Source organism: Coffea arabica, chromosome 9e (assembly GCF_036785885.1).
Source record: "Coffea arabica cultivar ET-39 chromosome 9e, Coffea Arabica ET-39 HiFi, whole genome shotgun sequence".
Taxonomy (NCBI): Eukaryota; Viridiplantae; Streptophyta; class Magnoliopsida; order Gentianales; family Rubiaceae; genus Coffea; species Coffea arabica.
The window spans coordinates 3,681,539-3,753,627 of NC_092327.1; the positions used below are offsets into that span (position 1 = coordinate 3,681,539).

Below are 72,089 nucleotides of genomic sequence, written 5' to 3' on the forward strand. Positions count from 1 at the left end.
TGGTATTCTTATTTCAATGACTTGGCAAAAAGCATTGATGGGGAAGGATGGAAAGTCGAAAAGTATGGAGATACTTGACGGTGAATCTACGCAGGTAATTCAAGGGTCAAGAAAAAGATGGAGTCCAATATTAATTTTGGACGTGAATTAGTGGAGACTTTCTCATTCCTTCAACAGTTGATACTTCATCCCGGTGGATTTTAGATTTTGGTTATGTTCTTTGGGTGGTATGGCACGTGTTCTAAAGAAACAAAGAGATCTAATTTTCATATGTTAGAAGACTCTAACAGTTACGAATTTTTCATTTTAAGTGGAGTCTTGGAAATCACACGTGGCGATACAGTCTTGAGGATGGAAAGAAGTGTGGTGATTTTACCACTTGGTTGTCTCAATGATTAAGGTTAGAACTCACAGAAGGGGATCCCGAGTTGCAAGTGGTGGTGAGAAGAAATCTTGCAAAGGGAGACGTGAATTGACATACCTTCTCACGAGTTAATTGGAGGTTAGACTCAGGGTAACTACACACGTTCATTTGCTAATTGAATCAATTTGGTGTTAGGACTGTATTGATGCGAATATGTAGTTTGGTACCATATTATTTGGTAGTTGAAAGCAAATGGTTGCTAAAAGAAATTTTCGCCAAGGTGAAGATTTGTTAGGAAATTGGCTTAATTTCTTTTAGATAGATTTTTTGTTTTGTGTGGAAGTAACTAGTTTCTTAATTGGTTTTAGTTATTTGAAATAGGAGTCAAGGAATTTCCTATTTTGTTTAGCATTAGAAGTTATTTCCTATTCTGTATAAGTTTAGCAATTAGAATTGGTTTCCTATTATTATTTGGATTTTGGCCAAATAATGTTATCTATAAATAGGTGGGTTGGCATACTACACAAGGGGATACACAAGGGCAACATGTAACCTTATACATGTGGTGTGAGAGATGGTATACAAGAGTTAGACTTGGGTTCAAATTGTATTCTTATATAGGGTTATTCTCTCATAATAAAGAATGAATTTCTCTCCATGGATGTAGATTCAATGGTGGAGCCGAATCACGTTAAATATTGTGTGTCGTTTATCTTTCATACTTGTGCCTTGTTTGTCATTAAATTGTTGTGCACTTGATATCTTAATAGTTGTTTGTTCTGCGTTTGAATCCTAACAAACATTTGATAGGGGGAAACATCTCGAGAACCCAATATATAAGTCATAAATCCAACTCTGACCCAAAAGTTTAAACTATTAGGTCTCGAACCCTTATTTACATATTAACCGCTCTTTCTCTATCTTTCGAACCAATGTGGGACATAACTCTTTACTCATGAATCTAACAAATCTCCCCCTTCATGAGTAACCCCTCACTTTAAACTCAAATTTACAAGCCCTTCAAGCCCACTTACTATTCAACGTAAGCCTACCTTATCACCTAAGGTCACCTCTTCTCTCAAACATGGACCTACTCTTCTTTAACATCCAAATTACATTCTGGACCCCTGCCAACCCTTGGCTCTTTGGTCTAACATCAATCGGACCCCTGGCAAACCCATGGCACACCTGATCTAACACCAACTAAACTCCTTGGCATTTCGGTCCACTATCAAGAAGAGAATTTTCATCGATCTAACTCCAAGAAGAATCCACTTGCCCATGAGTAACCCAGTCTCGTAACCTGAAACTCTGATACTAATTTGATAGGAGAAAACACCTCGAAAAAGCTTACCAAAGAGCTCAATATGTAAGTCAGGAATCTTATTCTGACCAAAAAGTTTAAACTATTAGGTCTCAATCCCTTACTTACATATTAATCGCTCTTTTTCTATCTCTCGAACCAATGTAGGACATAACCCTTTACTCATGAACCTAACACTCTGTCCAAGAAAATATGTAATTTTCTCTCAGTTTTAGAGTTTTGATCTCTCACTAAATAAAACTTACATAAGTATTTATCATGCTTTTATCAATATAAAAAAGAAAGAGGCCAGTTCTTTTTTTATTTTACAAAAAAAAAAAAGCTTTAGAGTAATGGGTAAAATCGTGCAAAAGAAAAGGAATGTGCATAAGAACGTATTCAAAAAATTCAGAAAAAAATGGTGGTAAATTTAGAGTATAGACTTAAATTTGTCTAAAAAATATTTGATCACAATGGGAGAAAGAAAAAAAGGAGCAATAACTAATCTAAAAGTGAGCGTTAATCAATTTAAAGAAGAATGAAGGTGAGAAGCCAAAAAGTTAGAATCGTAGTGATTATATATATGGATTTATGAAGTCAGGACTTCAATATATTTTGTGCATATGTGTGTGCAAGTGGTTAATCTCATTATTTTCTTAAAGTTTAAATTGAGGAAGTAAACTACCACACTTTTTGGTGTAAATTTGGGAGGGAACCCAAATTGTTTTTTTTTTTTGTTAAGTCTCTACTATAAATTTTGGATAGAACCCAAACAAATAAATGATTTTTCATTTGAGTTGTAAACGTGGAGTTACACAAGTTTGAAGTAATGTTTCAATTAACAACTTTTAATAGGTTGGTAACAACTTTTAATTAGCACTTTTATGGAGTAGTTTGCAAATTGGTTGGTTGAAACTCAAGATTCAAGCACAAAATTGAGGTTGAAGTTGAAGGTCTCTCTTTGGTTTTTCTTCTCCCTTTGTTCGGCCAAGCAAGAGAAAAAATGAAGACAATTTGGTCAAAATTTTGATTTAGTAAAGGTGAAGAAAGGTTGGTCAAAGTCCAACTTTCAATGGTGTCGCGACAAATGGCGTCTTAGGGTTTAATCTCATCCTATTGTCTTCCAATGGTTAATCTATCTAGCTAATTTCTAATTATCCCTTAGCACCTTATAAACTAACATCCCTTTATGCAAAACTCACCTAGTCATCAAAAATTTATCGCACATACCGTACTAGCGGGTCCCACGTCATAATACAATTCAAACTTAGCATGAACTAACTTATACCAAGAAAATGATTTAAAAACTTAACTCACTTATAAAAATATCTAGGAATTTAAGGTAATAAAATAAAATAAAGAAAATGTGCTCAAAGAAATAAAATAAAATATAAAATAATTTTCCGGGTCCTCACACAGTCTGTGTAGTGTCTTGTATAAAATCATCTCAAAAATTTTGGCTAATAGACTGAAACCTGTCCTTGAAAAGTGCATCAGTAAAAATCAGTCAGCCTTCATCCCTGATAGACAAATCTTAGATAATGTGATCATTGCTCAGGAATATATGCAATATCTGAAAAACAAAAGGCAAGGGAAAGAAGGGTATATGGCTATCAAGTTAGATATGGCCAAAACTTACGATAGAGTGGAATGGCACTTTCTTAGAGCCATGATGAAAAGAATGGGATTCTGTGATAAATGGGTGAACTGGATATCAAGATGCTTGGAGACTGTTTCTTACTCTTTCAACTGCAATGGAGAAGTCAAAGGATTTGTGAAACCAGGAAGAGAAATAAGGCAGGGAGATCCCCTCTCACCTTACCTGTTTTTGATTTTCTCAGAAGGCTTCTCAAATCTGCTTCAAAGATCAGCAGAAAACAAGAGTTTGAAAGGCCTGAAGATCAGTAGACAGGGTCCAAGCATTACTCACCTCTTTTTTGCAGATGATTCTCTTATATTTTGTAGAGCTGATGTGCAACAAGCTAAGGAACTCATGAAGATTTTTCAAATTTATGAACATGCCTCAAGTCAGCTGATCAACCTAGAGAAGTCATCCGTCTTTTTTAGTAAGAATTTGACATATAGGCAGAAATAGGAGATCTGTAGTGCTCTAGGAGGCATGGCAGAAGTGAAGCAAGGGAAATATCTTGGTCTTCCTATGGTTATTTCAAGAACAAAGGACAAAATCTTTGGCTACATAAGAGACAATATCAAGAGGAGACTGGAAAGTTGGAAGAATAAATTGCTAAGTCCTGCTAGAAAGGAAGTCATGCTCAAAGCAGTCACGATGGCCATGCCAACCTATGTTATGTCATGCCTCAAACTGCCTAGGAAACTCCTCAAGGATCTCAACTCAGCTATGGCTAACTATTGGTAGGGGGAAACTAATGGCAAAAACAAAATGCACTGGATCTCGTGGAGGAGAATGGCTCAGGATAGACAGGAAGAAGGCTTGGGATTCAAGGATCTAGAAGCCTTCAACAAAGCTCTACTAGGAAAAAAGGTTTGGAGATTGATTACCAAACCAAATCTCCTAGTCAGCAAAGTATTGATAGCTAAGTATTTCCCAAAGGAGTCAATTTTCACATGCAAAGTTCAGGGCAATGCTTCTTGGTTTTGGAAAGGACTGATGGAAGTCAGAGGGCTTGTGGAAGAAGGAGTAAGGAGAAGGATTGGTAATGGGAGAAGCACTAACTGTGAGGACCCGAATTTTTTTTTCTTATTTTTATTTTATTTTACTGGCTTATTTAATTATTTATTCATCCGTTTACCCCAAATAATTTATTTCACCCGTTTTAAGTCCATTTGTATGCAAAAATGTCCCTTTTATAATTTTAAACGTTTCGTTAGCAAATTTAATTTTTCTACTGCTCGTTTAGCGAGAAATAACGAGTACACATTTTTTGAGATAATATTCGATTCGAGAGTGCATTAGTTTTGGAGAATTAAGAATGATCAATTATAGACTAAGAAAAGTTAATTGAGAGATTAGATGTGAGTGAGTTCAAATTAATCTTTTACCGCACGCGCGTCAATAGTTTCCCGAAAGTCATGCCGGTACGACTAATTGGAGATTTAAGAAATTAATACTAGACTACTAAGGGTGAGTAATTACCATATTAAAGGAGGTACCTTGGAAGATTAATGCATAAGTGTACCAAACGAGAGAGAAAGTGGTAGTGCGAAACCCTATCGAGTCACTATTAAGGGTTGACTTTGTGCACCAACTTTAAGTTAGCTTCTCCAACACAATTCTTCATTCTTGCTCTCCAAGAATTGGACCACCAAACCCTTCTATGTCTCATTCCATTCGGCCAGCCCTCAAGACAAGAAAGGGAAGAAGAGAACTCCTCATTTCTAGCTTTCATTTTACTTGCAAAACATCATCCAACCATCAAACTCCTTGGGTTCTTGCTCTAGCTTGAAAGGAAGAGAGGGGCGGCTGGTTAGGGGCTGTTTTAAGGAGTTTCTCACAACAAAAATATAGGGTTTCTTCTTGGGTTTTGAAGGTATAAACATCTCTCACCAAAACTCTTGCTTTCTTGTTTCATTTCTTGGTTTTGAAGCTTGTAGCTTCCTTATTATTATTGTTGCTTGGATTTGGTTGATTGAAGTGGGCTTTATGAACTCCCACCTTGGTTAAATGAGGGCTGCCATGATGTTTATGTGTGTGTTTGTGTGTTTGTGATGAGTTTTAATGGAAGAAACTAGAAGAGGAGAAAGAAAGAGAGAAACCGTGAGGAAGAGATGTTGTCTGAAATTCTGTTCTTGTTTGGTCAGTGGTTATTTCAAAATTTTTGATGTTTGTTGGCTGTGAAATTGGTTGTTATATGTGGTATATTGTATGTACAAAGTGTCGTCCGAAAATCATTTGATTTAGTTGAACAAAACTTGGAATTTCGAAATTGAAAGAAACCTGGAAATGGTGTTCAGGAAGCCCAAACAGTGCTTCTTTGATTGAACATATCTCTTTGTACAAAAACCAAAATTGAGTGCCATTAGTGGCATTCAAAACTAGACATTCATAACTTTCTAACGGTATAAAAATCACTTGCTAGTGTGATCTGAGTGAACTGCAGTGAATTGATAAAGTCGGCTGTTCTGTTCTGTTCTGTCTGCCTGTTCCATTCAAATGGACATGAGAAGCTGCAACTTGTGGTTTGAATTCGAACTACTTTTGAACTGATTTTGGAAATGTTTTCTTCTAATTAAATGAATTATTTTAACCTAGTTTTCAACGCCACCAATCATTCATAATTTGAACTTGTATTGAGTGAGATATGGCCTGATTTTGAAAGTGCGATAAAGCTAGAAAACTGGAAAGTTTTTTCCTTCTTGCTGGCCGACTAGTCTAGTTTGTTGTGGGATGTTTTATTTCAAAAATTTTGATGTCAATCGACCATCAATTACTTGTTGAATGTTTAAAGGACCTTGGTTCCAAAAATGAACCGAATTGGAACTGATTTCATTGTGCAAAATGTTTAGAAAGAAAGAAAAGGGTGAGATGGCAGATTTGCTTTGGAAATTTCATGAAATTTGATTTTGTTAACTGCCTTCCCACGTGAGTTTTTGCATGAAATTTGGTATAGATGTAGTTCACATATGGAAGATTAAATGTACCAAATTTGGTGTATTTTCAATGCCATTTCGATGGCCAAATGGTACTTCAAAGATGCCTTCTCAAATCTGGAAAATGACCGGACAGGTCATGAAAGTCGACCAACTTTGGATTGATGTATCTCGATATTCAGAACTCTGAATTTAGTTTTGCTTGTTGTGTTTGAAACCTTGATTGGAACTTATATTGTGTTACGAATTTCAGAGCATGATTCTGTGACGGCCCCACCTCCCCCTATGGCGAACCAGAGGGTTCGGCGGGTCGCCTTAGGGGGAGGTGGGGCCGTCACAGTTGGTATCAGAGCTTAGGATTCAGATCTCTGTAGTGTATCCTAGGCTTGAAGTTTAGGATGCCGGACTGTGGGTTTGATTTGACTCTTGAGAGATTTTTGCGGGATGTCTTGACTTGATTGGTACAAGATGGAATGTCGATGACGACATTCTTTTAAGGAGGGGAGTTTGTGACGCCCCGAAAGTGTGAGTGTGAGAACCCGGAAATTTTCTAATTTTCTAGGGTTTATTTTATTTAATCGCCCGCCTTTTTCTACATTTTCTTTATTAGAAAAATTCCCTAGATAAAGTTTATGAGCAAAGATAGTTTTAAAATGATTTTTCTAGTATCGGTTAGTTTTTGAGAAATTAAAAGCGTATTTTGGACGTGGGACTCGCTAGTGCGGTAAATGCATTATATTTTTGACAACTTGTTGGAATTTTGTATTAAGTGATATTATTTTACAAGGTGTTAAGATATTTGTATTGGAGAGACAAAAAGATAAGTTTTAAACCTAAAGGTGACAAGTGTCACCATAAGATTTAGTCTTGAGTTTGACTACTATTCATAACTTTACCATTTAATTAAAATTGGCCAAAAATCACTTCATTTTGCAAGCTTCTTGGCCGAACTCTCTTGCTCAAAAAAGAAAGAAAAGCTCTCAATTTTCTAGTCTCCAATCTTGCCCAATCTTTCAATTAAACCGATTAATCTTCCAATTACTCCATAAAACCTCTTAGTTTGGTGGAGTTGAGCTTGGTTGTGGAGTTGTTTGGAAAGCTAAGGTGACTAGTTGCTCTATCTCTTGTATTGCTAAGGTGAGTTGTGAAGGACCTCACTCCTTCCTCTAATGATGCTAAATTTATGCTTAGTGGTGGTATAAGATGCAATTTTATGGATTATTTCTTGATTTGTGGTTGAATTGATGAAGTTTTATAATTTTTGGGGATTTTTTTGTTTTCATATGGATATGATTATGTGGTCATGTATGGTGATTGAAAATGATGTTTAAGGACTCTATGAGGTGGAAAAAGTGGTTAATTGCAAACACTTTCTGTTTTGGAAGAAATTTTGGAAAGTTAGGGTTTATGATTGTGCATTCTGCTCGAATTTATAGCTCATAGATAGAGACCGAATTGGCCTTGTCTTAAAACATGAAAGTTGTATGGAATGATATTTTAGAGGTGTCTACAAAATTTCAGGTCAATCGGAGCAGAGTAGCTTGTGAAAAGTCAAAATTACCCTTGCTGTCCTGGTTTTACCCGAATGTAAGAATTGCGGCTGTAATTGATTGTTTTGGGTGGAATGGCTTCCGAATTGGTTGTTGAGGTCTTCTGATGAAATGTTTCCCTGTTTCTTAGCTTTCAGCTGGTTTTGGAATTTCTGGATTTGGACTTGGATAGCCTGATTTATAATGTTTCCGCTAGAATGCATTCTGTGAATCTGTTTTTCCGGTTCTGGTGTAGTTTCTTGCATTTTTGACCTGGTTACACTCGAAACTGGGTTGAGTGACCTTCTGGAATATTGTAGCCCTATCTCTTAGCTTCGAAATGGTGTGTCTTTTACCTTCATCCGAAAATCGTAGTACCTTTGGTACCATTACCGCAAAATGACGTCAAAGCTATTTTTCTGGTTTTGAGCTTAACTTTCATTTCCGGACTTTTCCCTAGTTTGACTTGTACTAGTACTACTTGGAGCTTGCTGAATGGCTATTGGATGAACTTGTTGTTGTGTGTGTACCTTTGGATTGGAATGAGGAAATAATGAAGCCATGATGGCTGGAAAGTTAGCAAATTCAGGGGAAGTGCTGTCCGAACTTTTAAAGGGCTTGATTGCTTTGAGTTTGTGAACTAAGACTTGGATTTGAGCAAGGCAATGATATATGATAGATGATTTCTGAGCCGTGGAGGTGAGTGACCCTAAACTATTTCCAAAGTACTTGTGAAATGTTTATTGCATTATTTATTCGATTGCATATCATGCGTGCTTGCATGTGAATTCATGACATGATTTGGCTTCAATGAGTTCTGGGAAAGTCTTGTGCTGGACACCAACGTCTCCACCTTGTTTATGGTTCATGTTCATGTTTATCTGGAGCTCAAAAAGGGGCTCCCTCTCATTGTTAATGTTAAATGATCTATTTGAGCGTTAGGTGTTCAAGTGCAATGATTTCACTGGCTCACGAGAGCAATAAATGTACATTTGATCTCTGAATCATGACATCATCGAAATCATCGAAATGCAACATTGTGAAATATATTTGTTTAATGATTTTACTGGTTACTCGCTGAGCTTCTAGCTCACCCCAAAAATATTTTATTCCCCTCCACAGGGCTCAAGGCGAAGGAAGGACTTGTAGTACTTGTGCACGTGACTGGATGGCCTATATTTTGTACAATTTGGATTTGGAATCATTTTATGTATAGTTGAGAATTGTTTCCGCTTCGCTTATGATATGTAATTATTGGAGAATTTGATGTATATTTGAGTTTTGTCTTGTAATTCATTTGAGGATTGCAGTGAACGACTGAGTTCCGGCGAGAGTTGGGCAGGCGGCCCGCCGAACCCTCTGGTTCGCCTTAGGGGGAGGTGGGGCTGTCACAGATTCACTTTCTGTGAATTATGCAGAGTTTCTAAATATTACCAAAAACCAAGACTGATCATGTCTTACTTGTTTAAATTAGCAATTTTGAGCTGAAAAGTGGATGCTTTCCGTTTAGAATCTTGGAAAAATATCTTCTAGGAATTTTTACTACTTTGGATCTAATTTCCAACGGTACAAAGTTTTCCATTTTTGGACTTACGGGACTCGAGATACGATTTTTCAAAGTAGTGTCACTCTAAACTGGAAAAATTTCTGTTTTCAACCAAATTACTCCTTTAAGAACTTTCTACCTTCCTTTGAGATTGTTGGACTGTTTTAAGTTTGTTTTCATGATTTAATACAAGGTTTCTTTGGAACTTTGAACTTTCATTCCCAATCTTGGTTTTCAAAGGTTAAACCTCTCTTGATGCATTTACTTGGTCATATAACTCCCTTGGTTAATGGTACTTCTCTTCGTACTCAAATTAGGGATTTCAACCCTATTCTTATGGCCTTGATAATTGTACTAGAGTTAGCAATCATACAAGTATTTTAAAAGAATGATTTGCAAGGTTTCTTGTGAACGTAATTAGTAATACTCGGAATATTTTGGCTGAGTTTCCGAGTAAAAAATGTGTTTATCTTCCTTATTTGAAAACCAAAGCTTCTATCGCCATAGTCTCTTGAGTATACACCCTCGATTTAATCATTGAAAATGGACGTTGAGTGAGGTTTTTATTAAAAGAGAACTTGAGAATTTTACTCGATTTACGGGTACAATTTGAATTGGTGGCTAAAGAAGTTAGTGAGCTGTTGGTGGCAGTTTTACTAGACTTTAACTAAATGAATTTGAAAAATGAGAAAGCTCATTTATACTTGAAACTTGGGCGTTCAACTAGGGAATTTTGACAAGAAACTAATCCTCTATCTTTCTTGGTTTTCATGCCAAAACTTAGAGATTTGTTTAATCTTCAACTTGGAGAATTTTGGACATGACTTGACTCAAATTAATGTATTCTTAGATATTTTCAAATGCTACCCTCATGGATTAAGTTATTAAGTGATATTTGTATTCGATTTGAACGCGTTTTCTCTTAAATGAGAGTAGCGGGAATACTACTAGAGTTTGGTTGATTGCCTAGGTGATTTGTAATTGTATATGTCTCAGGTAATCAAGAGAATCTCGAGGAACCTGTTTGATCTTGCCTCGCTCTTGCTTTACACTTTTGATTTGGTGAGTGTTCTTCGTAGGTGGTTGTGACTTGAATAGTTTTGCTACATGTTTACCGCATATTTCTCGTATGTTTAAGTGTTAAGTGTTATATATAATTGCTCCTATGAAATTTTTTACCGTTTTAAGGCGAGTGTGTACTTTATCTCACTCGACCTACTAAAATAACAAATTTTTACCGTTTTACCGTGAATTTCTACCGTTTACCGGTTTATTTGATTATTTGCGCATGTTGTAAGCTCTTACCTGAATTGGGCCCTGCCCTTGGTTGCTAACCTGCTCGAGCCAGCGTTGGGCTCGGTCGGGTAGGTTGGAACCTTGGGCCATCGTTTCGGTATACTCGAGTATTACCACTGGAGGGATAAGGCGATGACCAGACAAACCGGGGGAAATATTGGAGTTATAAGGTGCAGTTGACCGAAACAGTTCCACGTGAACACCGTATCTTTTTAATGTGTGTTTATTTTTGTAAAATGATAAATGCCTCATTTTAATGTGCCAATGTGACACCTTGAACTGTATGTGCATTATGCTCAATTTACTTGATTTATTAGAACTGCTAGTGTGTTTTGGAACCTCACTGGGTTATTTAGCTCATTCCATGCTTTTGTTTTCCTTAACAGGGTTCAGGATCGAGAGTGCTCACGAATAGTTCTAAATTGTTTTCTTTTGGAGACTTCAACTTGTATTATAGCAATTACTGCAGTACATATTCTTTTGGGTTGTATTTAAGTTTGAAAGTTAACTAATGGTAAGTATGAAATATTTTGGAGTACTTTAAATATTATTAAAAATATTTGAAGTATTTCTAGTTTTTGAATTATGGATTATAGTGAGCCCCGACGAGAGTTGGGCAGGCATTCCGCGGATACTCTTGGATTCGCTCTTGGGAGAAGTGGGGGCGTCACACTAACATATGGAATCATAAATGGATACCAGCTTCTCCAATTGGTAAGCCCACGACCCTAAGACCCCAAAATTGTGAATTTGTATCAGTACAGCAGCTAATCAACCAAAGCAGATGGAACACAAATGTAATCTTCAGACTATTCAACAAGACTGATGTAAAGAGGATTCTCAGTATTCCAATCAGTCTAGCAGGCAGAGAAGATTCCAATTACTAGAAATACAATGAAGGAGGTGAATACACAGTGAGATCTGGTTACAAGAGGCTAATAGATGAGAGCTTAGGCAACAACAAGGGACAGGAAACTGCTGGGACAAGTTTTGATGCAGGCAGTAAACAAAGCAAGCAAATATGGAATACACTGTAGAAACTCAACATCAAACACAAAATTAAGGTATTCATCTAGAAGTGTGTTAATGGAGCTCTACCAGTTAGAGAGGCAATCCACAGGAAAGCTGCAATTGGTGATCCAGTGTGTAAGGGATGTGGAGAGGAGCCAGAAACAATAGAACATACACTTTTGCAATGCCCCCTAGTGAAAGCTATCTGGAAAGTAGCCCAGTAACATGGGATGGAGCAAAAAATCATATGTGCAACTTCACAAGATGGTGGGGCAGGATCACAGAAGCTACAACAAGGCAAGAGGGTAAAAGCCATATTGGTCTCACTGCTAATATCTTATGGCAGATTTGGAAAGAAAGGAACAAGAGGGAATTTGAGAACCAAGACAGCTACCAACCTTGCAGTGTTATTCAAAATGCACATAAAGAATGGCTGGAGCTGGAGGAAGTAGTTACTAAGAAAATTGATTAGAGCACAGCAGAAACAATGCCAGAACTGGAGGGGGAACATCAGGTACAAGAGGACCAGGATTTGATAAGGCTAAGAGTGTCAACAACAAGCTTATCGAGGCCTGCATTGTTGGGAATTGGAGTTGCTATCAAAAGAATGACAAATGGTGCAACAGATTCTTGGGCATTGAAAGACAGAAGCTATGGAAACAAGAATATTGATGCAGCTTCAGCAGTCAGATTCGTCTTATGCAAAGCACTGGAAAGAGGATGGTGCAACATCAGAATTCAAATCCAAAACAAGGACTTGTTGAGGCAGATCATGCATGGTAAATCTTCTGATTGTAGACTGACAACGATCCTAGAGGATATATTAAGCTTAAAGTCGTTGTTTCGAATGTGCTCTTTTTGCTTAGATAGTAATGATGATAGTAATGCTAATGTTAATATTAGCTCATATGGCTTAGGCATTTTGTTGGATGAGAAAAGTCTTTTTCCTCTGTGTTATTGAACACGAGTTATACAGTTTAACGAGCCTTTGCTCGAAGTGTAAAGTTTTAATAGATCAATACAAGTACTCTAACGTTTCGAAAAAAAAAGAATAATATCAATCATATTATATATACATTATATAATAAATATAATTAATAATATCATTATTATAAATTTGTAACTAAATAAATTAAATATTATATATATAAATTTTTTTTAACAGGTGGCACCCTCGTCCCCACTCTCATCCCATTTCTAAATAGAAGGGAAAAATTCCCCGCCCCATTAGTCCCGCGCAGACATCCGTCCCAATTGCCATCCTGGTAACTGAGTTTAATCATTACGGTTTGGTCTGTTCTGTTCAAATAGTGCGATTTCAAAACGGTATTGTTGTACCAAAGGGAAGATGCAATCCAGTTCCCCGCACGCCCAGTTCTTCTCCGCTCTCAAACAGGTAGAAAAAAGATTAAAACTCGAAAATCCATCTCCATTGCCCATTCTCTCACCACCATGTCCGCCGTCGCCGTCGCCTCCGCCACCGCTGCCGCCACCAGTTGAAAATGTCATTGATACACAAGTAGATTCTCTCAGCTCTGCGATATACCTCTATCATACCCAAAACACCACCAACACTACTAATTCAAGTTCAACCCTTCAAGAAAGTGATCCACCTCACGAATTCCTCTCAAATTCTCCTGACTTTTGCCCAACCCAAAAAACCTCATTTGAAAAAGACAGTGAGATAAACCAAGAAACTTCAAATGAAGTTGAAAGCGGTGACCTTGATGATATTGAATTATTAATGCAACTGTTGGGTTTGTCAGATGAAAATGAGCTCAAGAAGGATGGCTCTGGTTTTGATTCTTGTTTTGGTTGTGATGATGAATTTTATGGAAAGATTGTTGGAGTTAAAGGGCCAAAATGTGTGAAGGAATTGCAGAGATTGGAGGGTTGGATTGAGCATTTCATGAATGGTGGCGGGGAAAAGAAAGAGCCACTGAGGCTGGCACATTTGCTGCTCAGTAAAGCTGCTTTTCTTAGTTCTTTAGAGGGTAGCAGTGATGGATTTCAAGGCTTTGAATTTCCTACAACTATTGATGATTTCTTGCATAATGATCCGCCGATAGATTAGGCTACCTCCTTTTCCTGTAATTGTCTGACTGAACCATATCATATCCATTGTTATGCTGATTCAACAATTGTTTTTCAGAAATACTGAACTGATCTGGTTTTGATTGTGTCCTTTTGGAAAGTAGGATTTACTGCTAATATCAAATTTATTTCCTTTGTTTATGCATTGGCATATATATACCAGGATTTAACCCCAGGTCAATCGAAATCAAATGAAAATTCGAGGTACAGTACTACTTCATGGATATTTTCTATTCTTTTTATCCTTTTCTCCTTTTTAGATGGTCAAACAGCAACCTGTTGTAAGCAAAGAAAGGCGATGCTAGTAAATATCAATCTTGTGTAGAACATTTTGTTGCGGTCAAGTATAAACCAAGATAAACAAAAGGAAAACATTTTAACAACCTCCGAATCCTGTTCTACCATCTTTCACAGGTACAAGAACCATTCTTCACCAAAGCATGTATCTTTATAATCTTTTCTATTTCTGCAATTGCAATCTGCTGATGTAAGATAAATTGCTAGAAACTGCAAATAGTAGATTGGCTATACATATGATTCTCTGGCAACTAGTGCCTGGACGCCTATCTTAGAGCAATATACACTCTTCCAGAGTATTAATGAGCCCAATTATACCAATTTCCATGACGAAGGAAAGATGGCAAAAGTTGCAATTTTTGTGTCGAGCTGTACTTTCAGGATCCTTATGACAGTTGACGTAGCTTTGAGAGGCATGATAACACTTCTTCCATGTCAGGGCGGTCCTCGGGATCTGGACTGGTGCAGGATAAGGCTAAATTCAGAAGTCCCTCCGTTGCCTCCTGCTTCTTTGAGACATAGGGAACTAAATGAGGATCCACAACTTGAAGTAGCCTCTTGGTACCACTTTTAAGGGCTTTCTGTACTAGTTGAGGCAAAGTGATTGATGAGCCTTCTTCTTCTGTAAGTCCTGTTGGCCTTCTTTTTGTAATCAGCTCCATCACTATTATGCCAAAGCTAAATACATCCACTTTTGTGGTAATGGTTCTCATATATGCAAACTCTGATAAACACAAAATGATGCTGTCATTAGCTGCACCTCACAAGAATGACTCTCTGATATAGACTAGAGTAGAGGGATGCTATTCAATATTCATTTGTTCTGTGAGTTCTGTTTGATGTGCCTACATATCAGTTCTAATAGGGTGGAGAGAACAGGCTGCTAATTGGTATCTATTGAGTCATTCTTGTAATTGTATAATGACTCTTTTCATATCTGATACGATTATGAGTCTCATTCCTGACGGATGTGGAGATTATCTTTTACAAATATAGACATTTTGATTGTGAAGATTAATATGAAAAAAATAAACCTGATACTCCTATGGCAAGGGCGTCTGGCTGTGATCCATGTAGAATATGTTAGAACATAAAAAGTTATTAGGGAAAGCAACTCGTGTTGATATGTTTGTTGTGATTAAATGCAATTACAATATATGAAATTGAGAAAATATTATGTAGTTGACAGAATTTACAATCAAACTACTAGAATTTACCTGGTGCCAAGTAGCCAATAGTTCCTTGAAATGCTGATGCTGTAGAAAGGCTCTTTCCATCCTCGAGATGAATACCCAGCATTCTAGCTGTCCCAAAGTCGCTCACATGGGGTATTAACTTCCCATCTAATAGAATGTTAGCTGGTTTCAAGTCACAGTGCACTATGGGGAAATCATAGCCTGAATGCAAGTACACCAATCCACTGGCAATCGAGATCAATTGATCGATGCTGTCGGACATAGTCCATTTGGATTTGTTAGATACAGGGTCATGTATCAGTTTGTCCAAGCTTCCATTCTCCATATATTCTAAGACTAAAGCTTTCATCTTCCGACTCTCCCAAGCATAGCCAAGCACCTTAACAAGATTCCTGTGCCTCAATCGGCTCAAAGTCTTGACTTCCCTATCAAAACATTTATCTGACTCAGCTGAAAACTGCTGTAAATTCAATACCTTTACTGCCACTGCCTGCCCATCATCAAGTTTGCCCTTATACACTGTGCTTAAACTGCTGGAGCCAATGATGTTATCCTGACTGAATGAAGTAGTTATACTGTCTAAATCCTCCTGATTATATCTCTTGAGAGGCAAGGCTGAAGGATATTTAGGTACCGAGTTCTCTTCTACTTTCGCTTTTTGCTTCTTTCTGTTCCGATAAAGTACAGAGATCAGAAGCAACAAACCAAAGATTATAGAAACTAGTCCCAGTGCTACAACAATGAAGACAGTTTTCTTTTTGAAATGGTTTGAACTAGTCAGATTTTTGCCAGTGCTGCATGGCTTGCCAAGCTTTGTTCCACAAAGGGCTGCATTCCCAACCAAACTACTGGCACTCAAGTTTCGGAATATACCAGTCTCTGGTACATGGCCTTCAAGCTGATTAAAGGAAAGGTTGAGAAACTTTAAGGTTGAGAGATTGCCAAGGCTTTCAGGAATGGTGCCATTGAACTTATTTTTGGAAAGATCTAGTGACTGAAGATGAGTCAGATTAGCTAAAGTAGAAGGAAGTTCACCATCTAATTTATTTCTTGAGAGGTTCAATCTTAAGAGCTCTTCAAGAGGAATGAAAATATCTCCTGGAAGATTACCACTGAATTGGTTTCCAGAAAGATCCAGGGAGAACAAATTTCTGCAGTTCTTAATTGTCCCGGGAATTCTACCTGACAAGTTGTTGCTGGACATGTCTATCACCTGCACCATTTCTAACTGACCAATTTCACCTGGAATGGGTCCCTCGAAATAATTGTGTGAAAGATTCAGTTGTATTTGCAAATTTTTCAAACTTGCAATTACTAAACCAGGAATAGCTCCAGCCAGAAGGTTTCTTGATAGATCTAGCATCATCAATCGGCCAAGTTGTTGCATGCTTTGTGGAATTGTTCCATTAAGCATGTTCTCACTCATATCCAAGTAAGAAAGTAACTTGAGATTAGAGACAGCTTCTGGGATTGGACCAACGAACTTGTTGTTTTGTAACCGAAGATCTGTGAGCTGTTTTAGCTCAAAAAGATTGTCTGGAATTTGACCTCCCAGCAAATTGTTCTGCAAAGCGAGGCCTTGGAGCAGTGCAAGTTTTGAGAGTTCAGAAGGAATTGAGCCAGATAATCTATTATTGTGGAGGAGCAAATCAATCACTTGACTCAGATTACCAATATCTCCAGGGATTGACCCAAGAAATGAATTACCTCCAAGTCGGAGAAGCCGGATATTGGACAGTCTGCCAATATTTGGACTAAGTATTCCAGTGAAATTGTTTTTGTTTAGATCTAGAACTTGAAGCATAGTGCAGTTAAAGAGGTCATCAGGGATGCGGCCTGAAAGTCTGTTTCCCCCGACAGAGAGAAATGTCAGATTTGATAATTGTCCCAACCCTACAGGCAGTAGGCCGGTAAGTCTATTGTAAGCCATACTTGTTCCAAGAAGATGACTTAAATTGGTAATGCTAGAGGGTATAGACCCCTCAAGAAGGTTATTGTCCAGAGTAAGATTTTTCAATTTATTTAGCAACCCTATATCTGACGGAATTGACCCTTTCAATGAATTTATGCCCAAAGACAGATATGTTAAGTTGGTCAAGTTTGTTATGGTTGAAGGAATGTTCCCAGTGAACCTATTGGAATGGAGTGTAAGCACTTCTAATGATCTCAAATATCCTACGTCAGAACTTATTCTTCCAGTTAATTCATTCTCCGAGAGTCCCAAATGGGTCAATTTTTTGAGCTGGAATAACGTGTTTGGAATTGTGGAGTTCAACTTATTTCTGTACAGACGCAAGAATTCTAAGTTGGTCAAGTTTCCAAGTTCAGGAGGTATGCTACCACTGAACTGATTGATATATATGTTTATTGCAACTAGATTTAAACAAAGACCGAATTCAGCAGGAATGTTCCCAGACAGAGAGTTGGAAAACAGCTGAATTGCTTGCAAACTTGTCAGATTTCCAATTTCCGGAGGTATTGCTCCAGATAATTGGTTAAAGCTTAAGTCAAGAGATTGCAATGCTTGCATCTTCCCAATGGAAGCAGGTATAGGACCCTCCAACTGATTTGCATATGCTACAAAAAGTTGAAGATTCAGTAAATTACCAATCTTTGCTGGTATTTTGCCAGTGAGATTGTTATAGATGAGACTTAGCTCTAACAAGGATGTACAGTTGAATAAGCTATCAGGGATGGCTCCCTTCAAGAAATTGCTTCCAAGGTCTATTGCTTGTATACTATTAAGGTTTCCAAGTTCTGGTGGAATTTCACCAGAGAGAGAATTTGCAAATAGGGTGAGTTCAGTAAGCTGTGAGCAGAGCCCCAGCTGGTGAGGAATATTTCCAGTAAATGAATTCAGAGTAAGGTCAAGAACCTGGAGATTCGAAAGGTTGCCCAGGAATGGAGAGATTTCACCTTCGAGCTGCTTGTCAACCAGGGAAATGGATATGACATGATTGAATGAAGAATCACAAGCAATTCCTGACCAGTTACAATGATGGTTGGCATCAGTCCAATCATCTAGTACACCAAGTGGATCATTTCTGATCAAGCTTTTAAATGCTCTCAATGCCTCAACTTCACCTTTCAAGATTGGTTCTGAAACTGATAGAACCCCAACTAAGACAGTTGAAAGTAAAAACACTGCAAGAAAGACTCTTTGAAGTGTCATTGCTTCTAAAAGTTTTAGGCAATGCTCAGTTAAAGAAGTATTACCAAGTATTTATATGCACTAGTTGGTCAGCTATCTGTCCAAGCTTGTCTTTTTTTAAGGTAAGTTCAACTGTTTTACATCTCAAAGAAAGGGAGTCTTCATGATAACTACTGAGTCAACCACTCAGAAAGCACGCAGGAGTTTCATTCTTTGAACCTTAACAAAACACCAATACCGGCTTTAATCTAGAATGCTTGAACTAAAGAAACATCTTAGTCGGTCCTACAAACCTATGAGCGTATGAAATTCAAAATATAGTAGGGGGTACTCCTGCCCACTTGCAAAATTAAGACAAAATTCACATTCACATTACCAAGTCAATGTGTCCTCCAGTGTAAGTAAGTGACAGCTCGTAAGCTTGCTTGTGACTAAAGGTGGATTGTTGTTTTCCCTGTTTCTTATGGATGTTTATGCAATGGTGTCATTCGAATGAAAATATTTGTTTTAAAATGGTAACAATAAAATATCTAAACTTCAAGCTCACAAGTTTTCTGTTTACAATTGAAAAGAGAGCAAGAAAATGAGTAATATTGAATTAACTAATTAAAATATAGTAGTTCATAAAGACGCAACAAACTAACAGTGCAAGTATCTTTTTAAAATTTTTTTAAAATTGTTTAGAGAAACGAAGGGTTAGAATTTCAGAAGTACTGAGGGGAAAAAAAGAATTTAAACTCAGAACTTCTAATTTATAGGACTTAAATCTTAGTTACTAGATCAAATTTGTGCTGGTCTTTACCTCCATGAGAAGCACAAACATCATACCATTTATTTAGCTGGACATGTAACTTTGCCTCAACTCTCCACAGGCATAATATGCATAAAGATTGTTATATTGATCATCAGTTCATCACTATCAAACCATGTCAATTATTCCAACTCCTATCCAGAATCAATTAATTATGGTAGTAACAAGAAATGCAATGGAAAACTGTAGATGTGAAGGCACTTGGTGAGTAGATCTGGGTAGAACGCGGTTTTCCTATGTGGTGTGCACATTGGATATGTCCCAATGTATATATAAATGCAAGTTGGCCAAGAATGGCTAAAAGATGAGGCAGCCATTTTTCTTTTCGGCTGATGAATTCAATGATCAAGTGGGCTGTTATCCTTTTGCGGGTTCACGGGTGGCGGATGGTTGTGGGACCAATGTTTACCAAACAGATTCTGGTATGGAGAGACTTTGAATTCGGCGACCACACTAAGTAAAAAGTTCAAATCAGTCAGCTTTGGCACCGCCATAAAGGGTTTAAGTCCATCTTCGAACGGTAGGTCAGAGATTCGAATCTCACATGCAGTGAAAAACATCTAAAGGAAATATTAGAGTATCCTTTTGATCTAATCAAATTTGTCTCTTATATAGTTTTTTTAGGCTCTCTCTCCCTGTAGAATAGGATTTATTAGATTATAGGAATGTTATCGTTGCAAAAAAAAAAAAAAGTAAAACGTTTAGAAAATGTGCAATGACCCTCTAGAGCTTCCCCTTTTTTCTGAGCTTCCCATTTTCTTCATCATATTCAGCGAAAGTGCCAACAGGGGCATGCACTTGTTGGCGACGAAGCAAGGATTTTGGTTAGTAAGGACTCGCAAGTCTAAATTCTTGTTTTGAGTGTGTTACTTTTACAATTGTGAACCAATGTTCATTGTTTTTGTTTCTTTAATTATTTTATTATGCTTTATAGAATAGAAACAAAGAAAAACAGTAAATGCCAGGAGCTGCCAAGGCCTACTCAAACGAAAAATAGAAGGTAGCTAACTCTAAACAATCATCCAAAAGCTCAAGTGATCTCTGTACTTCTTTTCCAGCTACTAACATATATGAATATCCTGTGCAATCTGTGTATAAACTGGGTCAGGATCTTAGTCTGAGCATGATGTACTATTATACATTTTCCTAGAAAAAACTAGCAGCATGCAAATCCCCTTCCTGGAAACCATTCTTGGAAAAGTCTTTTCAATGGACATCTCTGCAGCCTCATATTCCTTCTCAACAAGGAATCAAAAGGATGATCTTGTACCACAAACAGTTCCTCCCTTAGCCGCTCATTCCCTTTCAGTACCAAATGTTGATTACCTTTAGGATTCGAGTATAACTCCAAACAGACGAGGTCATGAGTTCGGAACTCGCAAGCAAGGCAAAATAAATAAATAATTAAAAAGAAACATCAAGGGAAGCACAGAAAATGTGTTACTACAATTTGCAGCTGATGCTTCCACATTAGCTACTAAAATAACAAATACCTCAGAATTCTGAGACTCCTATTGCTATAATAGCTTTGCTGCATGAAAAGGCGGAATAAACATACAATACAACAAACATTTATATGGCTAAAAGGCAAGTAATTTGTTACTACTTGATCATCACTTGAGTCTAATAGCCCTAAGACCACAATGTAATAATAAAAGCCTTACAGAAAATTAAAGTCTAAAAGACAGCCAGCAAATCGAAGAGATTAAGCTAAATTAAACAGCATCTATTGTCCTCCACATGTGCAAAATAAGCAGAGATACATTCAAGTACCAAGTCACAGAACCAATGGCTTGCAACTCGTACAAATTGGCAGAAGAACTATACAAGGAAGCTCAAGACAATCCCATAACATAAGCAAGTCTAAGGCTGCGTTATTCTCTTATTGGAGGATAAAATTAGAGACTGAAAAATGATAAAAAGCAAATGAGGCATTACGGTCATTAGAAGTACACGCAGACTTTTTTCAAGTGTAGCTCTTCAATTTCCCAACTCCAAGCTTCTGTACTTCTACCTTGAGAGACTTAAGGTACCTAACAGCTTCATCGAGAACTGCTACAGTATCCATCTGGTGGGCACCAGGTACAATTCCTCGTAATGCCTTGACCATTTTCCTCATTCTCTGACGTTTTCTTCCAGTGCAGCTACTGACATCTCCAGATGTCTTCCTTGAAGAAGTTATCCTCGTTTTTCTGGGAGGAGAATCATAATTAGAGCATGAATCAGGAGAATTGCTTCCACAGTAGACATTTGCGCGTGCTGTACTCAACTCGTCATCATCACATTCTTCATGTTCATCATCTGAGCTCAATAATGCATTGATATCATCTGAATCTTCCTTCAGAGAAGTAACTTCTCTATGCTCATTGTCTGCAAACTTGACAGCCTTGTATTCAGAGGGAGCAGCCCATGTGTTTGAACCAGGATAACAGAATCTGGATCCAGTAGCTGGGTGGAGCATGATTTGACTTCTGTTATCAGTTTGGTCAAAGATAATGAAATTCCTGGGGCAGGTTTCAGAGGGCCGAAATTCAACATCATGTAAAGGCCACAGACCTGTCGCACCAGGCGGACAAATGGTTTCACCAAAGACAGATGATATAGGGGCACTAAGCATGTAGCCACCTGCTTCATTTGCAGGACTGAGGAAAGGTTTTCTAGGGAAAAGTTGTTGGTTTTTCTGCATGAGAAATCTTGTAAAATGCAAATGTGTTCCAATAGACAAGTATGCAGGTCCCAAAAGTACAAGGAAACTAAAAAGTAAACCTAAGGTGTTTCCATCACAGCTGAAGTTGCGGTCTGGAACAATCAGAACACCAAATACTTGGAAACTTCCTTTTCAATTTTATATGACAAAAGACAGAAAGAAGCCACCCGTCCCAGTATCCAAAGGCCTCTACCACACCAGCTACGTCACAGGTTTAAGCAATTGACGGAAGTATTCAGCCTGCAAGCAACAAAAGTCCATCAGAACAAGCGTTATCATTTGACAAGCAAAAGAAGGAAGAAAGCAGAACTGGACAATCAAAATATGAAAAAGAGGTTTCATTTCTTCTTTTCCCCACTTAAACACTAAGTGGTGCATAAAGCAGTTTATTCACTAACGCTGGAAATAATCTAACAATTACAAGTAATTAAAGCAGATAAGAACATTATATAATAGTTTCTTAACTGGTGGTGAGGTAATTAGACATTACAGTGACTTCATCAGCTATTGCTATTATTCCCAAGCAACCTATGGACTCAACTATAACCCAGAAAGTACACACACTCCTGTGTGCATTAATAGTTTAAATGACTAATGATTTGAGCAGTTACATGGGTTTTAAAATGCAAAGAGAAAGATAAGTCTCAGAGAGAAACAGAATGAATGCAGGGGGTAAAGAACAGAATCATTGCTTGAGACAAAACAGTCAGGCTTCTATCTACAAAGGCAAACGTTGAGACTACTACTGGGAATAATGGATTGGAAAACATGCCACATATAAGAAAATTGTTCATTTAGATTCATAGAACCAATTTCCAGTTTCTACTTCCTTTTTCTTGGCCATACAAAGGAGAGGAAAAAATAAAAAGACAATGCCCACACAGCCACTGCAAATAATTCTTAAAAAGATAGGTAACGACCGAAAATAAATAAATTTATAAGAGTGACAGTAAATCCATTGTGGGAACATCACATAGTACCTCTACAAAGATGACCTAAAAAAGAAACTGCTCGAAAGAGAGAAAAACAAGCAATCTGCACTACATTTTCTGGACATTCATATAAGAAAGAACAGTAAAATAAGCACAAAAGAGCCCAACAAATCCAGGTCCCTTGTAGAGTAGGGCTAATATAATGCCGGCCTAAAACTCCAGCAAGCAACTTGCTGAACCCAAGATTCATTAACTAAGCAATTTACCTGACAAACTTGCATCAATTGGCAGTTAACAATATTCCTGACACTCATTTTAGTCTTTCCAACTTCCTTTGCAGCTTGATATTTCTCAGTACCGACAGCAATGTACATTCTCAGTACAACTGAACGCAGCAAAAAGCCAAGAGCAAAATAATGACTTTGAGAGATAAACCTGTTAAAACAAGCCCAGCAGAGGATAAGAAATTCAAGTCCAAAGAAAGCAGTTATAAGATTCAGCAATACAACAAGAAAAATACAAATAAACCAAAACCTGAATCTGTCCAAGAAACAATCAGAGAAACCCCATGTATCTAACATATTCTTTTCTCAACTTACACAACATTCATAAAAAGCATTTCCCAAATTTTTGAAGTTACAATTCATTTGCTCTTACATTAATAAGTTAGATTATTTCACAATGCTTACGTACGTAATAAATTTCAACAAAGATTTAACATGTCCAGACGTAAAAGAAGAGGCAGAAGCTGCCAAAATTCTTACCAAAGAATAAATTACAGAATCACGCGAAAGAACACAACCAAGCGCACACACTTCCCACAATAATTGAGAGATGAAAACGCCCACGGCATGTTGATTTCCTCCTCAGCTCTGGTTAACAGAAGATGTTGTCCAATGCTCTGCTAGATTACACGGATAACAAAAAATGTTAATTGGAAAAAGAACAAATTACTTCAAATGAGGAAATTCTTAATTGCCACATGCCCAATGATACTCATTCGCAGAACTATGCACTTAGGGCTGCAAAAGAGTTGAGTCAAGCCGAGTTTTGGCTTAGTTGAGCCAAGCTCGCCTCAAATTTATCATGCTCAAAATTGATCAATCACCTACTGTAAAAATCGAGCTCCAGCTTGAATTTGTCTTTGAGCCTAATCGAATAAGAAAATAAAACTAGCTATAATTGTTTGTAAAATGGATATCATAGAGATTTCATTTATTCAAAATACAAAAAATAAGATAAGTATATAGTTATGCTCAAAAAGCCATCAAGTCAAGTACTTTTGGATTCCAACTTGATTCGAGCGTGAATCTGAGTTCAATTCAATTCAATAGCAGCGCTAATTCGCACTGCTAAAGGTTAGAATGCACACCATATTATGTGTACTTCTACGGAAAAGTTGAGTGGATAATGGCAGCAGTAAAAATACTATACGGTACTTGGGATCATGGACTCTTCAAGCAAAACACAACTAACAATCACAACCGTTCGCAGTTAATTTTGGACTAAGTAGCCATAGCTGAGCAACAGAGAAGACAAACAAAAGCAAATGGAAACTGTTTTGCAATAATATTCAACTCAAACGAAAAGGCAAAAAAATAAATAGCACTAAGATTAATCCAACCCAAAGGAATATATATCAAAATTCAAGAACAAGTAAAAGAGAAAATCCAATCAGCAAGACCATCCGTTAATCTATTGCACATATACGCATATATCAACCCACATAAACAACAAAAGCCAAAGATTAACAAGCACAATAATTGGATTAATTCAAATTTTGCCATAAAAAATTGTCAATGAGCCAGTAAGCAAACAACAAAAGCTAAATTAACATAGCATCCAAAAATAAAACTTCAGAACCAGAAGTACCCACTACCCAGTACAAATTTACACTAAAACTAAATATATTTCTACAAGAAGAAAGATCTTCGTAGAAACCCACCAAGGATAAAGGAAAATAAAACTTGGGTCCCTCTCAAAAATCTTGAATTTTCCTGCTAGATTTTAGTCTGCAAAAATTTGTGTGTGAATGGGGGAGAAAGATAGTTTAGTGCGGGAGTGTTTGCGGGCGTGAGTGATGCACGTAAATTGGGTTGTTTATTATCTTGGGATGTGTAACGACAGGAAGGAGTCAAAGGCCGAGATTGGTAGCCGTACGATCAACGAAAGTAAAGCGCTTTCCGTATAATGCGGACGGAAATGTGGCCGTTGGATGGAAGAGCACGCGTGAAGGAGAAGTGGGGCTCACGAGGTTTGACAATGTATGCGTATCTTTCTAGCTGAAGTGTGGATCTTTTTTAGTCAGGCTGAAATCTCTAGGTGACCACTTTTTAGCAATTTTTTTCAAAAAAATAAGAACACTTATTAGCAGTTAATTAAGGAGTAATTAGTTTAGTTTAGTTAATACCAGTTGTCTAGGGCCAATTTGGCAGCCAAATAATGGTCAACCGCTCTTTAACATAAAGTTGTAGCTGTTTGGTTCAAATTACACAATCAATATTGTTATGGATGGGTGCATGGTAAGCTATTTAACAGGATTGAATTTTTGTGTGGCACCCATAGAATGTTTGGTAACATAAGAATAGGTTTTATAATTTATTAATTTTCCTTTTTTCCTTTGTCCTTTTTTTTCCTTTGTCCTTTTTTTTCCTCTTCTCGTTCTCCTTCGTTTTAATTCATCAAACTAGTATTCACAACTTCTCAATGCAACTGCTAATACTGATTATTCGTTAATACACCTAAATATCATTCAACCTATCATATATATACACACATTAACGATTATTACCCTTCACTGCATTTATAACTTTCCTAATTAATTTTATTTTTCCAGAAAGTTAACACTTGAAGTACATCTTAACAAGTGCCCATTGTTAAGAACCCGTTAACATGTCTAAATTTCAATCAACCTACCATATATATATATATATGTATATATACTCACTAACAATTATTATCCTCACTTGCATTTATACATGTTTTTGAATTAATTTTGCCTTTCCAAAATATCTAACACATACATTTTACTGAATGTCTAATGGGCACTCGTTATATAGATCTAAAATAAAAATATAGTAGTTTTATAATTGAAATGCAAACTTAGTTGCTACGTAGGTTCACAAAATATTAGATAAAGTATAGTTGAATCTACTAGAAATAGAAAAGAAAAAGAAAAAAATTGCAAGATTATGTGGAAAATTTATATTATCAACTAAGCTAGAATAGATTTTCCTCCAAAAGTTAAAAATCTTAGATAGATACACGAATGATGACAAGAGTCTCTGGCCGTTGTCACTGTTTTTAAATTTGGAAATCTACGTTGAGTCGATTGAAATCAAATAGAATTGGATTATAGGTTCCATCGTAGAATTGTAAAACCCTATGATAAATACAAAGTATGGTCATTTGTTTGTTTTGTACCCAATAGTTCATGAAAACATATGGAGAATTAAGAAATTTAATATTAACAGAAAAAAGTTTCCTCAATCAAAATTTATGGTTTTCAAGATTGTGTACTAATACTATTAGAGTAAATCTTATATGTACTGACAGTGTATATACTATCACTGTTGGATTTATGATATGCATAGTTGTCATTCATCCAATGTTCATATTTGACTTAATTTTAGACAGGCGGTATTGGGATTACGGTATTAAGCCCAATACCGTAAACTTAATTTTTTAAAAATACATATTTGACTAAGAGCTAAAGAGAACATCATAAGTAATTTACATTCAGTTAATATAGTATCTAAAATTTAAATTATCAAAACATTCTCTACTTTCTTGAATCATAGGCAAAAATTTTAGGAGAATCTAATTTTCAATTAATATTCTAGAAAACCTAGTCGTCCTGATGGATTTGTAATTTTGAGTTGTAAAATCCTAGGATAGTAAAGGTAGATGGACATGCTAACAACAATGCACCATGTCTGATTCTACTTGTGTAGCGTAGATAGTACATTGAAATTGATTCTTCCTACATTACATTCCAAAAAGTTAATAAAAAAATTTCTTTATATCTTACTTTTATAAAAGCCACATGCCACTCTATTTTTTGCTACTAATGATAGGTTTGTTCTTGTTGATTATCAATTAATAATTCATGGTAGAGATAACAAACTAAGAAGTACAATTGCAAAAAATTTATAACAAGTTACCACAAAAAATGATTGAAAAAGAAATGAAAGAAAGGAAATTATAAAAGAGAAGGAAGTTTTTGGACAAAAATTTTGGTAGGGAAAGAGGAGATTTTATTAGAAAACTGTTCAAGACAAATAATAAAACATCTACTTTAAAATAAATAACATCGTGGGGAGAGCATTAACAAGCTTTCTCAAGATATAGCAATAACTTTATTAGTTTTCTTTGAACTAAATGGATAAGCTTTTTCATGTCAAATGCTATCTTTGCCAAGATTTCTGAAAGCTAGACTATTATCAATTAAAAAAACTCCAAATCATAGTAAAACGAAGATTTTGCAGGTTTCTCTATTTAAGACTCCACACATTCCCTCAGCTAGGCATTTCTAGTCTATCTGGAGCTCTCTAAACTCATTTCTATTAATTATTATGTAGTGGTTGTATTACATAAAAAAGATGATATTTAATTAGATTTGAAAACTATATTCAATTTGTTTTCATTAATATCTTTGTACTTAGAATAGAAATTATATACAAGTTCATAATATTTGGCTTACTTGGTTTACATTCTATCACTTCTTTACCTTTTTTTTGGGTTAAAAAGAGACAAAACAAGATTAAGTAAGAAACAGAGTAAGAGCTATGATTGTACAAGGTAAATCCCATATAACAATACATTTTAAGAAAGTAGGATAATAATATATTGGTACAATATATTACATTTAGGGGAATGGACGGGGAGGATTTAACCCAAGAAGACCAAGGTGCCCACATAAGCCCCCCAGCCTTGGGTAGAGTGAGTTCAGCCGATGCTCCATCTGAGACTATATTTCGCAATCCAGAAGAGAAACGTGTTGATACCTTGGGTTATGAGAAGGTGAAACGTAGCTTGAGAGTGATTGACGTGTCTTGTTGTGGAGGTGTTAGTCGAATCGTCAGCCATTTAATGTAGAGAGAGGGACAAGCGGGCGTTTCGAAGTTCGAAAAGTTTGCCTTTTTACCTTCCTCCCCTTCTATAAATAGGGGGTGATTATAGTTTATTTTCACCGAAGTTAAACTGTAATTGCATATCTGAGGTGATAACTCAACTTGTTTGCCACGAGCAAATTTTTGCCGAGCACTTCATTAAGAAATAGTAAGTTAATCTTCTCTTCTTAGTTATGGTTGGAATAGTTCAAACCCACAAAAAAACAGTGAGGCCGAACTTTGAGAAAGTCAAGAGTCCCAACTCGTTAGAAGAGGAAACCACTAGTATAGAGGAGGCGACCAGTTCTGGAGAGAACATCATAGGAGACTTCAAGGAAATAGGGTTCTCCAAGTCCTCGGGAGACTCGGAGGCTTTGTTCAACTACGCTTTTGGGGCCGAGTTGCTGCAGGATGAGGGTGTGGTAGTTTCCCGAGCTCCACCAAATCTTTTCGCCATTGATTATAGCGAGCTCCCTTTATTCAGGAGCACCATAGGCGAGGCTAGGTCAAGGGTGCTGCTGCGGGCCTATCCTTCCGCCGAGGTTACAACATCTACTGGGTTTAGAAGCACCAGTCAGCAGCGCTTCCTCTTGAAGGTCGGGTGGTGATCTATGTCAAGCAATTGAAAGCCGACTTAAGGATACTGACCATTAGATTTCTTCGAGACAATCTGCGGTACTGGGGAACTCAGAATAGTGGGAACGAGAAGGGATGGTTCTACTTTGGGAGCTGTTCCCGACATGTCGAAACACCCAAGCTTAGTAAGTTTATTCATTCATCCACCATTTTTTAGAAAAATGTGTTGATACTTCTATTGTAGTTATGGTTATTTAATTTGATTTTAATTACTTTATTTTTTGTAGGGGGACCCTAGTTATTGTTGATTTTACAAAAAAATACTTCAAGTGTTGCAGATGGAGTTCCTGAATCTATCAAACTGCGATTACATGGAAGTGGATTCGATAGATTGCTGAAACTTGTGGAGCCTGCTGATCACTTGTCTATGCTATTAACCGCTGTTGTCAATTATTATGATAATGAAAATGGATGCTTAGTCTTCGGGGAAGAGAATTTATTTATCGCATTGGAAAATGTATTAAGAATAGCAGGTTTGCTAATAGACGGCAAACCAGTTATCACAAGAGAGGTTGAGGAGGAACAGTTATATGCTTTGTGGGATAGATTGATGGGTGAGAGACAAAGATTAAACAAGCGAACGTGGGGATTCACTTTGAAGCCTTTAAGGGAGAGCAGAAAGATGTTGCTACTGTACAAGCACTAGTCCTATATTTGATAGAACCAGTAATCGTTCCCTCCTCCAATAATGCAATCCATCTTGTCTTTTTAAATTTTTTGGAAGACATTGATAGGATCAAAAATTTTGCATTGGGAGCATCGATGCTAACCCTTCTCCAAATTAATTTGACAAAAGTCAAGTTGGAGGAAGCCTACTCTTTAGGGGGGCATTTCTATTTTTTATTGGTAAAGATATGGTATAGTTTATTTATAGTTATAGTATATTTCTTCTTAATTCAAGTTTGAATTAATTTTTCACTTTCTCTTGAAGTTATTCATATTGGAGCATCTGCCCGTTGTTGTAAAGCGGATCATTTATGGCTCCCATTATGATGCCTCTTTTATCAATAATGTTCCCATGAACTTCCCGTTGATGGTGGAATGGAGTGGGCTACTAAAACAGCCGTCCATGAATTATCGAAGTAGGTTAGAAATTGATTCTTTTTTGTAGATCTTTGAAAGTTTATAGACAAATCAATTCGTTTTCATCGTAAGTCAAACTGTAATTGTGACACCCCAACTTTTAAGATGCTATTGTTTTACGGTTTCTTTAGTTCATTTTATTTTAAAACATTGTTTTGTTTCAAGGAAGATACTAAAGTTATTTCTTTGGGTTTGATTTAAAACCTTATTTTGTTTTAAAAGACTAGAAACCCTAAAATTTTAATCAAAAACCCTAGTTTACTTGTGATTATGTTTAAATCCCTGATATTTGACTCAAAACCCTAATTTTATTCTATGGAATTGTAAAATTCATCACATTTTTCTTAAAATTCCTTTTATTTGGAAATTATTCATTTATTATCGCCCTACTACTCAAGCACCCCACAATAAGTGCAAATGAACCTAGAAAGTAGGGTTTCACTTTTCGTTTTCAAGATTGGAGCAAATTAGGGTTTTTGCGATTTTTCGCCGGATGATTTTTCGGTATGGAGCGAGGATCAAATTTGGTGATTAAGAGTGATTTTAAGTGAGAAATAATATGTGATTAGAAGCAATGATATAAAGTTAGTGAATAGGAAGTAAAAACCCTAGTACATGTGATTTAAGGAAAAACGGTGTGAATCGACGTGTACCGTGCACTACCGATTGAACGCACCACTTGATCACCACTTTCTTACCATACAAGCTTATCACTAATTGAGCAAAATATCTTCCCCCTCATGGCTATCTCTTGACCGAAATTTGTGGCTAAAATGCAAGGAAAGAAAGAGAAAATTTGTGTGGTTGTGGTTGAGCCAAGTGTTGGCCAACATGTGGTCTAAATTAATCCTAATCTTCTTGCTTTCTTATCTTCCAAATCTAGCTCATTCTTCCTCATTTTCTTCTTCTTCTGGCCGAGACAAGAGAGAGAGAAAAGGGAGAGCAAGAAACAACCATTTTCTTCTTGATTTGCACCATCCAAGTGAGAAACAAAAATTCTAAACCGATTAAGTTGTTATCTAGCTCAAGTGCTACCTACCGGTGTAATTTTCTTGAGGAACAAAGACCTTGAACACTTGTTTCTAGTTGCCTTGGAAAGGTATACATGCTAGAACCTTGATTCTCCGATTAAATTCGTGATTTGTTGCTAAATATGTCACATATGGCTGAATTATAGATGTATGTGGTGAAATAGAGGCTTGGATCATGATTTTCCATTTTATTTGAATTTTTACAGCTTTCCTATGATTCTTCTAGTGCTTAAAATTTGGGGCTTTTATGTTTAAAGTTTAATATGGGAAGTTAAGATGGTGAAGCAAGCCAAAAATAAAGAAATTAGCATTTGATTTCAAGAATTTCCAGATTTCAGGAACTTGAAAATTCAGTTTTGCCCGGTTTTAGTACTCATAGTTAGAGACCGAATTAGGCTTGGACTAAAACATAAAAGTTGTATAGAATGATATTTTATAGGTTCCTACAAAATTTCAGCTCAATCGGAGTAACGTAGCTTGTGAAAAGATGAAAATACCCTCACTGTTCTAGGTTACATTCCAGAGTTCCGCGTGGACAGTTTAGTCTATTTGGTTGTGTTTATTCACTATAATCCGTTCGGATTTAGCCTTTTACCAAAACATGAAAGTTTTCGTACTATGTTTTAGCTTTTCAACGCCACCAAGAACACCTTAAACGGACCTTGGTAGCCTGAGATATGACCATTCTAGTGTAGTGCAGTTAATTAGCCGTATAGTTGAAAGTTGGCTCTGTAATTTGGGAATTTGACCAGGTTACACTGGAAATTGGACTAAGTGATCTTCATCAAAGTTGTAGACCTTTGTCTTAGCTTCGAAATGGTATAAGTTACATTTCAATCCGATAAACGTAGCCTCGGATGTGCCCGTTCCGCAAAACCCCATCAAAACTGTTTTTGTAAACATTGTTTCCGCACTTGATATTAGCTTAATTGTTGTTCTCGTATTGTTTTGGAGCCTATGGAATGACTATTGAAATGGAATTGTGTTATGGATAACTTTGGGTTGGATTGAGTAAAATATTGAAGCCATAAATGGCTGGAAAATGGGTAAACACAAGGGGCATGCCGCCGAAGTTTCACGAGAAAGATAAACTAGTCTTCGGAGTCCTAGTTTTATATTTTTGCAAATTTAGCTTGGATACACTGAAAAATGGATTGAGTTATCTTCATGGAAGTTGTAACCTTTTATCTAAGGTTCGAGACACTATCTAGTACATTTTGATCCGATGACCCTAGCTCCCGTTATGGACAAGATCGTGTAACCGTTTTGATTATTTTGACCGTTTTCAACGGTATTTGATCGTTTCAGTTATAAATTGCTGTTGTATGGCCGTTTCACTCATGTGTGTATATAATCTGCCCCATACAGATCTTGAGGCTTTTGACGGTGACGGTCAAGCTCCGTGAATTGTATCATTTTTCGTGCCAAGTTGTATCAAGTGAGTAATTGGGTGGCTATTGATGTGAAATTGTTAAAGTGCTTTGTACATGTTAAATGGGTACATAGGCGAGGGTGTACTTTATCTCACTCGACCTAAGCCCATCCTTTGTTTTGATTTCCTATGTGAGAATACATACTTTATGTTGAGTATCACCCTCTTGCTGTGTGCTGAGGAGGGGAATTACATGACTTGAGTATCACCCTTTTGCTGTGTGCTGATAGGGGTGATCTCGTGACTTGAATTAAACCCCATTTGCTGTGTGCTGCTTGGGATAAGTATCTTGTTGTGCACTTGTTGAGAGATACCATCTATTGAGAGATCGGATATCTCAGGGCTTGGTTCCAGCCCGGTTCCAAGGGTTAGACGAACTATTCGAGCCAGCCGGGGCTTGGTCGAAGATAGTTCCATGCTAAACTTGGGATTTAGTTTCTTGTTATGGCTTTGACGAAAGCTAAGTTACTTTATTTCGCTCGAGCTGCTGTGTGCTGTTGACTGGCCAGCGGGGGTTGATAAGGTGAACGGGGAACATTTAAGTGGAGTCTACGGACCATGAGTACTTGGTTGACGGAGTGTCAACAGGCGTTCAAGTTCGGGGAATTGAACTGGCTTTGGAGCCACCCGTATCCTACACTTGTGATGTTACTTTTCTGTTATTGATGTGAAATATCCTGATTTACTTGTTTAATTATGTGAGTTTTATTTTTCCCCTGATTGCTCACTAAGCATATAGCTTACCCCATTCCATTTGTTTTCCTTAGCAGGGGGCCGACGTGGGGGATCGCTCGGGAAGGTGTTTAGTGTTTCGATTTTAGATGAGTGAGCTTGTACTTGTTATAAGTTAACTGGCAAGATGTATATAGTTGTTGTGGTGGTTATAATTATCAACTTTTCTAGGGTTTACTTTCTGGTACTCGGGGTATGTATGATTTGATGTATATTTGAGATTTATATTGCAATTTGTTTGAGGTTTGTAGTGAGGGAGTGAGTCCCGGCGAGAGTTGGGCAGGCGACTCGCCGAACCCTGGGGTACGCCCTAGGGGGAGGTGGGGCCGTCACAGTAATTGCATATCCGAGGTGATAACCCGACGTGTTTGTCACGAGCAGATTTTTGCCGAGCACTTCGTTAAGAGATAGTAAGTTAATCTTCTCTTCTTAGTTATGGCTAGATAGTTCGGACTAGGGTTGCAAACGAGTCAAATTGAGTTTAAATTTATTGAGTCAAACTAGACTTATTTATATGCGAGCTCGAGCTCGTCGAGCCCAAAAAATGATGTTCAATCTCGACTCAACATAGGAAAGGAATGTTCGAGATCGACTCGTTTATGGCTCGCAAGGTTAGCTCGGTTTTTGGCTCGCGAGCAACTCGAGATGTCGGCTTGAGTTTAGCTTGATTTTTTGGCTAATGAGGAGATCGAAATCATCTCGATTTTTTGGAAATTTAGGCAAGAAAACAGCATTTTTATTTGCATATTTTTGATAAAATTTGAGCAAAATAACAATAATTTTCACATATTCTTGATCCTAAGACCTACAATTATCCACTAAGCAAAATGTTCACGAATATTACAAGTTGTCCAACACTTGAAATGTTCAACCGTTATCACACAAGGAATCCAAGTACTATAAGTTACTAACAAGTTTCAAATGTAAATAGTGTATTCAACACTTTATCAACAAGTCGGGCTCTGATGCATAAGCTCTTCAGCATGAATTACATTAAGAAACAAAAGAAACCAACAAGTGTGTTGCCAAAAAAAAAGGCAAAATAGCAGCCAGAAAATTGTCAAAAAAATAGTCCATTGATTGAGAAATTCAACACAAAAAACCAGCAAAAAAACTGCTTTAAACATAGCTAAAAACTAGCCAAGAAAAGGGACAAAACAACAGTCAAAACTATCCATATCAATCACAATGAAACAACAACAAAGACAAACAAGGCCTCTTCAACATTGCCGGTCTGTTAAGTAGCAAAAAAATTAGCAACTTAGCTGCCAACAAGAAGCCAAACAGCCACAAACCAAAAAAAACACCACACAACTTCAACTCAGTAGTTAAGAGAAATCCAGCACAAAAAACCATCAAGAAATAGCCTAAAAAACCAGCAAAAAACAGCCTTAAATCCAACTACAAACTAGCCAAGAAAAGGACAAAAAAAGTAGCCAAGAAACTTCCAAATTAAAGGCATTGAGGTCTTAATATCATGAGCTACAATTGGACAAAACTCTAAATAGGAAATTAAAGGTAGATTACCTCAAACATCTCTGAAATCAAGAAATAGGCAACACAATCTCTTATTAAATCTTCAATTTCTGCAAAATGAAAAAATTAAAATAAAGGAAATCAAGAAATAGTAAGGCATATTTTAAATATTATGTATGATAATTTTGCTTTTTAGTCACTTTTTCCCTTTTCTTCACCCCGTGTAGATTGCGACACCAATCTCCAGTACACATCAACATTTTTATAGTTTCTAGAGCCAAGGAAGCACTGTAAGAGTTGATTACTCTGGTTCCAGCACTAAATGTAGCTTCTGAAACTACAGTGCTTATAGGAATGACTAAAATATCAGCAAACATCTTGGGAAGAATATTATATTTTGTTGTGTTTTTCCACCACTTCAAGGCATCCAAGTTTACGATATTCACCGTTGAATCCTCTGCAGCAGTGAAGAGACCATCTTCAAAGTAGGTGTCCGACTCATTCTGGGTAGGTTGAACACTTTCAATGATAGCAATATGGGTCAGAATTCACTCATACCCGAAACGTGGGTCACTGATGAAGATGCACTACTGTTGCTTTTGGTTGGGTGATCATTACCGATTAGTAGCTGAGAAGATGACCTACGTTGGCCTGAAACATGTATCTCCACATATTCATCATATACGTCATACAAGGCTTGTCGAACCTTACTTATATTACTTCACACTTCACATGGAGAATAAATCAATGGAAAACAATAGTTTATGACTCTCATCTTGCACCTGATATCCAAAATAGTTGCTATAGACATTAGCAAGTTACATTCACCTTAGTACTTGTCAAATTTCACCTTCATCCTTTGCACTATTGACCGAACAAAGTTATCTTCATCATCAACCTTACTATCTAGTAGTACTTTTACCCGACAAACTTTACTTAAATATAAATTTGCTGTCAAATAATCACTACCAGATATCACATGAGTTGCTGTCCAAAAAACTTGTAAAATGTTGCACACTTTTTCAACCTTTTCCAATCTTCTGTGGTTGAACAGAAATCATAATTTGGCTCTCTATCTTTGAATCTTGGAAAAATGTCTTGAAACTTCAGCGCACAAGCTAGCATCTCATAGGTAGAATTCCATCTTGTCTTGCAATCATAAATTAACACTTTTCGGGCAACTGCAGCTAGCATACAATTTCAGCAAATTGCAAGTGTCTGCCATTGGTCTTGTTGATAAACTCCATACTGTCCGTGATTATGTCAGCTATTTCCTTAATTTGACTGAGGCTGTCTTGAACAATCAAATTTAGCATTTGAGCACATCTTCTCACATGAAATAACTTTTCTTTTGCTAATAGACACTTGTTTCTGGAAACAGTGTCCTTCCAACATCTCAATGCATTGTCATTATTTGAGACATTATCGATTGAGACTGTATAAACCGTGCCCTCAATTCCCCAATCCGTTAAACATTTGAAAATAGCACTCGCAATTTGGATGCCTCGACGTGGAGGAGGGACGTGTACAAAGTTGAGGACCTGTTTATACAATCTCCAGTGACTATCAATCCAATGCTCGGTTATAATCATATACTCATTTTTTTGGTTCTTGGACTTCCAAAGATCTGTAGTCAAGCTAATTTTCTTGACTTTCTTTAATTGGTTCTTCAATGTTGTCTTCTCTCTTTCATAAACTGACATGCAGTCATTTCTGTTCATAGTTCAATTAATTCTTTGCCATTCGGGCATCCCTCTTTTTTGTATCAAGTTGAAGCCCTCTTCCTCCACAATTGAAAATGGATACTCATGTATAAGTACTCATTTAGCAGTAGCTTCTCTCATGGCTACCATATCAAACGTCTTGGTGTGAAGGTAGGCTTGAGAAGCTTCAGTAGCATCAACAAATGGGAAATTGATCTTTGTTAATTGTACTACCTTTTTTAGTTTTTGCAATCAGATAGCACATGACTTCTTATGCCTTAGCAAACATGAAGTTGTACTTGTTGGCCTTGGTCCCTTGCTTTTGATGTTTACAAAACAATGGATAATACTAATATCTCTTCAAGAAATACTTTCAGCTATGAAGCAAATCAGATTCAAAGATTAATCACATTTGAAAGAGACAAAGTATGCTGAAGCTGTCGGACGCTCAAGAAGTCAGGATCGGACGTCCAATAATCGTTGCGACACTTCGGACGCAGAAAACCAGCCTACCGGACTTCCGAAAGAATTGAAGAAAAATTCCAGTTTTATATCATACCTTCGGACGCAGAAAACCAACCTACCGGACGTCCGATAGAATTGAAAAAAATTTCTCAAACTCACTGCCTGCTGTCGGACGCAAAAAATAGGAGTACCAGACGTCCGATGCTCCAATGGCTAGTTGACTCTTCAGCTACTTTCTATCCGTTGGAAGCTTTAATAAGGCACTTTCTTGGTCCTATATAAATAGTGGTTGGTCAGATATATAAAATAACTTTTGCACACTGAAGATACAAAAGATCTAGAGTGATTTTAGTGAGAAAATATTCTTCAAAGAAGATTTGTAGTCTTAGTGGTGTGAGGTTCATTGTAAACTTTTCATTTGTGAGTGAATACTTCATGAGTGTAGCTCTGCGAGGGTTGTCCTGAGGGATATTAAAACTTCCTGGCTTGACTGAGTGGTGTTCAGGGTAAGGAGGAGGTGAACCTTCCTTTGTACGCAAGAGTGACTGTAATTCATCAACTTGAAAAAGCTTATTTGAATTAATCTACAAGCTCAAGAGGAGTTGGGTAGTTAATTGGTTTGCAATTCTTTCCTTTTCATTTACTTATTGTTACATTTGTGATTTTTACACTGCTTATCTCTTCCACTTGGTTGTCTTCGATCCTAACAATTGGTATCAGAGCTTGGTCTCCTTGAGATTAAGCTCAATCGGCTTAGGAGTAAATATGACAACCAATAATGCCATATTTTTTGAAGGACATTCTGTTATTAGACCACCTATGTTTAATGGGTCAAATTATGTGAGTTGGAAAGAAAGAATGATTATCTTTTTGCAATCTATTGATATTGAATTGTGGTTTATTATTAGTGAAGGTCCATATGATGCCTCTGTTATAGATGAAAATACTCATAGACCTAGACCAAAAACAAGAAATGAACTGATTGCTGCGGATAGAATTCATCTCACCTTAAATGCAAAGGCTATGAATGTGTTATATTGTGCTTTAGACTCAAATGAATCTATTAGAGTCAAGGGATGTAAGTCAGCTAAAGAAATTTGGGACAAACTGCGAGAAATTCATGAAGGAAGTGAGAATGTTAGGGAACAAAAGAAATCTATTCTGGTTACCAAGTATGAATCGTTCAAGATGGAACCTCATGAAAATATTGATGAGATGTATTGTAGATTCAACGATCTTATTAAGGATTTAGAGGTGCTGGAAAAGGAATACTCTCTAGGTGAGAAAAATAGAAAAATTTTGAATGCTTTATCCAAGGATTGAAAAAATAAAGTGACTGCTATTGAGGAGGCTAAAGATTTGAATACTATGCCTATTGAATCTCTTATTAATTCTCTGACCTCTTATGAGCTGAAACTTAAGTCCAAAGTGCAAGAGGAAGAGGATGCAAAGGTAAGAAAGAGTACTGCTCTAAAAGCCTTACAAGATGAAGATGATACAGTCTCCTTAGATGGAGATGACATAGAAGGTGACGACAGTGATATTGCACTCATCACAAGAAATTTCAAACGAATACTCAACAAGAGGAGATTCAGAAAAGGTGGACCTAGCAATTCATTCCCAAATCAGTTCAACAACTCGAGAAACAAAGGGAAGCTAGAGTTCAACAAAAAGTAAACTGATAAGTGCTTTGAATGCGGCCAACCTGGACACAACGCAAGTGAGTGTCCAATGAATAAGAGAAAAGGTGAAAGAAAACCCAGATTCAATAACTTCCGGTTCACATGGAATGAATGCAACTCCGATGGTGAAATTGAAGAGGAAGAAGAATCTGCTCAATTGGCTTTCATGGCTATTGGAGATGATGAAATAACATCTTCTAACTCTCAATTTGAAAGTGATGATGAAAGTGATGATGATCTTGAATCTTTCATTATAAAATTGTATGATAGTTTGAGGGAATCTTATGCTAGAAACAAGGAATTAAAACATAAAATTAGTTTTCTTCTTCAAGACAATGCAAATCTTTTTCAACAAAACAAAAAGTTGAAAGCTGAAAATGATTACTTCAAAAAGAGTGAGATTGCTTTACACTTGGAGCTTGATAGAAAAACAAAGATTTGTGAATTGTTCAAAAAGGAACAAGGTGATTTGAAAAGAAGAATGGATGGTCTAAATGAGTTGCTTAAACACAAGAAACAAGTCTGTTTTCAAAAGAATAGGTTGAATTCTAATTCCAACGAATTTGCTATTTATAAGAGAAGACAAGTAAGATATATTAAACTTGTATATATAAATAATTCTTTGGTTATGTGTAATTTTTGTTGTCAAAAAGGTCACATGAAAAGTGATTATTATGTGAAAAAAACATGAGAAGAGGCATGAAATGCATGTGGATAGTTAGACATGATACTAACTCTAACAAGTAGGAGATATTGGTAAGATTGGTGAGATTCTTGTTTATAATGCTTTTCTGTTTCTGATGCCTTGACCTGAGTTTTTCTTGATATTTTTGAATATTCCTAAATTTGTATGGTGTCAAAAAGGGGGAGAAAAGAACAATTCTGATCTAATGATGAACTCTCTGTGATATGTTGACATATTGATAATTGCTGAACTCTGGTATCATCTCTCTGTTTCCTTTTTGTTTGAAATATTAGATTTTCTGTTATTATTGTTAGATTACGGTATGATATTTTTACTCTCATTTTATGATGACAAAAAGGGGGAGAAATGTGGATGCTATGTGTAAGGGGGAGTTATTTTGAGATTATAAATTTGGATGCAATGAGTGAGGGGGAGTTTATGCTCATATGCTCAATCTTTTCTTTCTTCCATCCATTTTTTTGTCATCATCAAAAAGGGGGAGAATATTGGCCTTGGTCCCTTGCTTTTGATGTTTACAAAATAATGGATAATACTAATATCTCTTCAAGAAATACTTTCAGCTATGAAGCAAATCAGATTCAAAGATTAATCACATTTGAAAGGGACAAAGTATGCTGAAGCTGTCGGACGCTCAAGAAGTCAGGATCGGACGTCCGATAATCGTTGCGACACTTCGGACGCAGAAAATCAGCCTACCGGACGTCCGAAAGAATTGAAGAAAAATTCCAGTTTTATATCATACCTTCGGACGCAGAAAACCAACCTACCGGACGTCCGAAAGAATTAATGAAAAATTCTCAATTTTACATCATACCTTCGGACGCAGAAAACCAACCTACCGGACGTCTGATAGAATTGAAAAAAATTTCTCAAACTCACTGCCTGCTGTCGGACGCAAAAAACAGGAGTACCAGACATCCGATACTCCAACGGCTAGTTGACTCTTCAGCTACTTTCTATCCGTTGGAAGCTTTAATAAGGCACTTTCTTGGTCCTATATAAATAGTGGTTGGTCAGATACATAAAATAACTTTTGCACACTGAAAATACAAAAGATCTAGAGTGATTTTAGTGAGAAAATACTCTTCAAAGAAGATTTGTAGTCTTAGTGGTGTGATGTTCATTGTAAGCTTTTCATTTGTGAGTGAATACTTCATGAGTGTAGCTCTGCGAGGGTTGTCCTGAGGGATAGTAAAACTTCCTAGCTTGACCGAGTGGTGTTCGGGGCAAGGAGGAGGTGAACCTTCCTTTGTACGCAAGAGTGACTGTAATTCATCAATTTGAAGAAGCTTATTTGAATTAATCTACAAGCTCAAGAGGAGTTGGGTAGTTAATTGGTTTGCAATTCTTTCCTTTTCATTTACTTATTGTTACGTTTGTGATTTTTACACTGCTTATCTCTTCCACTTGGTTGTCTTCGATTCTAACAGTACTAGTTTTCGTCTTCTTGAATTTTGCATGGCAATGAATACACTATGACATGAGAGTGTATTTTGCAATCAGATAGCACATGACTTCTTATGCCTTAGCAAACTTGAAGTTGTACTAGTTTTCGTCTTCTTGAATTTTGCATGGCAATGAATACACTCTGACATGAGGGCCAACTTCAACATCTTGAAGTCATCCTATGCTACTGAGTTTTTGACCCACTTTTTTTTCCTAAAAGCACCCAAGCCATCATTTGCAGCAGCCTTTTGATTGGTTGTTTCAGTGGTTGTATATGTATCACCTTCTAATGCTTTATCTTCATTCCCTAATTCTTCATCTCCATGAGAGAATTCCTACTCTTCGTCAACGTTAACAGCAATATCTTTGTTAGTGATATTCACGGGACTAGCAGAATCACCAACTGATCTAATAATTGGTGAAGACTGTTCTTGGTTAGACATATCCATCTTATAGTCTCAATTTCTTTTATCTATACATAGAGAAAAAAAGAAAGAAAGACATGAGAAACATTCTTTTACCCTCGAAATTAGTCTATGTATAATGGAAAATTACTTAATAGAACAAAATAAATCTTGTTTAGATTGTTAATCGCGAATACTACAACCCCAACCTATTTTCCCATTCATGTAGTAAGATATGGAAACAAATTGTGCTGAAATTTTGACTTAAAAATGTAGCAGCAAAATACAAAATTGGATTAAAGCTAGTTCAACCTTAGAATAAAAACTAGAAGAGAGGTGAATCCGTTATGCTCCATCTTTAATATCTAGGCAGAAACTTCTAAAATGTGAGAGCTAATGTTGGATTTCAACAAAACAAGAAATATGCTTCGGCTCCCAAAAAGCTTACCTTGTCCATTTCTTTCAGTTATTAACGGGCAAGAAAAAAAATGAAACACATTGACAGGCTTAGCTAATCCAAACAATTTATGGAGTAAAGAATTAAGTAGTCACTATGAGATGCCCTCTTGAAATAATAAGGAGAAGGAGGAAAGAACAGAATGAAACAAGAGTTGGAAATCATCTTATTTCAATCAGCAAAATCATACGATAACCAAGCAGCTGCAAAGAAAGAATAGTAAGGCAATAGAAAAGAATAGCAACTGCTCTCTCTAGCCCTATTTTTCAAGGGGTAGCAAGTGGATGGGTTTGAACAAAATTGAGAGCTTCTAAGATCAAATTCTATTTTGCAGGTGTGCACAAAAAAAAAACTTTGCTAAGCCAGCAGAAATTATTGACTGAATGAGACTTCATTGCAGCCAAAAATACAAAAAACATGACAAAGAAGGGGAGAAACAAGAATCTCTACCTTCCAGAAAAATGGAAAAGAAGAACCAAAGAACAAGAGACAACTAGAGGAATGGCATAACAAAGAAAGCAATATATCACGCTTAATCAAAGCTTGAAATTTCTAGAACGCACTAGTAATGAAGCAACCTTAGGGAATTAGTTTATACAAGTTCAGCGGAACTATCCAAAGTATACTTCAAGACAATTGAGATCATAAATGTCGTAAGAGTTTTGATTTCTAGCAATTTAGGTGACATATAGGAAAAGCCAAAAATATCTTCATAAAATGTGAAATCAAAGTTCAGATTCCACCTTTAAACTTTTGGACATGCATAGAAAATAGGAAAAAGTGAAATAGCTCAATGATTGGTTTATGAACAACTCAAAGAATAAAAGATTTATTTACTTTTAAAAAAATAAAGAATTCATTAAGGCAATGAATAAAGTTTTCCAGAATAATCCCAGTTAATATATACTAAATGTTAACAAAAAACCAAAGTAAAGAAACCCAAAGGACTCTCTGTGTGTGTATATAAACTCACACGCAAAACACACTAATGCACTTAGAAAATGTGAGTTTGTGTGTGGATATTTGTAGATTAAAACTTACAAGTTTGAATGGGAAAAAATTGAGAAAAAAAAGGAAAAATTGAAAGATAATGAAACAAAAATTCACCTGAGACACTTAACCAAAAAAAAAATCAAGTGATATCAAAATCTGGGTAAAATTGAAAGATAAGGAAAAAAATTCACCTGATATCAAGACTCCAAAGAGGCGAAGTTCAACGGGTAGGAAAGGAGGACGAAGCAGAGAGGAGGGCAAATGTAAGTAGTTGGTGGTAGTGGAGTCGGATTAAGTAGAGGTCTTGGTAGAGGTGGAGAGGGAGGTGAAGGTGTAGGTGGTGGTGGGCTTGCTTTGTTTCGCTTAGCTCAGTTTCGCTCAAAGGTGAGGTCTTCTCAAACTCAGTCAACTCAGCAGCAGCAGTCGAGCACGGCTAGTAGTACATATGTGGCCGATCTGGGGATGTTGGACATGGTGGGGAGTGATGGAGGTGGGCTTAGTGGGTTGCATCGGTAGAATAGTTTGGAGGTGGTGGAGGTGGAGCTTACGAAAGTGGCAGTGGCGGAAGCGGGAATTGGGACAAAAGAAAAATTGAAGTTTCAGATGGAGGAACTGGAAATTTGAGAACCTAATAGAGAAACAGGAGTTCTTGTAAAATTTTAATTGATGTAAGGGCATTTTAGTAATTTCACATTAACTCAAACTTTTTGAATGGCTGATCAAGCTATAGAGCCTAAGAAATGGAGGTTCGAGATCGACCCATTTGTATTAACGAACTGCTTGAGCTCGGTTCAAACTCGGTGTTAATCAAGCTCGAGAGCAACTTGAGTCATAGCTCGGACCCATAAAGAAAAAGTGAGGACGAACTTTGAGGAAGCCAAGAGGTCTGACCTGTGGAAAGAGAAAACCTCCAATATAGAGGAGACAACCAACTCGAGAGAGAACACCTCGGGAGAATCTGAGGAAATAGAATCCTCCAAATCCTCGGGAGACTCGAAAGTTTTGTACGACTATGCTTATGGGGTCGAGGTGCCGCAAGATGAGGGCATAGTAGTTGCTCGAACTCCATCAAATATTGCTGCCATTGATTACAGCGAACTCTCTTTATTCGAGAACACCATAGGTGAGGCTAGGTCAAGGACACTGCTATGGGTCTATCCTTCAGTCGAGGTTTCATCATCTACTGGATTTTGGCAGACCAATCAACAGCCCTCCCTCATAAAGGTCGGGTAGCGATCTATGTCGAGCAATTGGAAGCCGACTTAAGGATGCCAACCACTAGATTCCTTCCAGACAATCTACCATATTGGAAAACTCGGAACAGTGGGAATGAGAAGGGATAGTTATATTTTGGGACCCATTCCTGACATGTCAAAACACCCAGGCTTAGTAAGTTTATTCATTTCATCCACCATTTTTTTAGAAAAATGTGTTGATTCTTCTATTATAGTTAAGGTTATTTAACTTGATTCCAATTATTTTATTTTTTGTAGGGGGACCCTACATATTGTTGATTTTACAAAAAATATTTCAAGTGTTGCGGATGTAATTGCTGAATCTGTCAAGTTACTATAATAGGAAACGGATTCGATTGCTTGTTAAAGCTTGTGGAGCCTGCTGATCACTTGTCTACGCTGTTGACCGCTGTTGTCAATTATTATGATAATGAAAATGGATGTTTAGTCTTCGAGGAAGAGAAGTTATTCATTAGATTGGAAAATGTATTAAGAATAACAGGTTTACCACTAGACGGCAAACCAGATATCACAAGAGAGGTTAAGATGCTTTGTGAGATAGATTGATGGGTGGGAGGCAAAGATTAAACAAGTGAAAGTAGGGATTCACTTTGAAGTTTTTTAAGGAAGATATTCAATATATTTGAGCAGGAAGACGATGCAACTATGCGAGCACTAGTCCCATATTTGCAGTGCATCTTGTCTATTTAAATTTTTTGGAAGACATTGATAGGATCAAAGATTTTGCATTGGGAGCATCGATGCTAGCATTCCTTCAAATTAGTTTGAAAAGAGTCAAATTGGAGGAAATCCACCCTCTAGGGGGCATTTCTATTTTTTGTCGGTAAGGATATGGTATAATTTATTTACGGTTATAATATATTTCTTTCTTACTTAATGTTTGAATTAATTTTTCACTTTCTCTTGTAGTTATTCATATTGGAGTATTTGCCCGTTGTTGCAGAGCGAATCATTTATGGCTCGCATTGTGATGCCTCTCTTATCAATAATGTTCCCATGAACTTTCTGCTGATGGTGGAATGGTATGTGATATTGAAGTAGTCGTCCATGAACCATTGAAGTAGGCTAGAAATCAATTCCTTTTTGTAGATCTTTGAAAGCTTAGAGACCAATTAGTTCATTTTCACTATAAATCAAACTGTAATTGCATATCCGAGGTGATAATCCAATGTGTTTGTCACGAGTAGATTTCTGTCGAATATTTCGTTAAGAAATAGTAAGTTAATCTTCTCTTCTCAATTATGACTAGAATAGCTCAAACCCACAAAGAAACAGTGTGGCAGAAATTTGAGAAAGCCAAGAGGCCCGACCCGTCGAAGGAGGAAACCACCAGTATACAGGAGATGACTAGCTTGGGAGAGGACACCCCGGGAGAATCTGAGTAAATAGCATCCTCCAAGTCATCAGGAGACTCGTAGGTTTTGTACAACTATGTTTTTAGGGTCGAGATGGTGTTGGATAAGGGTGCGGCATTTCCTCGAACTAGACCAAATATTGCCGCCATTGATTACGACGAGCTCCCTTTATTAAGGACTACTATAGGTGAGACCGAGTCAAGGGAGCTGCTGCAAGCCTATCTTTCTGCCAAGATTACAACATCCATTGGGTTTAGACGGACCAGTCAGCATCCCTCCCTCCTGAAGGTCGGGTAGCAATTTATGTCGAACAATTGGAACTCGATTTAAGGGTGCCGACCACTAGATTCCTCCAAGACAATCTACAGTACTGAGGAACTCAAAATAGGAGGAACGAGATTGGATGGTTTTACTTTGGGACCCGTTCCTGACATGTCAAAACACCTAGACTCAGTAAGTTTATTTATTTCATTCACCAGTTTTTAGAAAAATGTGCTGATTCTTCTATTGTAGTTATGGTTATTTAATTTGATTCTAATTATTTTATTTTTTGTAGAGGGACCCTAAATATTACTGATTTTATGAAATATATTTCAAGCGTTGCAGATTGAGTTCCTGAATCTATCAAACTATGATTACAAAGAAACGGATTCAATAGATTGCTGAAACTTTTGAAGCCTGCTGATCACTAGTCTATGCGATTGATCGCCGTTGTTAATTATTATGATAATGAAAATGTATGTTTAGTTTTCGGGGAAGAAAACTTATTCATTGGATTGGAAGATGTATTAAGAATAACAGATTTGCCAATAAACGACAAACTAGTTATTGCAAAAGCGATTGAGGAGGAATAGTATATGCTTTATGGCATAGATTAATGGGTGGGAGACAAAGATTAAACAAGTGAAAGTTGGGATTCAATTTGAAATCTTTAAGGGAGATATTCAATAAATTTGAACAGAAAACGATGCTACTGTGTGAGCATTAGTTATATATTTGATAGGATTAGTAATTGATCTCTCTTCCAACAATGCAGTCCATCTTGTCTATTTAAATTTTTTGAAAAACATTGATAAGATCAAAGATTTTGCATGAGAGCATCGTTGCTAGCCTTCCTCTATATTAATATGAGAAAAGTCAAATTCGAGGAAGCTCATTCTCTAGTGGGTATTTCTATTTTTTGTCGGTAAGGATATGATATAGTTTATTTACGGTTCCAGTATATTTCTTTCTTAGTTTATGTTTGAATTAATTTTTCACTTTCTATTACAGTTATTCATATTGGAGCATCTGTTCATTGTTACAGAGCGGATCATTTATAGTTTGCATTGTGACGCCTCTCTTATTAATAATGTTCCCATGAACTTTCCACTAATGGTGGAATGGAGTTGGTTACCATCCATGAACCATCGTAGTAGGCTAAAAATCGATTTCTTTTTATAGATCTTTGAAAATTTAGAGACAATCAGTTCATTTTCACCATAAATCAAACTGTAATTGTATATTCAAGGTGATAACTCGACGTGTTTGTCACGAGCAGATTTTTGCCGAGCACTTCATTAATAGATCGTAAATTAATCTTTTCTTCTTAGTTATGGTTAGAATAGCTCCAACCCGCAAAGAAATAGTGAGACCGAACTTTGAGAAAGCCAAGAGGCCCAACTCGTCTAAAGAAAAAACCATCAGTATAGAGGAGACGCCCAACTGGGGAGAGGATCAGCATAGAGGAGACGACCAACTGGGGAGAGGATCAGAGGTTTTGGGAGAGTCAGAGGATCAGAGGGTTCTCCAAGTCATCGGGAGAGTCAGTGGTTTTGTACAACTAAGCTTTTAGGTCAAAGTGCTGCAGAATGAGGGCGTGGTAGTTCTTTGAGCTCCACCAAATCTTGCCTCTATTAAGTACGATGAGCACCCTTTATTCAGGAGAACCATTGCCGAGGCCGGGTCAAAGGTGCTGTTGCGGGCCTTTCCTTCCATCGAGGTTACAACATCTACGAGATTTAGGCGAACCAGTCAACAGCCCTCCCTCTTGAAGGTCGAGTGGAGATTTATGTCGAGCAATTAGAAGCCAATTTAAGGATGCCGACCACTAGATTCCTCCGAAACAATCTGCGGTACTGGGAAACTCGAAACAGTGGGAACGAGAAGGGATGGCTTGACTTTGGGATCAGTTCCCGACATGTCGAAACACCAAGATTCAGTAAGTTTATTCATTTCATCCACCACATTTTAGAAAAATGTGTTAATTCTTCTATTATAGTTATGATTATTTAATTTGTTTTCAATTACTTTGTTTATTGTAGGAGGACCCTATATATTATTAATTTTACAAAAAATATTTCAAGTGTTATGGATGGAGATTCTAAATCTATCAAGTTATGATTATATGGAAGCGGATTCGATAGCTTATTGAAACTTGTAGAGCCTGCTGATCACTTGCCTACGCTATTGACCGATGTTGTCAATTATTATGATAATGAAAGTGGAAGATTAGTCTTCGGAGAAGAGAAGTTATTCATTTGATTGGAAGATGTATTAAGAATAATAGATTTATCACTAGACAAAAAATCAGTTATCACAAGAGAAGTTGAGAAAAAATAGTTATATGTTTTGTGGGATAGATTGATGGGTAGGAGATAAAAATTAAACAAGCGAAAGTGGAAATTCATTTTAAAGTTTTTAAGGGAGATATTCCATAGATTTGAGCAAAAAGACGATGCTACTGTGTGAACACTAGTCCTATATTTGATAGAATCAGTAATCGTTCCCTCTTCCAACAATGTAGTCCATCTTGTCTATTTAAAATTTTTGGAATACATTGATAGGATAAAAAATTTTGCATGAGGAGCATCGATGCTAGCCTTCCTCCAAATTAGTTTGATAAAAGTCAAGTTGGAGTAAACTCACTTTTTTAGGGGTATTTCTATTTTTGTCGGCAAGGATATGATATAGTTTATTTACGGTTATAGTGCATTTCTTTCTTATTTCATGTTTGAATTAATTTTTGACTTTCTCTTGCAATTATTCATATTGGAGCATCTACCCGTTGTTGTAGAGTGGATCATTTTTATCTCTTATTGTGATGTCTCTCTTATCAATAATGTTCCTATGAAGTTCCCACTGATGGTGGAATGGAATGGGTTATTGAAGCAGCCGTCTGTGAACCGTCAAAATAGGTTAGAAATTGATATCTTTTGGCAGATCTTTGAAAGCTTAGAGACAAATCAATTCATTGTCACTATAAGTCAAACTGTAATTACATATCCGAAGTGATAATTCGACGTATTTGTCATGACCAGATTTCCGCCGAGCATTTCGTTAAAAAATAGTAAGTTAATCTTCTATTCTTAGTTTTGACTAGAATAGCTCGGATCCACAAATAAATAGTGAGATCGAATTTTGAGGAAGCCAAGAGATCTGACCCATCGAAAGAGTAAAAATTCAATATAGAGGAAACGATCAGTTCGGGAGAGGACACATTAGGAGAATTTGAGGAAATAGGGTTCCCTAAGTCCTGGGGAGACTTTTTGGGGTCGAGTTGCCATTGGATAAGAGCATGGTAGTTCCTTAAACACCAAAAAATCTTGCCGCCATTGATTACGACGAGCTCCCTTTATTCAAGAGCACCATTAGTGAGGCAGGGTCAAGAGCATTACGGCGGGCCTATCCTTCTGCCGAGGTTACAACATTTATTGGATTTAGACGGACTAGTCAGCAGCCCTCCTTCTTGAAATTTGGGCGGCAATTTATGTTGAATAATTGTAAGTTGATTTAGGGATGCCGACCACTAGATTCTTACGAGACAATCTACGGTATTGGGGAAGTCAAACATTGGGAATCAGAAGGGATGGTTCTACTTTGGGACCCATTCCCGATGTGTCGAAACACCCAGACTTTGTAAGATTATTTATTTCATCCACCACTTTTTAAAAAAATGTGTTGATTTTTCTATTATGGTTATAGTCATTTAATTTGATTCCAATTACATTGTCTTTTATAGGGAGACCCTAGGTATTATTGATTTTATAAAAAAATATTTCAAGCATTGCGGACGGAGTTCCTGAATTTATCAAACTACGATTACATGGAAGTGGATTCGATAGCTTGCTGAAACTTATGGAGCCTGCTGATCATTAGTCTATACTATTGACCGCTGTTATCAATTATTATGATAATGAAAATGGTTGTTTAGTTTTTGGGAAGAAAAGTTATTCATTGGATTAGAAAATATATTAAGAATTACAGATTTGCCAATAGACAGCAAATCAGTTATTACAAGAGAGATTGAGAAAGAATAGTTATATGCTTTGTGAGATAGATTGATAGATGGGAGACAAAAATTAAACAAGCGAAAGTGGGGGTTCAATTTAAAATCTTTAAGGGAGATATCCATAAATTTGAATAGAGAAACGATGCTACTGTAAACACTAGTCCTATATTTGATAGGATCAGTAATTGTTCCCTCCTCCAACAATATAGTCCATATTGTTTATTTAAATTTTTTGGAAGACATTGATAGGATCAAAATTTTGCATGGGGAGCATTAATGTTAGTCTTCCTCCAAATTTGTTTGAAAAAAGTCAAATTGGAGGAAACCCATTCTTTATGGGGTATTTCTATTTTTTTATAGGTAACTATATGTTATAGTTTATTTATGGTTGTAGTATATTTCTTTTTTATTTCATATTTGGATTAATTTTTCACTTTCTATTGCAGTTATTCATAGTGGAGCATCTGCTCATTGTTACAGGGCGGGTCATTTATAGCTCTCATTGTGATGACTCTCTTATAAATAAGTTTCCATGAATTTTACGCTGATGGTGAAATGGTGTGGGCTACTGAAGCAGCCGTCCATGAACTGTCAAAATATGCTAAAAATCGATTCCTTTTTGCAAATTTTTGAAAGTTTAGAGGTAATCAGTTCATTTTTATCGTAAATCAAACTATAATTGTATATCCGAAATGATAACCTGATATGTTTGTCATGAGCAGGTTTTTGTCGAGCACTTCGTTAATAAATAATAAGTTAATCTTCTATTCTTAGTTATGGTTTGAATAGTTCGGACCCACAAAGAAACAGTGAGGTTGAATTTTGAGAAAGCCAAGAGGCCCAACCCATCGATAGAAAAAATCACCAATATAGAGGAGATGACCAACTAAGGAGAGGACATTTTGGGAGAATATGAGGAAACAAGGTCCTCCAAGTCATCGGGAGGCTCAGAGGTTTTGTACAACTATACTTTTGGGGTCGAGATGCCGTAGGATAAGGGCGTGGTAATTCTCCGAGTTCTATCAAATATTGCTGCCATTGATTACGTCGAGCTCTCTTTATTCAGGAGCACCATAGGCAAGATTGAGTCAAGGGCACTGTTGTGGATCTATCCTTCCACCGAGGTTACAACATCTACTGAATTTAGACGGACCAGTCAACAGCCTTCCCTCCTGAAGGTCGGGTGGCAATCTATGTTGAGTAATTGGCTGCTGATTCAAGGATGCTGATCATTAGATTCTTTCGAAACAATCTGCGATACTGGAAAACTCGGAACAGTGGGAACGAGAAGGAATGATTCTACTTTGGGATCTGTTCCCGACATGTCATAACACTTAGGATCAGTAAGTTTATTAATTTCATCCATCACTTTTAGAAAAAAAGTGTTAATTCTTCTATTGTAGTTATGGTTATTTAATTTGATTCCAATTAATTTATTTGTTGGAAAGGGACACTAGATATTTTTTATTTTACAAAAAATATTTCAAATGTTGCGGATGAAATTTCTGAATCTATCAAACTGCGATTACATGGAAGCGGATTCGATAGATTGCTGAAACTTGTGGATTCTGTTGATCATAAGTCTATGTTGTTGACTGCTGTTATCAATTATTATGATAATAAAAATGGACGTTTAGTCTTTGGAGAAGAGAAATTATTCATTGGATTGAAAAATGTATTAAGAATAATAGATTTGCCAATAGACGACAAATCAATTATCACAAGAGAGATTAAGAAGGAACAGTTATATGCTTTGTAGGATAGGTTGAATGGCGGGAGACAAATATTAAACAAGAGAAAGTGGGGATCCAATTTGAAATCTTTAGGAGAGATATTCCATAAATTTGAGCAGAAAAACAATACTATTATGCGAGCACTAGCTCTATATTGATAGGATCAATAATTGTTCCCTCCTCGAATAATGCAATTCATCTTGTCTATTTAAATTTTTTAGAAGACATTGATAGGATAAAAAATTTTGTATGGAGAGCATCGATGCTAACCTTTCTCCAAATTAGTTTGAAAAAAGTTAAATTGGAGGATGCCCACTCTTTAGGGGGTATTTCTGTTTTTTGTCGGTAAGTATTGGTATAGATTATTTATGATTATAGTATATTTATTTCTTATTTCATGTTTGGATTAATTTTTCACTTTTTATTGTAGTTATTCATATTGGAGCATCTGCTTGTTGTTGTAGATTGGGTCATTTATGGCTCTCATTATGATGCCTCTCTTATGAATAATGGTCCCCTGAACTTTTTGCTAATGATGGAATGGAGTGGGCGACTGAAACAGTCATTCATGAACTGTCGAAATAGGCTAGAAATCAATTCCCTTTTGCAGATCTTTGAAAGTTTAGTGACAAATCAGTTCATTTTCACCTAAGTCAAACTGTAGTTGCATATCGGAGGTAATAACCCGACGTGTTTGTCATGAGCAGATTTTCGCCGAGCACTTCGCTAAGAAATAGTATGTTAACCTTCTATTCTTAATTATAGCTAGAATAGATCGGATCCACCAAGAAATAGTGAGGCCGAACTTTGAGTAAGTCAAGAGTCTCGACCCGCCAAAAAAGGAAACCATTAATATAGAGCAGACGATCGACTCGGGAGAGGACACCTTGGGGGAATTCAAGGAAACAGGGTCCTCCAAGTCCTTGGGAGACTCAAATGTTTTGTATAACAAAGCTTTTGAGTCGAGGTGTCGCAGAATGAGAGCGTGGTAGTTCCCTGAACACCATCAAATCTTGCTGCCATTGATTACGGCAAACTCACTTTATTCAAGAACACCATAGGCAAAGTCGGGTCAAGAGCACTATTGCGAGCCTATCCTTCTGTCAAGGTCACGACATCTATTGGATTTAGGCGGAGCGATTAACAACCCTTCCTCATGAATGTCGGGTGGCAATCTATGCCGAGCAATTGGAAGTCGACTTAGGGATGGCGACCACTAGATTCCTCCGAAACAATCTGTGGTACTGGGAAATTCGAACAGTGGAAATAAGAAGGGATGATTCTATTTTGGGACTCATTCCCGACATATCAAAACACCCAAATTCAGTAAATTTATTCATTTCATCCTCCATTTTTTAGAAAAATGGGTTGATTCTTTTATTGTAATTATGGTTATTTATTTTGATTCCAATTGTTTTGTTTTTTGTGGAGGAACCCTAGATATTGTTGCTTTTACAAAAAATATTTCAATTGTTGCGGACGAAATTCCTGAATCTATCAAGTTGCGATTATATGCAAGCGAACTCGATAGTTTGTTGAACCTTGTGGTGCCTACTTATCACTTGTCTGCATCATTGGCCATCGTTGTCAATTATTATGATAATGAAAGTGAATGTTTAGTCGTTGGAGAAGAGAAATTATTCATTGGATTGAAAAATGTATTAAGAATAATAGATTTGCCAATAGACGGCAAACCAGTTATTACAAGAGAGATTGAGGAGGAACAATTATGCTTTGTGAGATAGATTGATGGGGGGAGACAATAATTAAACAAGTGAAAGTGGGGATTAACTTGGAAGTCTTTAAGGAAGATATTCCATAAATCTGAGCAGGAAAATAATGCCACTGTGCGAGCACTTATTTGATAGGATTAGTAATCATTCTCTCCTCCAATAATGCAGTCCATCTTGTCTATTTTAATTTTTTGGAAGACATTGATAGGATCAAAAATTTTGCATGGGAAGCATCGATACTAACTTTCCTCCAAATTAGTTTGAGAAAAGTCAAATTGGAGGAAACTCACTCTCTAGGGGGCATTTCTATTTTTTGTCGGTAAGGATATTGTGACGCCCCCACTTCTTCCTAAGGCGAACCAAAGGGTATCCGTGGGACGCCTGCCCAACTCTCGCCAGGACTCGGTACAATCCACAATTCAAAGCTCGGAATACTTCAAATAACTTCAATACATAATTAAAGTACTCCAAAATATTTCACACTTACAATTATTTAGCTTTCAAGCTTAAGTACAATCCAACGGAATATGTACTATAACCATCCGCTATAATACAACTTAAAATTTTCAAAAGAAACTATCTAGTACTATTCACGAGCACTCTTGGTCTCGAACCCTGTTAAAGAGAACAAAAACGTGGGATGAGCTACACAACCCAATGAGATTCCAACACACTCTAGCAATTCTAATAAATCAAGTAATTAAGCATACCACATGTATGGTTCGGGGTTGCACGTTGGCTCATGAACATGAGACAATTATCATTATACGAGTACTTTGACCATATCACAGGTATGACACATTAACATGAGACAATTATCATGGTACGAGTAATTTGAGCATGTCACAAGTATGAGTCACGATTTGCACGTTGGCACATTTGCATGAAATAGTTTTCTCTATGCAAAATAAACACACATTGAAGGATACGGTATTCCAGTGGAACCATGTCGGTCATCTGCACCTTATAACTTTCGGATCCCCTCGATTTGTCTGACTATCACCTTATCCCTCTAGTGGTAGTACTCGAGTATACCGAAACGGTGGCCCAGGGTTCCAACCTACCCGACCGAGCCCAGTCCTGGCTCGAGTAGGTCAGTAACCAAGGGCAGGGCCCATGTTCAGTTTAGAGCTTACAACATGCACAAGTAATCAAATAACTTGGCGAACGGTAAAAATTTATTCTTTTGGTAGGTCGAGTGAGATAAAGTACACACTCGCTTTAAAATAGTGAAAATTTCATATGAGCAATTACTAGCAACAATTAACACATAAACACGTAAGCAATATTTGATAATTTCATGTGAACATGTAATTTACGGTAATCAAGTAATCAAGTACCAGGTAATCAAGTAGATAGGAAAACGGTAAGTAATTACGGTAAACGGTTAACGGTTGACGGTTAACGGTAGTAATCATGGTTAATTGGTAGACATTAGTCATTTTAATAGGCCGCCATTGACCGTTTCTCACTTTACCACTTAAGAGTCGAGGAGGTTCACTCTAGCCGACTTATGCAGCCATAGCATAATTAATCATTTAAACACATCACATGAATATGCAATTCAAGTATTTCATGTCGAGTAATTCAAGTAGTCACGTAAATATGCTCTTCAAGCATTTCATATCGAGTAGTTCAAGTAGTCACGTAAATATGCTCTTCAAGCATTTCATATCTAGTAATTCAAGTATACCTTACTTAGATATGCATGAGTGTGGTAAATACTTAACATGTAGCACTTAACACTTAATGACTATGGGATAAGCATGTCATAGACTTATTCAAATTACGTACTCCTATATGGAACACTCACCCATTCAGAACAAGTGAGTAAGTACGCAAACAAGTATTTAGGCGTCCACTTCGAGTTCCTCTTGAAGGTCTCCTTGAGCGCCTGAGCAAATAACCATCAATTATTATACACTATCACGTAGAACCCCTACTTATCAAAGAAGGTTGTACTAGTATACAATCTAAGGAGAATTCATGAATTGAGCCTTAATTATTTATAATCGAGGCTCGGAAGTAGGTTTCAAAAACACAAGAGAAATCTGATTTTCGCTTTTGAAATCAAGTGTAAAACGGTCTAGCAATATCGGAGGAAAATGGAGAGTTTGAAATCCTCAATTTCCTTTAAGTTCGGAAATTTCAGATTCGGCAAGCAAATTTGAAAAATCAGATCTCACTCTCTATGGGTCAAAAATTAAAAAACTTGGTACCGTTGGAAACTACTTCCAAAGTACTAAAAGTTTCTAGAAGACACTTTTCCATGATTCGAAACGGAAGGTATTCAAAATTTGTCTCAAAGTTGCTGTTTTGGCTTGTGAGACAGTTTCGGGGTTGGTTTTCGGCAAAGTTTGGAAATTTGGAAAAATTCACACAATATGAACCAGTCTCTGAAATTTGGAACTCAATTAGAGTCATAAATAAAGTTTAAAACACAATGAGCGGAACAAGAATCGGAGTTTTGAGCACCAAGATATAGTAACTCAAAGTTGCTGAAAAATCAAAACTTTTAGGCAATTTTCAGGTCCAAATCACAAACTTTGGGACTTTAGTTAAGCATTGAAACGGACTCTGAATGGCACCAAATTTGGTAGTATTACACGACCATATAAGGGCTATTCCTCTGTCAAATTTCATGGAAAAATACGTACGGAAAGTTGGTTAACAAAGTCATGAAATTTTCTAAATTTTCAAGGCAAAGCTGCCTTGTGCTACCATTTCCCTTTTCTAAATCATTTGGCTAATGAAATATTTTCAAACATGGTTCATTTGTGTAGACAATGTCTAAGTAACATTCAAGATATATTTTCTTAGGTGATTAACAATAAGAATTTTGAAATAACAAGTCCCAAGTCAAGATTGGCCATTCGGCTAAGAGAAAAGGAAAAGTTTTCCAGATTCGAAGAGCAATTTTGGGATATCATTTGGATATCAAATTGGTTTTAGAATATCACCAAATTTGGTAAAATTAAACCTCCATATGAGAACTACTCCTCTATCAAATTTCATTTAAAAATTCACACGGGAAGGTAGTTAACTAAACCATCAAAGTTCAAGAAATTTCCCAAGACAAAACAGTCTTCTAGCTCTTCTTTCCTTTTTAAACATTTTGTCCAATGCAACCAACCCAAATTTGGTTTATTTGTGAAACAAAGTCCAAGGAACATCTAATATAAAGTTTGGTAGATGTTTGAAATCCAAGTTTCCAAAACAATAAGTCCCAAATCAAGCTAGGCCATTTAACTAGCCAAAAGAGGATTTTCAAGCAAAAATCCAGGTCTGTAATTTGTCCATATCTCACTCAATTCAACTTGGAATTGAGTGTAGTTGGTGGCGTTGAAAACTTCATTCATAAGGTTACAATTTCTCAGAAGAAATCATTTTTAAAACCTATCCATAACTAGCTCATCTTTGAGCATCAAGTTGCAGCTCAAGACTGGGACTCCAGTGAACCAGCGAAACAGGACAGTCATGTTCAAATGATTGGTATGGACTACTCAGGTAGAACTAGAACATGTATTTTATACCGTTGGAAAGATGGGAATGTCTAGGTTCCAGTGCCACAAACGGCACTTGATTTCAACATCGAAGTAAAAAGTTATGGCGAAAGAAAAGGACTGCCTGGGCAATCCGGGAAAATTTTCCAGTTTTGCTAAACCTTTGAAATCACTACAATTGACCAACCAAATCATGTTATTTTTCAATGAAACTTTCTACACCATTCATGTAACATGTATACATCACAAACAAGTTATTAGAACCTCAAAAGTTTGCACTAAAGTGCACGAACATGGTAGGGGTAAAATGGTCACTTTTGTTCATTGCACATTCCTTGAATTTCTACCAACAACCCAACATTAATCCACTAATTTAAGCACTAAACCAACATTAATAGCATCATCATTCATTAAATCAGTCCATACAATCCAAGTGGGAGTTTATAAAGCCCACACAACAATTTTTCCAACATAAACAAGCTACCCACATGCATGCATGAATTTATATATGCTTTACTACTTCCATAAGACAAGATTTAAGGGCTTGATTGTCATATACCTTCTTAGATGCTAAAGGTCAGATTTTTGGCCCCAAGAAAGCTCCAAGAAACCGTGGAAATGAAGTTCTTCTCCTTGCCTAAGTGAATCTCCAAGTGGATAACAAGTTGGGTGTAAATTTTGAAGTGATTTGGAGCAAGAAAATGGAGTGAGATGATGAAGCTTTTGGTTCCTTCTTCTCTTTAGGGAGTTCGGCCAGCTTGAGGGGTGAGAGAGAGTGTAAAAATCTGATATGGTTAGCTTCTAGAGTAAGCTTGGTTGTTGGGGCTTGGTGCACAAAAGTCTACTCTTCTGATATGGAAAGCTTCTAGAGTAAGCGCGTTTCGTGCTCGTTTCCGCTCGGATTTGTTTCACTTGTGCACTAAATCTCTAATGCACTTATATTCATACTATTATTCTTCACTCTTAATGGTCAAAAAAATAAAGGTCTAAAGTCCCTTAATTAATCGCACGCGTGAAAACACGTACTTCCGATTTGTGTGCGATAAAATGAATTTTTCAAGAAATTCTTATAACGATAGTATAACTAACTGTCACTTGAGCACTTAAACATAAAAATACCTATTTCAAGCCTAATGTACAAGTCTCCAATTTTTCAATCTCATTGTACTCTCAAATCGGCTATAGTCTTCAAACACGTATTTACTATTCTCACTTAACGAGCTTTCAAAATAATAACTTTTGGAATCAAGTCATTTTTAAAATACATGTGAGCCATAATTCCATGTATTTGAGCAATAAAAGGTTGAAATAAAATATTCGGAGAAAACGTGTAAGTAAATAATTAATTAAGCCAGTAAAATAAAATAAAATAAGAAAATTTCGGGTCCTTATAATTTATTTATAATTATAGCATATTTTTTTCTTATTTTGTGTTTGAATTAATTTTTCACTTTCTCTTGCAGTTATTCATATTGAAGCATCTGCCTGTTTTTGTAAAGCGGATTATTTATGACTTCCATTGTGATGCTTCTTTTATCAATAATATTCCCATGAATTTTCCGCTGATAGTAGAATGGAGTGGGTTACTAAAGCAGCCGTCCACGAACCATCAAATGATCCTAAAAATCAATTCTTTTTTGTAGATCTTTGAAAGTTTCAAGACAAATCAGTTCATTTTTACTATAAGTTAAATTGTAATTTCATATTCGAGGTGATAATTCGATGTGTTTGTTATAAGCAAATTTTCGCTGAGCGCTTCATTAGGAAATAGCAAATGACTCTTCTCTTCTTAGTCATGGTTAGAATAGTTTGGACTTACAAAAAATAGTAAAGCTGAACTTTGAGAAAGGCAAGAGGCCCGACCTGTTGAAATAACAGACCTTCAGTAAAGAGAAAATGACCAACTCGGGAAAGGACAACTAGGGAGAATCTGTGGAAATAGGGTCCTTCAAGTCCTCAGGAAACTCGGAGATTTTATACAACAATCCATTTGGGGTTGAGGTGTCACAGGATGAGGCATGGTAGTTCCCTGAAATCTACCAAATCTTGCTGCCATTGATTACGGAGAGCATCCTTTATTCACGAACACCATGGGCGAGGTCGGGTCAAAATCGTTATTACGAGCCTATCGTTCAACCAAAATTATAATATCTACTGGGTTTAGACGGACTAGTCAGCAGCCCGCCCTCTAGAAGGTCCAGTGGCGATCCTTGTCGAGCAATTGGAACCCGACTTAAAGATGTCGACCACTAGATTCCTTCGACACAAGCTGTAGTACTGGGGATCTTGGAATAGTAGGAACAAATTGGGATGGTTTGACTTTGGGAGCCAATCTCAACATGTCGAAACACCCCGAATCTATAAATTTATTCATTTCATCCACCAATTTTTAGAAAAATGTGTTGATTCTTCTATTGTAATTATGGTTATTTAATTTGATTCCAATTGATTTATTTTTTGTAAAGGGACCACAGATATTGCTAATTTGATAAAAAAATATTTCAAGTGTTACGGATGGAGATCCTGAATCATTAAGCTACAATTACTTGAAAGCAGATTCGATAGCTTGTTGAAACTTGTGGAACCTCCTGATCATTTGTCTACGCTATAGACCGCTATTGTCAATTATTATGATATGAAAGTGGATGATCAGTTTTCGGGGAAGAGAAATTATTTATTAGATTGGAAGATGTATTAAGAATAAAAAATTTACCAATAGACGAAAAATGAGTTATCATAAGAGAGGTTGAGAAGAAACAGTTATATACTTTATGGCATAGATTGATGGGTAGGAGACAGCTTAAAGAAGTGAAAGTGGGGACTCACTTTGAAATCTTTAAGGGAGATCTTCCATAAATTTGAGTGGAAAGATGATGCTACTGTGTTAGCACTAGTCGTATATTTGATAGGATTAGTAATCGTTCACTCCTCCAACGATGTAGTCCATCTTATTTATTTAAATTTTTTAGAAGACTTTGATAGGAACAAAGATTTTGCATGGAAAGCATTGATGCTAGCCTTCTTGCAAATTAGTTTGAGAAAAGTTAAGTTGGAGGAAACCCACTCTCTAAGGGGTATTTCTATTTTTTGTTAGTAAGGATATGGTAAAGTTTATTTATGGTTATGGTATATTTCTTTCTTTTTCTATGTTTAGATTAATTTTTCACCTTTTCTTACATTTATTCATATTAGAGCATGTTAGGACCTAAGACAACCTAAGAGGCAGGGTGAATTAGGTTATTTAAAAAATTAGTCAAGTTAAAGGACATTTTTTTGTTCAATATGAAATTTACCTTATTTTCTAGGAGACCACTCAATGAAACAATTAGTAAGAGAGCAATATCACTTGAGAGTAGAAGAGATAAGTAATTAAGGTTCACAAGATAGTAAGTAAAAAAAATGAAAGAATAGCAAACCAATTTGACTACCAAGCTCCTCTTGAGCTTGAAGATCACTTTATAGAACAAATTTCTTCAAGTTGATGAAATACAACCAATCTTTGTGTACGAGAGAAGGCTCACTTCCTCCTTGCCCCAATCTCCACTTGGTCAAGTTAGGAAGTTTTACAATCATTTAGGATAACCCTCACAAAACTACACTATTGAAGTATTTTTTTCACACAAGAAAATCTTACAAGAATCTTACACCACAAAGAGTACAAATTGTTCATTCAAGAGTATTTTCTCACTAAAACTACTCTTAATCTTTTGTATTCTCAGTGTGCAAAAGTTATCTTTTTTTATTGTAATCATATGCCTTTTATATGAGACCAAAAAGGTGCTTATTATGACTTACAATGGATAGAAAGTAGCTGAAAAATTAACTAGCCGTTGGGAGTGTCGGACGTCCGATACAACTGATACTTGCGTCCGACAGTAGACAGAGAGTTTTGAGAAATCATCTTAATTATTTCGGACTTTCGGTACTTCCAATGCTTGCTTCCGACAGCAGACAAAGTTTGAGAAATCATCTTAATTCTTTCGGACGTCCGGTACTTCCAATGTTTGCGTCCGATAGCAGTTGAAAGTATCTCAATTCTATCGGACGTCCGGTGATGGAGTTCTTCGTATGTCCGAAGGCAGATAGAGAGCTTGAAAGATTGTTTTAATTCTTTCGGACGTTCGGTGAGGATGTTCTGCATTCGATAAGAGATACACAGTTTATCGGACGTCCGATATTGTCATTGTGAGCGTCCGACAGCTTTCGTCTTCCTTTATCTTCTTTCAATTGCTCTTGTTTTTTGAATCAATTTGCTTCAAGGCTGAAAGAATTTCTTAGAAAAGATATTAGTACTATCCATTTATTTTATAAATATCAAAAGACAGGGATTAAGATCAACATTCTCCCCCCTTTTTGATGATGACAAAATAATGGATGAAAAAAAAGGAAAATGAGCAGAAGCTCCCCCTTACTCATAACATTTCTCAACAAAATCCAGAACAACAAAATAACTCTCCAATAACTCCCCCTTACAATGACAGCATCCAATCCATCCAATAACTCCCCCTTACAATGACATCATTCAATTTATTATCCATTCTCCCCCTTTTTGTTATCATAATATTTGAAAGTCATACAACATCCATTAGTCAAAATCCATTAACAAAAATCAGTTAGAACATCAAAGTCAACAAAATCCAGGAAACATCATCAGCCAAGAATAACAACAAGATCCAGTAATTTCAACCAAAAGATCCATCATACAATTTTCAGTGATATCAATCAACATTTGACCAACAGTTGTATCAAAACATCAGAGAGATTCATTGGCATTAGAAAAACATCAAAAGAAAAGTTACAAAAGATCATGTAAAATGCATCCTAATGTGAAGTGCAAATGTCCCTCAAGTGCCTAAATTGTGATTTTAGATGATCCGGGTATTCTTCTTGCAAGACGAAACTGAGTAGCATCCAATTCATCTTCAGTTTCTTCATCATCCGCCTCACTGTATTCAGTAGATGGAGCTTTGCCTTTGTTTGATATTGATGGTTTAAGAGAAGTAGGCTGAGAGATCGAAGCATTGACTTCAGCAGTGAGAGGAGTGGACTCAGTTCGTGGCTCCTGTAGATGTTCCTCCTCTTGCAGAGCAGGGGTGGACTCAGAGCGTGGCTCCTTTTGATATATGTGTTCCTCTTCTTGTGGGGCATGAGGCACAAGTAGATTTCTTTTGTCCAGAAAGGTGGCTTGTTGCTCAGGTGTCATGGTCATCATTAGACCATTTTCAAAGAGAAGGACATGTTGTTTGAGTTTCTCAAGTAGGAAAATGACTTCATGATTGGATGAAGTGGGTTGAGTTGATGATTTTCGAGAATGGATGAAAAAGGGTGAAGTGACATGAGACTGTTTGGAAGGTCTAGGAGTAACTGGAATTTCATAATGACTTTTGGTTCTAAACTCCAAAACAACTTCCTTATAACACCAGTGGCCATAAAAAAACCTGATACTTTTTCTTTCAAAATAAATTTTGGTAAAAACAGAGGATGAATTCTCTTTTGGAGATATTCTAGTGAAAGAAATTTTGAAATGAACAAAGATTGGAGTTAAAAACTTTCCATAATAGAGTTTCCTACGGCTATCAGTGTTGAGTTTGAGCAAAAATTTACACATGATAAAGTCAAAATCAATTTTGATTTTCTTAACAAAGCAGTAAAACAGATAAACTCCATTTTGTTGGCATCAGTCCTATGACCATCAGTAGGAACCAATAGGTTTGAAATGATTGTGAAAATGATCAGATCCTTCAATTTGGCCTCGGCAGGTGTGTTAAAGTGATTTTGAAAGTAAACCATCAATTTTTCAATATGAAAATGATGATAAGCAGTTGAAAATTCTTCATATGAGAAAAAGTAAGCAATTTTACTATGATAGCCATCTTCAATTTTGGTCTTCAACACCAGATTAACAACATCAAGAGTGAGTAAAATGTCTACTGAATTGACATGAGAGATAAGTTTAGTATGAGAACTGTCCTATCTAAGATTAGCAAAAAACTGGTATAGCATGTCAGGATAGTATGTATTTGGCAAGAACAGAATGTGAGACTACTTTTGAAATTCAAAAAACTTAAGAACAGGCTCTAAGTCAAGCTTACAGAATTTGAAGGGAAGGATAGTTCTTTGAGTGATGAAGCTTTTTTGTGTAATCAACTCAAATTTGTCCCTGGCAACATCATCGATGAACTTGGGCAGTGTGGTGGATTGTTCCTCGTTTTATCAGTGCGTTTTCTTTTCCCACTGCGTTTCTCAGACGTACGAGTCGATTTTCTTGGTGAAGGCACACCAGTTTCTTCATCTCTGAGCCTGGTTGTGCTTCCGGTGCCAGCAAATCCTCCTCTCAAACGGACCATAGTGAAATGTGAAATGATTTGCGTGCAGAATGTGGTGAGAATGTGTATGAAATGAACTAATTTAGCTATTTAGGCTAAAATGTATGCTTGAATCTGCTAAAATAGGTGAGTTTGTGGTAACTAGGATTTTTGATGAAATTTGGGATCGGTTGAATAGTTGACAGTTAGAAGAGATTGTGAATGCCAATTAGTTTCCAAAAGAACTGTGAGACGATTTGTGGAATCAATTTATAGACACTTGTTTTGAAAGGGCACGAATTTAAATCTTTTGCAGTTGGTGATGAAGGAAGGGATGCGTCTGAACCAATGGTGTGTTCTGAAGCAAATGAGAGAAAAGTTTCTTTATAACAGGTTCTTTTTGAGTGTTGGACGGCCGAACAAAGAGAACCATCCGATATTACCGTCTGATATAAAATTTTTTTGGATAATAGCTTAGAACACTGTCGGACGCCCGATAAATCTTGACCAGAGAAATTTTAGAATTCTTTTCCACAACGCCCAACTTTGTTCTTAAAAGTATAAACTGATCCAGAGGTAAGGCTTTTGTAAGAATATCAGTAATTTGATCTTTTAAACAAACATATTGTACACAGATTTCACCCTTTTGGACAAGATCACAAATAAAATGATGCTTTATGTCTATATGATTTGTCCTAGAATATTGAATGAGATTTTTTGTCAAATTTATGGCACTTGTGTTATCACAATATATAGGCACACAATCATACACTAGACCAAAGTCATTCAAGGTATTTTTCATCCACAACAATTGAGCACAACATGCACCGGCGGCTACATATTCCGCTTTCGCCGTAGACAAAGAGATAGCATATTGTTTCTTGCTAAATCATGATACTAAACAATTACCAAAAAAGTGACATGTACCACTAGTACTTTTTCTATCTATCCTACATCCACTAAAATCAGCATTCGAAAAATCACACAAGGCAAATTCATGACATTTTGGATACCAAATATCATAATTTAAGGTTCCCTTTAAATATCTAAAGATTCTTTTAACAACTATTAAGTGAGATTCTTTAGGGTAAGATTGGAAATGAGCACACAAGCAAACAACAAACATAATATCGGGTCTACTTGTGATTAAATAAAGCAAACTACCAATCATACATCTATAGTTCTTTTTATCAATTTCATACCTTCTTCATCTTTGTCAAGCTTGGTAGATATACACATAGGCGTTCCAACTTGCTTTGAATCCTCCATTCCAAATCTTTTGAGAAGTTCCTTTGTATACTTAACTTGATTGATAAATGTACCCTTTTGAGTTTGAACCACTTGGAACCCAAGGAAGAAATTCAACTCTCTCATCATATTCATTTCAAACTAATTTTGCATAATAGTGAAAAAATCTTTGCATAAACACTCATTAGTTGCACCAAAAATAATATCATCCACATATATTTACACAATTAGAAAATCATTGAAATTTTGTTTAGTGAAAAAAGTAGTATCTATAATACCCCTTTTGAAACTTTTCTTAACCAAAAAATCACTTAAACGTTCATACCAAACTCTTGGAACTTGCTTTAACCCATAAAAAGCCTTTAAAAGTTTAAACACATGATTTGAATATTTCTCATTTTCAAAATCGAGAGGTTGGTCAACATAAACCTCTTGATCAATAAATCCATTTGCGAAAGCACTTTTAACATCCATTTGAAATAATTTAAAATTCGTGAAACATGCAAAAGTAAAAAATATCCTAATTGATTCTAATCTAACTACAGGAGCAAATATTTCATTAAAATATATTTTTTCTTCTTGAGCATACGCTTTGGCCACAAGTTTAACCTTATTTCTTACAATTTCACTTTTATCATTTATTTTATTTCTAAAGACTCATTTTGTGCCAATAATGGGATGATTTTGAGGCCTTTTAATTAGTATCCAAATCTTGTTTTTTCAAATTGATTTAGTTCCTCTTGCATAGCTAAAATTCAGTTTTCATCTTTCAAAATATCAACAACATTTTTAGGCTCAAAATGCGAAACTAAAGCAAAAATATCCATTAATTGTTTAGATGAGGAACGAGTTCTTACCTTCTCGGATGGATCACCAATGATAAATTCTTTGGGATGATTTTGAATAAACTTCCAAAATTTTGGAAGATCCCTAGGTGTATGAATATTCTTGTCATTTTCTTCTAATGTTTGATTCTCTTGAAGATTGTTTTCCTTTGAATTTTCTTCTAATGAAGTATTGTCTTGATCATAAATCGTGAGTTTCTTGAATCTTTCTTGAACACCTACATCATCATCTTCACAACAACTCTTGAAAATATCATCATTAGATTCATCAAATGTAATATGTATGGCTTTTTCTATGACAAGAGTCATTCTATTATAGACCCTATATCCCCTTTTGTTTTTACAATAATCCAAGAAAATAGCTTCATTGGATTTCTTATCAAATTTTTCAAAATGTTCCTTGATGTTTAAAATAAAACATTTGCAACAAAAAATTTTAAAATATCCAACAATTGACTTTTTATCAAAAATTAACTCATAAGAGATTTTGTTCAAAATTGGTTTTAAAAGCACTCTATTCATTGCATAGCAAGTCGTATTTACGGTTTCGGCCAAAATTTTTTTTGATAAATTGTATTCACTTAACATGGTTCTTGCGACTTCTTGAAGAGTTCTATTCTTTCTTTCAACAACATCATTTTGTTGAGAGGTTCTTATAATTAAAAATTCATGTGTAATTTTATTGTGATCACAAAATTTTGGAAAGCCATAAAATTTAAATTCCGAATCATTGTCACTTCTAATTTTAGCAATATTCAAACCAAGCAGATTATGAACTTTAGCAAATAGGGAAATAAAATTTTTGAAGGTATCATTTTGTGAACAAGAAAAATCACCCAAGTGTATCTAGAATAATCATCAACAATAACTAGAATATATCTCTTACCACCCAAACTAGCAATTTGTGTAGGATCGAACAAATCAAGATGTAAAACCTCCAAAGGTCTTGAAGTAGAAACACATTTTTTGGATTTAAAAGTAATTTTGATTTGTTTTTCAAATTGACATGCATCACAAATTTTGTCTTTCTCAAACTTAATTTTTGGCAAACCTCTAATAAGATCCTTTTTAAAAATTTCTTTTAATAAATCCATGTTGAAATGGCAAATTCTTCTATACCACAACTAAGGATCTTCATTTGAAACTTTAGGACATTTAAAGTTAGAGAAATCAATATTTTCAAGAATCACAACATAGATGTCATTGAATCTTTTTCCTTTGAAAATGATGTTAAACTTTGAATCAACAACTAAACATTCATGCTTCTTGAATAAAACAAATAAATTTCTATCTGATAATTGACTAACACTTAGCAAATTATAATTTAAATTATCAATCAAAAGGACATTATGAACAAAAGTCTCACCATTCTTACCAACATTTCCTACTCCAATTGTTTTAACCTTCATATCATCTCCAAATGTCACTTTGTTACTTGATTTTGGTTTGAGTTTGATGAATTGTGATGGATCACTAGTAATATGTCTTGAACATCCACTATTTATGAATCATTTTGACTCCTTAATGATGTTCACCAAATTCACTTACACAAGAGTTCAAAAAATAATATTTGATATCCTTTAATTTTTGGGTTCTCGAGAGTTAGCATTATGTCTAACTATCCACATGCATTTCATGCCTCTTCTCATGTTCTTCCTCACATAGCAATTGCTTTTTATGTGACCTTTTTGACAGCAAAAACTACACATAATCAACGAGTTATTTGCATGGACAGATTTAATAAGTCTTACTTATCTTCTCTTATAAATGGTAAATTCATTTGCACTAGAATTTAACTTCTTCTCATGAGTGCCAAGATGAAACATTGATCCATTCCCTTGAAAATAGTTTTATTTTTTTTGTTGGAGCAATATATTTAGATTGTCCATTTTTCTTATCAAATCACCTTGTTTCTTTTTAAACATTTCACAAAGTCTTGTCTTTCTATCAAACTCAATATGTAGATCAGTCTCACTCTTTTTGAAGTAGTCATTCTCAGTTTTCAGGTTTTTGTTTTGCTGAAAAAGATTTGTATTGTTTTGAAGAAGAAAGCTAATTTTTTTATTTTAATTCCTTATTTCTAGCATAAAATTCTTTCAAACTATCATGCAGTCTCTCAATAAAGGATTCAAGATCATCTTCAGATTCATCATCACTAACAAGTTGAGAGTTGCAAGTTGTTACCTCATCATCACCAATAGTCTTGAAAGTCATTTGAGTAGATTCTTCTTCCTCTTCATTGTCACCATCTGAGTTGCATTCATTCCATGTGATTTGAAAGTTGTTGAATTTTGATTTTGTTTAGCTTTTCCTTCTTTCTTCTTTTTCATTGGACACTCACTCATGTAGTGTCCATATTGGCCACATTCATAGCATTTGTCGCTTTATTTTTTATTGGCCTCTTGCCTTCCTTTGTTTCTTGTATTGTTGAATTGATTTGGAAATGAATTGCTAAGTCCTCCTTTTCTGAATCTCCTTTTGTTGAGAATACCCTTGAAACTTTTTTGTGATGAGAGCAAGATCATTGTCGTCAACATCCATATCTTCTCCATCTAAGGAAGCCGAGTCATCTTCATCTTAAGATGCTTTTAGAGCAATACTCCTTCTTACCTTTGCATCTTCTTTTTTTTGTACCTTAATCTTAAGTTTCAGCTTATAAGAGGTTAGAAAATTAATAAGAAATTCAATAGGCATAGAATTCAAATCTTTAGCCTCTTCAATAGCAGTCACCTTACTCTCCCAATCTTTGGACAAGACATTCAAGATTTTTCTATTTTTCTCTCCTAAGGAGTATTCCTTTTCTAGAACCTCTAAATCCTTAATAAGATCATTGAATTTACAATACATTTTATCAATATTTTCATGAGATTTCATCTTAAACGATTCATATTCAGTAACCAAGATAGACTTCTTTTGTTCTCTAATATTTTCACTACATTCATGAATTTTTCTTAATTTATCCCAAATTTCCTTAGCTGATTTGCAGCCTTGACCCTAATAGATTCATTTGAATCTAGAGTACTATATAACACATTCATAACTTTTGCATTTAAGGTGGTGTTGGTCTATGAGTATCTTCATCTATTATAGAGGCATCATATGGACCTTCATTAACAATAAAACACAATTCAATATCAATCAATTACAAGAAGATAATTATTCTTTCCTTCCAACTTACATAATTCGACTCATTAAATATTGGAAGTCTAGTGACAGATTGTCCTTTAAGAAACATGACATTGTTGGTTGTCATATTTACTCCTAAGCCGCTTGAACTTAATCTCCAAGAGACCAAGTTCTGATACTAATTGTTAGGACCTAAGATAACCTAAGAGGGGGTGAATTAGGTTATTTAAAAAACTAGTCAAGTTAAAGGATATTTTTTTGTTCAATATGAAATTTACTTTATTTTCTAGGAGACCACTCAATGAAACAATTAGTAAGAGACAATACCACTTGAGAGCAGAAGAGATAAGTTATTAAGGTTCATAAGATAGTAAGTAAAAAGGGAAGAATAGCAAACCAATTTGACTACCAAACTCCTCTTGAGCTTGAAGAGTACTTTATAGAGTAAGATTTTTCAAGTTGATGAAATACAACCAATCTTTGTGTACAAGGGAAGGCTCACTTCCTCCTTACCCCAAACTCCACTGGTTCAAGGTAAAAAGTTTTACAATCACTCAGGATAATCCTCACAAATCTACACTATTGAAATATTTTTCTCACATAAGAAAAGCTTACAAAAATCTTACACCACAAATAGTACAAATTGTTCTTTCGAGAGTGTTTTCTCACTAAAACTACTTTTAATCTTTTGTATTCTCAGTGTGCAAAAGTTATCTTTTTGATTGTAATCATATGGCTTTTATATGAGACCAAAAAGGTGCTTATTATGACTTCCAACGGATAGAAAGTAACTGAAGAGTCAACTAGCCGTTGGGAGTATCGGACATCCGATATAGCTGATGCTTGCGTCCGACAGCAAACAGAGAGTTTTGAGAAATCATCTTAATTATTTCGGACGTCCGGTACTTCCAATACTTGCGTCCGACAGTAGACAGAGAGTTTGAGAAATTATCTTAATTCTTTCGGACGTCCGGTACTTCCAATGCTTGCTTCCGATAGCAGTCAGAGAGTATCTCAATTCTATCGGACGTCCGGTGATGGAGTTCATCGTGCGTCCGAAGGCAGGTAAAGAGTTTGAAAGATTGTTTTAGTTCTTTCGGACGTCTAGTGACGATGTTCTGCGTCCGATAAGAGCTGCACAGTTTATCAGACGTCCGGATTGTCTTTGTGAGCATCCGACAGCTTTCGTCTTCCTTTATCTTCTTTCAATTGCTCTTGTTCTTTGAATCAATTTGCTTTAAGGCTGAAAGAATTTCTTAAAAAAAGATATTAGTACTATCCATTTGTTTTGTAAATATCAAAAGATAAGGATCAAGATCAACAGAGCATCTGCCTATTGTTGTAGAGCAGATCATTTATGGCTCCCAATAGGATGCCTCCGTTATAAATATTTCCATGAACTTCCCGCTGATGGTGGAATAGAGAGGTCTACTGAAGCAGCTGTCCATGAACCGTCGAAGTAGGATAGAAATAGATTCTTTTTGGGTTAATTCCACTTTGTCCCCCCAAATTTTGGATGATTACCCACTTCAGCCCCTAAACTTCAAAATAGGACACTTAAGTCCCTAAACTTATAAATACCTCCCACTTGAGTCCCTAAACTTATAAAATGGGACACTTAAATCCCTAAACCCTTATAAAATGAGACACTTCGACCACCAACAGCATTCAGAATTTGTTAACAATTTTCCTTAAGTGGGAGGTATTTATAAGTTTAGGGACTTAAGTGTCTCATTTTCAAGGTTAGGGACTGAAGTGGGTAATCGTCCAAAGTTTGGAGGCACAAAGTGGAATTAACCCGATTTCTTTTTGCATATCTTTGAAAATTTAGAGAGAAATCAGTTCATTTTCACTCCAAGTCAAACTGTAATTGCATATCCATAGCGAAAACCCGATGTGTTTGTCACGAGTAGATTTTTGCTGAACACTTCATTAAGAAATTGTATGTTAATATTTTCTTCTTAGTTATGGCTAGAATAGTTCGGACCCACAAAGAAATAGTGAAATCGAATTTTGAGAAAGCTAAGAGCCCAGACCCGTCGAAAAAAGAAACCACTAGTACAGAGGAGACGATAAGCTCAGAAGAGGACACCTCAGGAGAATTCGAGGAAATAGGGTCCTCCAAGTTATGGGAGACTCGGAGGTTTTGTGCAACTATACTTTTGGGGTCGAGGTGCCGCAAGATAAGGGCGTAGTAATAGTTCCCTGAACTCAACCAAATCTTGCCACCATTGATTACAGTGAGATATTTTTACTCAAGAGGACCATATGCGAGGCCGGGTCAAGGCACTGCTCAGGGTCTATCCTTCTGCCGAGGTTACAACATTTATTGGGTTTAGGTGAACCAGTCAGTAGCTTTCCCTCCTGAAGGTCGGGTGGCAATTGTATGTCGAGCAATTTAAAGTTGACTTAGGGGTGATGACAACTAGATTCCTTCGAGACAATCTGCGGCACTGGGGAATTCAGAACAGTGGGAATGAGAAGTGATGGTTCTACTTTGGGACACGTTCAGGACATGTCGAAACACTCAGACTCAATAAGTTTATTCATTTCATCCACCACTTTTTAGAAAAATTTGTTGATTTTTCTATTGTAGTTATGGTTATTTAATTTGATTCCAATTACTTTATTTTTTGTAGGGGCCCTAGATATTGTTAATTTTTTTTAAAAATATTTCAAATGTTGTGGATGAAATTTCTGAATCTAATCAAGTTATGATCACATGGAAGCGGATTCGTCAGCTTGCTGAAACTTGTGGGGCCTGCATATCACTTGTCTATGCTATTAACTGCTGTTGTCAATTATTATGATAATGAAAATGGATGTATAATCATCCAGAATGAAAAATTATTCATTGGATTAGAAGATGTATAAAGAATAGCTGGTTTACCAATAATCGGCAAACCAATTATCGCTAGAGAGATTGAGAAGGAGCAGCTATATGCTTCGTGAGATAGATTGATGGGTGGGAAACAAAGATTAAACAAGCGAAAGTGGGGATTCACTTTGAAGTTTTTAAGGGAGATATTACATAATTTGAGCAGAAAAATGATGCTACTGTGCGAGCACTAGCCCTATATTTGATGGATCAGTAATCGTTCCCTCCTCCAATAATACAATCCATCTTGTTTAATTAAATTTTTTGGAAGATGTTGATAGGATCAAAGATTTTTGAAAACATGCATTAATTCTACCCTTCTTCTAAATTAGTCTGAGAAAAGTCAAGTTTGAGGAAACTCACTCTCTGGGGGGCATTTCTATTTTTTGTCGGTAAAGATATGGCATAGTTTATTTACGACTATAGTATATTTCTTTCTTATTTTATGTTTGAATTAATTTTTCACTTTTTCTTGTAGTTATTTATATTGGACCATCTGTCCGTTATTGTAGAGCGGATCATTTATGGTTCCCATTGTGATGCCTCTTTTATCAATATTCTTTTCATGTACTTCCCGTTGATAATCGAATGGAGTGGGCTATTGAAATAGTCATCCATGAGCCATCGAAATAGGCTAGAAATCGATTCCTTTTTGCAGATCTTTGAATGCTTAGAAACAAATAAGTTCAGTTTCATCGTGAGTCAAACTGTAATTGCATATCCAAGGTGATAACGGACGTGTTCGTCACGATTAGATTTCCATCGAGTAGTTCGTTAAGAAATAGTATGTTAGTCTTCTCTTCTTAGTTATGGCTAGCATAGTAATGACCCACAAAGAAATAGTGAAGCTGAATTTTGATAAAGCCAAGAGGCTCGACTCGTCGAAAGAGGGAACCATCAGTATAGAGGAGACGACTAGCATTTAGGGTCAAAGGTTTTGTACAACTATGCTTTTGGGGTCGAGGTGTCATAGGATGAGGGTGTCGTAGTTCCACGAGCTCTACCAAGTCTTGCCGCTATTGATTACGATAAGCTCCTTTTATTCAAGAGCATCATATGAGGCCGAGTCAAGGGCGCTGCTACGGGTCTATCCTTCCACCGAGGTTACAACATTTATTGGGTTTAGGTATACCAATTAGTAGCCCTCCCTCCTAAACGTTGGGTAGTGATCTATGTCGATAAATTGGAAACCAACTTATGAATATCGACCACTAAATTCCTCCGAGGTGTTCTGCGGCATTGGGGAAATCGGAACAATGGGAATGAGATGGGATGGTTTTATTTTGGGACCCATTCCTAACATGTCGAAATACCTTGACTCACCAAGTTTATTCCATTCATCCACCACTTTGTAGAAAAATGTGTTGATTCTTCTGTTGTAGTTATGGTTATTTAATTTGATTCTAATTGCTTTATATTTTGTAGGGGGACCCAAGATATTGTTAATTTTTAAAACAATATTTCAAGTGTTGCAAATGGAATTCCTAAATCTATCAAGATACGATTACATAGAAGTGGATTCGTCAACTTGTTGAAACTTGTTGAGCTTGCTGATCACTTGTCTATTGCTATTGACCACTATTGTCAATTATTATGATAATGAAAATAGATAACTTCAGAGAAGAGAAGTTATTCATTGAATTGTAACATGTATTAAAAATAATAGGTTTGTCA

The 72,089-nt window shown here is 36.2% G+C and overlaps 2 protein-coding genes across 6 annotated transcripts; both read right to left on the bottom strand.

Annotated features, from left to right (window-relative positions):
* Positions 1–14,014: 14,014 nt before the first annotated feature.
* On the bottom strand, positions 14,015–18,557 carry LOC113710442 (uncharacterized). The gene is made up of 2 exons (XM_027233455.2): positions 15,227–18,557; positions 14,015–14,733 (listed from the first exon to the last, which is right to left on the bottom strand). The coding sequence occupies exons 1-2, from the start codon at positions 18,375–18,377 to the stop codon at positions 14,396–14,398; spliced, it is 3,489 nt and encodes a 1,162-aa protein (XP_027089256.1). The 5' UTR covers positions 18,378–18,557; the 3' UTR covers positions 14,015–14,395.
* A 2,315-nt stretch (positions 18,558–20,872) lies between these two features.
* LOC113710453 (transcription factor bHLH144-like) lies at positions 20,873–24,908 on the bottom strand. 5 transcript variants are annotated; one of them, XM_027233473.2, is made up of 5 exons: positions 24,752–24,898; positions 23,919–23,956; positions 23,571–23,707; positions 23,073–23,241; positions 20,873–22,114 (listed from the first exon to the last, which is right to left on the bottom strand). In XM_027233473.2, the coding sequence occupies exon 5, from the start codon at positions 21,851–21,853 to the stop codon at positions 21,134–21,136; it is 720 nt and encodes a 239-aa protein (XP_027089274.1). In that variant the 5' UTR covers positions 21,854–22,114; positions 23,073–23,241; positions 23,571–23,707; positions 23,919–23,956; positions 24,752–24,898; the 3' UTR covers positions 20,873–21,133. The 5 variants fall into 5 exon arrangements, with proteins under 5 accessions (XP_027089274.1, XP_027089273.1, XP_071922104.1 ...); XM_027233472.2 differs by having other exon boundaries at positions 23,915–23,956; XM_072066003.1 differs by having other exon boundaries at positions 23,571–23,710; positions 23,915–23,956.
* Between the last annotated feature and the right edge of the window lie 47,181 nt (positions 24,909–72,089).

Coding starts and splice junctions, on each gene's coding strand:
- LOC113710442 (XM_027233455.2), bottom strand. CDS start 18,377: ATGACACTTCAAAGAGTCTTTCTTGCAGTGTTTTTACTTTCAACTGTC. Junction 14,734..15,226: donor TATTGGCTACTTGGCACCAG/GTAAATTCTAGT, acceptor TGTGTTTATCAG/AGTTTGCATATATGAGAACC.
- LOC113710453 (XM_027233470.2), bottom strand. CDS start 21,853: ATGCAGAAAAACCAACAACTTTTCCCTAGAAAACCTTTCCTCAGTCCT.